This window comes from Zootoca vivipara, chromosome 6 (assembly GCF_963506605.1).
Source record: "Zootoca vivipara chromosome 6, rZooViv1.1, whole genome shotgun sequence".
NCBI classification, from domain to species: domain Eukaryota; kingdom Metazoa; phylum Chordata; class Lepidosauria; order Squamata; family Lacertidae; genus Zootoca; species Zootoca vivipara.
Genome location: NC_083281.1, coordinates 23,079,454 through 23,151,282, shown reverse-complemented (window position 1 = coordinate 23,151,282; position 71,829 = coordinate 23,079,454). Strand labels below are relative to the sequence as shown.

Below are 71,829 nucleotides of genomic sequence, written 5' to 3'. Positions count from 1 at the left end.
TTGCCTCAAATTACATGGGGTGACTACACTGCTTTATCCAGGGTGGCGCAGTAACTTAGTTCAATAAATCAACCATTTTAATAAACAGATTCCCTCTTAACAAATTCTTCGATCTTGCTTTTATTATTTTTTCACATTTATTTCAGTTCAAGAGTCAATATTTTCCACTTATTCCGCCATGCAGTTCGAAAGTCTACAGTCCTAGAAACATTCTTTCCCTTTGCAATATAACAATGTAACAATGTGGCTAGTCTCCGCTCCCAGTTCCTGTCCCCAGGTTACAGGGAGTTTGTTCCTTTTGCAAATCTAAAGAAAATTCTTGCAGGTTCCAATTATTTATGCTTTCTTCCCTTAGTCCTGCCACTAAGGAAGGTCAAATGTTCTTCTTTTTGAAGATTATAAAGTTCACTCCGTGGTCATGGCTGCCGGCAAGTTAGCTGCGTCATGAGCCACTCAGTGTGGAAGGGATCAACCTCCGTTTTTAAATCCACTTCCTTTTGCCAAGTTCTTTCCCAATAGACAAATCTTGAGATTACTTACAGGCAAATCTTAATGTTTTGGAGGTATCTGCTGCTCATTTTCCGTCGGCACGGAGCTTCGCGTCTGCGGAGGGAGCGAATCAATCCAAGGTTCTGTCCCCACTCAGGCTGCTCTCGGTTGCTCTAACGGGCTAACCGGGCAGTGAAGGGGACTTTACGGGGCACTGCTGGATGACCATGTCCTCAGAGAGCCCAATCTGAGGTTTTTCAGGGTAGCCACATCGCTCATGTAGCTTACCCCTTTCTCCGCAGCACTAGGGACCTCGGAGCCCGAGGAAAACCTCGCTGCGTGGTGATGGCAGCAAATCGGAAGTGGGGGTTTTTTTTGTTCCATTGTTTTCACAGCACTCCATGCTCAGGGTGACATGATTTTTTTTCTACCTGGGTTTCACCATAACCACCAAGTTCTCAATCAATGGGCAAGCACATTGGCAAGCCAGCTACAGCAATGGCTCACCTCTCCAAAAGGGTATGGGAGAATGTGATACTTATGACCAATACCAAATTGAAGGTCTACTAACCTTGCATGTTGAACATGCTGCTTTATGAATGTGTGTTGTGGGCAATTTACAACCACCAAGAGCCACACCTTAATGTGTGCTGTGTCAGGAAGATTTTTGGGCATTGCATGACAGGACAGAATCACAAAGATTCTGCACTGGCTTGGTCATTCCCACAGAATGGAAGATGGCAGGATCCACAAGGATATGTTCTACAGGGAGCTGGCTTCAGGCACTAGACCCATTGGCAGACCAGCTTTGGGTTACAAATATGTCTGCAAACATGACATGATGGCTGGCAACATCCACTCAGCTATTTGGGAGTCCATTTCAGACCACCACAGTGCCTGGAGGCAGGCAGTTAGGTCATGCATTCATAGCATTCACCAGAGGAGGAATGACAGCTGGGAGGAGCACAGAGCAAAGATTTCTCTCTAAAGGTTTTGTAGTTATTTATTTCCATGACATCTGATGGGAGAGTGTTCCACAGGGAGGGCACCACTGCCTAGAAGGCCCCCTGTCTGGTATCCTGTAACTTTACTTCTCACAGTGAGGGAACTACCAGAAGGCCCTCAGAGCTGGACTTTAGCGTCCTGAACAATGGGGGTGAAGATGATCCTTCAGGTGTTGTTGTTTGTTTAGTCGTGTCTGACTCTTTGTGACCCCATGGACCAGAGCACTCCAGGCACTCCTGTCTTGCACTGCCTCCCGCAGTTTGGTCAAACTCATGTTCGTAGCTTCGAGAACACTGTCCTTCAGGTATGCAGGTCCAAAGCTGTGCAGGGCTTTAAAAGTCAGCACCAACATTTTGAATTGTGCTTAGAAACATACCGGGAGCCATTGTAGATCCTTTAGGACTGGTGTCATATGGTCCTAGTGGCCACTCCCAGTCACCAGTACAGCAACCACATTCTGGATTAGTTATGGTTTCAAGGTCACCTTTAAATGTAGTTTCAAGTAAAGCACATTGCAATAATCCAAGCAGGAGATAGCCAAAGCATGTAACACTCTGGCAAGACAGCATGTGGGCAGTAGGGTCTCAGCCGGCGTACCAGATGGAGCTGGTAGACAACTTTCCTGGAAACAGAATTGACCTGTGCCTCCATGGACAGCTGTGAGCCCAAAATGACTCCCAGGCTGCACACCTGGTCCTTCAGGACCAAGGAGTCCCTCACACAAACATACCTCTTGGCCCCCAGAAACACTACTTCTGCCTTGTCAGCATTCAACCTCAACCCATTAACCACCATCCACCCTCCATCTGCCTCCAGACACTCACACAGGATGTTCATTGCCTTCACTCACTTTGACATTCTGGGGGAAGATTAATGAATCACAGTCCTATATTGGGACACATTTCAGTCATGTAACAGTTCAACCTTGCCCACACAGAGGGTGCCATGAGCGGCAAGGAGTCCAAATACTCATGCCCCAACACCACTTTCTGGGCACCGCCCAGGATGAAGGAGCAGAACAATTGTATAGCAGTACTACCAATTCCTCCAGACAATCCAGAAGGTTACCATGGTGAATGGTATCAAAAGCCACTGAGAGCTCCAGCAGAACCAGGAAACAGCTTTCATCTCTGTGCCTACCCTGCCAGAGATCATCAACCAGTATACAATGCGTTCTGGCCTTGGATCATACCACAAGAGAGTTAATGTAGGATTCTGACAAAGCCTGAGACTACCATACAGGGTTGTTCTTGAAGCAATCATGACTCCTCCCTTATCTGTTATAGCAGGATAGGCCTCATAACAAGAGATGGAATTGGGGCCTTCCTAGTAGGGCTGAATATTGTGCAGCCCAAGCAGTCACAGGGGTCCCCCCCCTTATAAACACACCAAAATGACTCATTTCAACCAATCCACCAATCTCCCTTTTTGGCATAGAGGTATAGGGACTCATTTGCAATAGCTATATTTTGGATGAGGATTAGGTTAGTGGTGCAAAGAGCAGATTGATCTGAGAATAAGAGACTAATAAAAATGGAAATATAACATGTGCATGAGACAAGAGTGTTGTAGCTTTGAGTTTTTTTTGAGGGGGGGGCACTTTTCTTTTTTTAATCGCTTGACATTTTCAGTGAAAGGACTGTGCCCCATTAGTGGGCTGGACTCTACTGCTCTTTATACTTGTTACTGGAGATCCCAGATGGGAGAGGGCTATCGTGTACATGTCTTGTTTTCTGGGTTCCGCCTAGGTATATGATTATATGGGGATATGGCAGCAGCATGCTGAATGAGAGGGATCTTTGATGCGATCCAGCAGGGATCCTTTTATGTTCCTATCTCCTGAGTTCCTCAATGGCTCTCCAGAGTTTTGCCATGCAGCAGTAATCTCTCCTGGCTGCCTAGCGCTGTGTGGCAAATTGCCAGAAAAGCAGCAACAATAGCCCAGAGTCAACTGCATTTTAAACCTTTCTTCAATGCTCTCCTCTGGATAAGTTGGTGGGAAGTTTTTTTTTATTGTATTTGTTTGAATATTTGATGATGTCCTTTTGATATTGTTAGCCACTTGGAGATTTTGTTGAAATATGGGGTGGTATATGCATTTGCTAAATCAATAAAATAACTCATAAATTACCCATTTGTTTCTTCTAAAGACACTGTATTTGCTGCTGCCACTGAAAAATGTTATTAATTTGATAAATGCTGACACACAACACTTTTTATTTGCCACGCCAATTTATTTTGATTAAGAACAAAGGAAAATTTACCCATATAACATATTATCATGAGACAGAGCCCCCAAGCCCCACATCCCTACATTAGTTTTTCTACCCTCTGCATCTCATTCACCCTGCACAAAATGCCAAAGACAGGATTCAGGAGTCCTGTGAATCCCAGTCGCTCTGCACTCCAACCACCAGGCAAGCAATATCCATCTTCATGGCTGCAGCAAATGGTACGGTATATACGAATCCAAAGGAAGAAGACATCTCCTAACTACCCTTCAAAGTTGAGCTGTTCTGATGAACGCAGCGTTTCACAGCATCGTGATTTGGTTATAGTGCCTGAAAAGTATTTATTATATGGGGATTGTCTGGCCAAGTCACAAAAAGATGGGGTGGCACAGCCTTTATAAATCTCATCAGGAACTGAACTGGCATCTGGTAAAGAGAAAGAAACAGGGTGTAATGAGTGACTGGGTAGTAAGGGATGTGTTTGTGTGTGCAGAAGATACAGAATAGGAGCATTTTCATTGTTATTAACTGTATTCCGCAAATATAGAAAGCATGCCAGAATCACATCATGAGATTGTTGTTGTAGCTGATGCTGCTAGTAGTAGTATTAGTAAGTAGTAGTAATACTAATGCTAATAATAATATTATTATTATTACCCTGACCAAAATTTTTATTATTTTTACCCTGACCAAGACTCTGGGCAGCTTCCAAGAAAATATAAAAGACAGTAAACATCAAATATTAAAAACTTCCCTATACGTATAGATCTGCCATCAGATGTCTTCTAAAAGTCATATGGTTGAATATTCTATGCATTTTTAACATTTGGAAATAATAATAGTCGCTTATAGGAAAGAGACTATTATGGGAAATTGCATTTCAGATCAAAGCTTGATTCCTGCTTTTAGTTTTCTTAAAAAATGCAAGTTAAAACACTCTTCTTTAAAAAAAAAACAGTTTTGCATGTAATTTAACAAACCCATTATTTCTCTCCCTTTCTATTGTTTTTGCCAAATAATATTTTGTTAATTTTTAACAATACATTAATCATATTCAACTCATTATTTTTCACATTTTATCCTTTTGGCTTTTTAAAGCCTTGACTTCCGTCCACTTCTCTCCCTTTCTCATCCCTTCTGCCCCCAGAAGATACAGGCTCATCTAAATAAACATGAAGCAAAAGTGACTTTTACACTGATATTTTCAGGAAAAATAAAACCTCCCCCCCCCCCCGCAAACACACATGCAATCTATTTTCTGGCATGAGGCCGCAAACAAAATGATAAAGCAACCCATCCACCGCTAGCAGGCTGTGTTTCTCCTCTCCCATTCATTGGCTGGCAGTGCTTACTTACTGTGAACAATAACAAATGAAATGCATTGAGTTTCAGCACCATGACATCTGACAGTATTCAAGTCCGAACAGCCTTCTGAGACAGAAGCACGACAAGCCTCACACTTTCGCCCATTATACGGACCAAGCTTTGGCCCTGACAAAAGCAATAACTACAGTTAGGGATCCAACACATATATCTCCATTAAAATGCTAGGCCTCAATTCTACAATCCTCAGAGATAGTTGTCATATTTTCCACCGCAACTCTGCTTCTGGAATTAATCAAGGTGGTGATGCAGATTGGCTTATTACATTGAAAAACTAGATTAAAGTGTTATATAATGTTTTGCATGTATATTATGTTGTTTGCTTTGTTACAAATTAAAACTATATATATGTATATACGGAATATATTAGGAGCCAACTCCTAGGGGTCAAGGTCCCATTGCCCGCACACAGAATGTGCCTTTCAAATACTGTGTGTGCTCAATATTATATGGGGCAGGGGTTACCTTTGCCGTCCCCAATATTTTATTCAAGTTGCCCCCTGTGTTTATATCACGTTGTACAGATGCTGATTATCGTCTTCCAAAGCAACTACTCTACTCTATTCCAAACTTTAAAATGGGAAATGTACTGCTAGTGGTCAACAAAAGAGGTTTAAAGACTGTCTCAAGACAAATTAAAAATAGTATAGTATAAACACCGACAACTGGGAAACGATGGCCTGCAATTGGAGAACAGCCTTTATCAAAGGTGCCATGTGTCACGGTCGAGACAGACGAGGAGTGGTGGCAAGCCCCCCCCCCCTGTCAAGCCCCCACAGAGGAATCTGAGGAATTCACACCTGGGGAAGACTGGCGGAGGCACTCCTCGGAAGAAGAGGAATCTGACAGGGAGGAGGGAAGATCAGAACTGCAGCAACAAGTCGAGCCAGAAGCAGGCCCCAGTCAGGCAGGGAATCGGACAATGCCCTCCCCTCCTCCCTTCTCAGCAAAGGAACGCTGAGCTGAAAAACGCCGGCTGCAATTAGAAACAGCTGCAGCTCATAAAAAGCGGGGGAGGGAACTGGCCTCTCTACAGCGTCTGCAACGTTGTACTGAAGTGCTCTGTTGCCCCGCTCATCTTGTCCTTGGTTCCTGTGATCCTGATCTCAGTTTCCTGACCCCGGCTTTTGAACTTCTGGCTTGAACTGACCCTGGCTACTCTTGACTCCATATAAGACTTCTGACTTCCCTGACCCCGGCTTTTGGACTTCTGGCTTGAACTGACCTTGGCTACTCTTGACCCCCACATGACTGCCTGACTTCGACTGGCTCCTGACCAGACTGTTGACCTTGCTGGCACCCTAACATCATGGGCTGTGAAGACACACAAACTCAGGACGCAAGGGAGAAACGTGCTAAGAGGAAGACACGCTTGGCAAATCCACACCATGATCGACTCACACCTGGAAACCAATGTCCCCACTGTGGAAGGACGTGTGGATCCATAATTGGCCTCCACAGTCACTTACGGACTCATTGTTAAAACCGTGTTTATGGAAGACAATCTTACTCGGCTACCAGTGATCGCCAAGGAAGAAGAACACATACACAAACACACATGAAACTGAGAAACTACAATAAAATAAAAAGCTATTTTAAAAATAACTGCAATGCAATGCAATGCAATAAAACAAAAAAAATGTATTTAAAAACAAGGTATCAGCACAGTACATCCTTCTGTTGCACAAATGCACGCAAACACATCATCTACCCAGTCATTGAAGAATCTCTTACTCAGCCACCAACCACTCACGCCAGTCACTCCTTCCACACACAAAAATGTACTACAAAAACTAAGGAAAGAATGAACCTGTTCACTGGCTGAACCATATAAAATAATAGTGCAGATTTCCACCCATTAGTTACACAGATGTTCCCAACAGTAATTTCACTCCTTCCCAGCTTGCTGTCTCCCACTCTCTCGCTTGACGATGGGTGGAAGTATACACCCCACTTCCCTGATACTTCTTCCTTTCACCAAGCAGTACACTCAGACAATCCAACCCATGTAAAAGGGTTGAAACCCTCACTGAGGGTACCTTAATCACAATCACAACACCTTTTGCCTCAGCAGGCCTGCTTTTGTAGTTCTCTGTTTGGGGGGGGGCATCAGCAGCAACTGAGGGCTCCACTCACTTCTTCCCCAGTTCTCCGCAGCAGGACAACTCCCAGGGCTAAGTGGGATAGTAAGGAACATGGAGGAAATGTATTCCTCTCTCTCTCTCTCTCTCTCTCTCTCTCTCTCTCTCTCTCTCTCTCTCTCACTTTCTCTCTTGCCGATCTCCCAGTACATCCAGAGTGTTCTCTTCCACACACCCAGGTGGCATCTAAAAGTTGTGTTTCAGGCAGGACACCTGCTTTCTCTTTGAAACACAGGTGGTGATGCTGTTTCTAACCATCTCCCATGTAAACTAGGAAAGGTAGAAAGGTAAAAAGGTAAAAGATAATGGACCCTTGGGCGGTTAAGTCCAGTCAAAGCTGACTATGGGTTTACAGCGCTCATCTTGTTTTCAGGGTGAGGGAGCTGGCGTTTGCCCACAGACAGGTTTCCGGGTCATGTGGCCAACATAACTAAACCGCTTCTGGTGCAACGGTAAACCATGACAGAAACCAGAGCTCACAGAAACACTTTTTACCTTCACATCACAGTGGTACCTATTTATCTACTTGCACTGGTGTGTGTTCGAATTGCTAGGTTAGCAGGAGATGCAACAGAGCAATGGGGGCTCGTCCTGTCATGGGGATTCAAACTACTGACCTTCCGATTGGCAAGCCCAAGAGGCTCAGTGGTTTAGACGACAGCTCCACCCACGTCCCTTATAAACTGAGGGAATCAATCTTTTACTAGAACAGTGTCGTTTGTGGAAAAGCAATTGAGAAAGATATTTGCTAATAATGCTCTGGAAAAATATATGGATATATAATTCTAAAGGCATGCAGCTACTTACACTCAAAGTCATAGGAATCGCAGAAGTCATATTGACAGCAGAATATATTACTTATTAAGTATAAACCTCCAATTGTAGTGAAAGTGTAATTCGTTGAGGGACAATTTTTAGCACATCCAATTTCATAGCTGCTGTCGAAAGGGATAGCTATGAGAGAGAATTGGAAAGGAATAACCACATCTGCAAAAATTCAAATCCAGATTCTTCCTAATGAAATCCACAAAACCATGTAAATATTATACGATATTTCTGTTAAAATTTGCACATAAATGGGAGAAGGCGGACTTCTTTCTCTACACACACAAAATAGTAAGGCCTCAAAACAGGTTGATCTACCAGCCATTTCTATCTAATAATCTTTTAGCTTTGAGAGGCCAAAGTCAAGAAGCTGCCTCAAACTATATTTTTGAGAGACAGAAGAAAATGTTACTATGTTATACATTGTTGTGTTCTCATATTGTAAAGCGCCCTGTGATCCTCAGATAAAGCATGGTATAGAAATTTAATGAATGAATGAAGAACTGGCAACCCTGGAAAAATATACGGCTAATATGGGGGTGGTGAATGTTCACTTCACAAGCCAAGTTTGTAGGAGAAAATAAAATACAATGAAAGAATTAAAGGCAATGAGAAAAGTACAATTAAAAACCACACAGCATTTAGCACATCACATTATAATTACTACAAAAGGCAAGTGGTCTTTTGGGGGGGGAGTTCGGGGGACACTTCTGCAGAGCTTCCAAACTCAGCATTCCTTTGGCACAGAACCTGTGGCTACTGCCTTCTTTGCCTCAATTTCCAAACTGTGGTGGGTCAGTTTATTCACCTTACTCATGATGCCCCAGCAACATTACATTCCTGTTTATTGTTATGGCCTGTCACTGAGGTACAAGGCCAGACACTTTTTAAAGCCTCACAAAGGCTGATTATTAGATCATCCCATCTTAGAACCCCATTGGAAAGGCAACTGGATTCCCTGATGTTTGGAGGGGGATGAGCTGCAAGAAGCTGCTTAGTTTTTTAAAGGCTCATTCCCCTTGGCTCTTTCTGGTCAAGTTTCTCAGGTTCCTCAAACAGGCCTTTTAAGTCTCCTCTTTGCAAAGAAGAGGCTTGGCAGGAGAGATGTGACAACTTGACTTAGAGAAATGCTGGGCAGCTCAGACCCTTTCTTCACAGCATGTGCCCTAGCATTTCTTGAGCCCCAGCAGAAGAAATCTTCCAGATGCACCCTAGATCCCTTGTAGAAAGCAAGTCCCTTATATCTCAAAAAGACTCAACAGGGTCTTTTGGGCAGAATCACATGCCTGGTTCACACTCACCTCATATCATCTCCAGTTCTTTTATTTTTCAGCCCTTAGTGACTCAACTGAATGCATAAAAAGGGGTTGTGTTTCTAAACATAGGGTGAGATCAGGATTCTGTGGCCTTTTCACATGAACATATGCAAGTCATCCCTAGATACTCCAGGGAGCAAATGGTGGCCCAATACACAGTTTGAATCAGACAGAAAAAAATTATACTCACTTAATAAGTTCTCAGTTACACGAACAACGCAAACGTCATGAATTAAGCAATCAACGTTTTTCGTCAGGTCAAAGAAAGAACGGTGAAAACAGAGCAGAGCTGTCACTGCTGTAAGGAGAGAGGAGGAAGAAACATTCAGTGCTACCCCACTAGGTTGCTCACTGTGATCCCACTCACAGTGCCCTCCACCCGCATGAGCAGGTAAATAGTATGAAGAACGGGAGGACAGGATTTAAAACTGACCACAACTTTATTGATCACAAATGTAGCTAGGCTTTGGCATAGGTATTGGGCATGTATCCCTCTCAGGCTCCCTGTTGGGGAATGAGGCATGGCAGGGTCAATCCTGGGATATATGGGTCCATTGCAAGACGCAGTTCTACGCAAATGGCTTTCTCACACCGCTGAAGGAATCACTACAGCCCATTTGCCAGATGCCTGGCTCTTGGACAGAAACCTCCCTTTAGACGCCTTTAGCAGGATACCCTGCAGATGCACTGCTCCAAGATGGGAGTGAGACACCAATTCACCCAGCCATTCACCCGCCCGGAATTTAAGACTAAAGGATTCCAACCAAAGCCTGATGTGCCAAAGCATACATTATTGCAATGGGGGAAGCAAAACCTGCATGGCTGGCCAAATGTGGTGCCTGGGAGAGGGCCAGTTGCCTTCTAAGTAGTAGAAGCTGACTGGAGTGAAGGCTTCAGGTACTCTGGTCCACTCCCAAGCCCCATCCCTGAGGCCTCACCCAATTGGGCAACTTCAAACAGAGGTTTGGTGGGAACTCCCTTGGTGCATCATGGTAGGCCCGGGGGATTTTCAAACAGCCGGTGCCAAAATGGAGGAGGGTGCTCCAGGCAGCTACACGCCTGGATTTGAGGGGCCGAAACCCCTGTCCACCTAAAGTTTGGGGTAAGCAGAAATCCTTTGCAAAATTGCATCTACAATCACAGTTAGAATATGACCACAATCTCAGCCTTTGTTGGATGCAATCCACCAAACCAGACTTGAGCAATTTTCATCATCACAGAAAACACACACACACACACACACACACACACACACACACACACACCTTCCCGCATCTCTCATGCACTTCTTCCCATTCACAATCACATAGGCACACAAACTATCCCCCTCATTCCCCCCCCTCTGATATGGGACGCACTCTGACATCTCCTCATACCTTCCCCCTCCCCACCAGACTCAGTTGGGTGGGAGGTGCAGAATGGGATTTTGGAAGTCCCATCATATAACAATCTTACTGGTTTGCAGGATCCACAAACAGAAAGATGCATGTTCACAGAAACACCTTCCCCCATCTCTCACACCCAAACATACCCAGACACAGTGTCAGACACACAAATAGCTTTAATTTGATTCATGCATTCACACACTAGAGCAAAGGTATCCCGTTCCCCCACCACAACACACGGTAATTGGAAAATGTAAAGTTCCCCCATTCGACCTTCCCCCTCCCAGTTGCTCAGATAATTGACCATATGGTTCTCACTTGTTCCCCAAACCAATCAGATGGCATTAAGATGCACAGTGTGATTTCTGCACACAGCCAACATTATTGGAGCTGGTAAGTGTGCTCACATCAGCCGAATAAACAGTTGTTGGGTGGATGAGCAGAGCATGAGGGCAATTGGGAGAAAGGTACACCAGGAAATACTTCCTCATCTACCTTCCTCACAATAGAAATTGTGTTTATCGGTCATGCCAAGCAGCTACAGTTGCTCACCTGTTCTGGAAGTAAGGGGCAGGTGGCCAAGTCTCACCCAGATCAGTAATGGAAGCATAATAAGTGATGACCCTAATATCAAGCACTACCAGAGATCCCTTTCCTTTTTATTCTACCCGCTCCCTGATTCCCATTTGGCATCACCAGTCTTGGCCTCAGGAAGCCAAATTCTGAAAGAACCCTATTCTGAAAGAACTATTCCATTTGAAGGTAAGGTTTGTGTGGGGTCTTGTGGTACCATGAATGGCTATAGATCCTGGAAATATGGTGTGCTGGCCTTCTCCCAAATTTAGAGTCTTGATTCCCACATTTACTTGCTCTTATCTGCTCATTTTAGTTTATTTTCTCATCAATAAACTTAACTCAATATTCCTAGCTTATTCCATTGTATATACCCTCCCTGATAGGAAAAACAGAACCCAGGATTTCAGCATCCTACTCACCTGGAAAAAGCAGGACCAAGAAATGGCAGCTACTGAGGAAAGCCTTCATAGCAGTGGAGGGATTAAAAAGTGAAAAAGACTCAGAGCAAAGAAGCAGGTGACCTGTGGAAGAAGAGGCTGACTCTGGGGATATTTATAGGCCAAAGAGGTGGGGTAGAGGTGGGAAAAACTGATCCAGTGAGAGGCAGAGAATGATGAAAATAGATATTGCATAGAATGATATATTGGAACGCAAAGTTCAATGTTGACATTTGATGAAATGCTTTGGGAACTGGATACGATTCTTCCAGCTGCCTCTTCCAGTCCATGTCATTGGCAGATTTAAGAAATGGCTATTGTAAGCAGATGCCCCTCTGGGGAATTCTGTGAAATTTCAACAAATATCATTCTAGTCTATTTCCATCCCAATTTCACCACAATTCTTCTGGGGAATGATGTCCATAATCAGGCACAAAATGATAATCAATTAGTACCTTGCGTATACAGGACAGATGTGCTCTTCAAAGCCCCCATTGCCAGAATGTTCACACTCCTCTATGTGGGACTTCTACCCTGACTTGGTCACATCCAACAGAATGGAAGATGGCAATATCCCCAAGGATGTGTTCTAAGGGGAGCTGGCTTCAGGCACCAGGCCTGTTGGCAGACCAACTCTGTGTTACAAAGATGTCTGCAAACATGACACAAAGACTGGCAACATCCGCCCCACCATGTGAGAATCCATTGCAGATGACTGCAGGCAGGCACGTCATGCATTCCTTGGCAGTCACTAGAGGAGGAATTACTGTTGTTAGGAGTGCAAAGAGAAGAAATGTTATGGTGCATCTGCAGCATCACAACCAGAGACTTTCATCTGCCCCAGCTGCAACAAAACATGCCTCTCCCTTATCGGCCTCTACAGCCGCAGCTGGCAATATAACCCTCCAACAGTTGGACTTCACCCACAAATGCACACTCCTTTACTGTCTCCTGAAACAGACAGGTGCCAAGGGGTCCTCATAACACTACAGCTCTCAGAGTCTTCTCTCAGGTGTGGGGTGGGAGGGATGTGTCTGCAAAAGAAGGGAGATGCCAGGAAGCACGCATTAGAATGAACAGAGAGCAAGCTAATTTCACACGACACCCCAATCTCTGAGCTCTTTGAGATCTCAGGGGTACCAGGCACACTTACCAGGGTCTGTTTTACCTTCTTAAGAAAGGGGCATAGCAGAGACGGGGGTGTCTTTATCATATATAGTTTATTAACACATACCATATTTTTGAATGTATAACAACAATGTTTTTTGCTAAAAATTAGTCAAAAATTGGGGGTCATCTTATACACAGGTGGTGCATGCACAAGGGTTCGAGCTCTGGCACAAGCGGCCTGGGCTCGGATTCGGTGTGAGTCCTGGTGCGGGCGGCTCAAGCTCAAGTTTGGGCTCTAATCCAATTTCTTCATTTTGAGTTCAGAAATATAGGAGTCATCTTATACATGGGGGTGTCTTATGCACGAAAAAATATGGTATACAACCTGAGCCTAGATGGAGAGAGGGCATAGCATTCACATTCCACGTGGGTCCTGTTCCTCCCATTGCTGCAGCCTCAGATCCCAGAAAACATGGCGCCTGACCCTCTCTGCAGCATGATTCAGATTGCCTGTCTTGTGCTCTAACCCCTACCCCTGACAATCCAGCTTGCAAAAAGGGCCCCTTTTTTTGCTGACCTCATCTCCCACTGGAATTTTGTCTCTTCCTCCTGAAACGCTGGCCTTTTGTCTCCTTTATCTCTTGGTCTTGTATCTTTGCTTGTGTACCTTTGCCTTTTCCGGCCATATTTGACCCATTATCACAGGCTTAAGCTCTACAGTCCGGGAAAATAATACCATGTTCTTTCAGTGTTTCATTCAATGTTATCAACTGAGCAATTTCTTCCCCTCTTTTGTTGCTACTATCTGCAAACTTGAGAAATTTCTCTTGAATCTCATACTGCATTTCTTTTAAAAGTACACATCTCAAAGGAACTCCCTCAACCGACAAAGCAAGAGTTGAGAGCAGAGTTTTTGCAATGATGTCAGCCAAATGTAAAACAGCAAACTAGGAGAAGGAGAAGGAGAAGGAGAAGGAGAAGGAGAAGGAGAAGGAGAAGGAGAAGGAGAAGGAGAAGGAGAAGGAGAGCAATCTTGAAGTTTGTTTGAAACCTAGGCTGCAGCTATGGGAGAAACAAGACCTTTTTGGGTGTTAACGCTGTGAAATTCTCCATCATAGGCTCAGGTTGTATATACTTGCAAATAAACCATCTGTGAAAAAAGCACAAGAGTCTGCACTATGCCTCATTTTCAAAGGAAACAGGAACTCTGGATATGCACCAGGGACCCCTGGACTCTCACAGCTCTGAGACTGGGGTGCTATGCAACAATATAATAATAAAACACCAGTGTGTACCTGTACCAGAGACAAAGGCATGATGAGTATGGACTCCAAGGCCTTCAAGGCATGTGGTTGAAATCCCTTCCTGGAACTTTATTTAAATTTTCCCCTATTAAAGCAAATTACCAGCAAGAGTAGAATAGGTTGTACCTTTGCTGTGCCATCTGATTTTCTTTGGCAGTGCTTTCCAGAGCCACGTCAACCTGCACCTGAACACTCACTCCAGCCTCATCCTTCAGAATCAGGCCCATCCTTTGCCCTGTTTAGCAGGGACGGTCCCTGGATTCTCTCTCACTTGTCTTTTGGGGAGAGCACCTATGAGTGACCACGTGATTTTTCTCTCCCCCCCCCAATAATATTTTTTTCCAAGCTTAAATGTTACATTTTGCCACTCAACAGTTGCATCCAATTCTGCTATACCAGGCATATCCAACTCCCAAGAGACTGTGATCTACTCCCAGTATTTAAAAAACTGGCAGTGATCTACCCATTGTCATTGGAGGGAGGAGCACGCGTGGGGGTGGGGTGGATTGCCCAGAGTTGTTGAGCTTTTTTTGGGGGGGGAGGATTTTTTAACTCCCCCCCCATAACTTTTCGTACACAATAAGGATCCCGTGATGTACCAGGATCAGGTGGGGATCTATCGTACCTGTAGATTAGGGGAGCCAAAGTTGTTCGGCTTCTTTGGGGGGAGCCAGTGATCTACCACAGACATCCAGTGATCTACTGATAGATCATGATCTACCTGTTGGACGTGCCTGTGCTATACTAATGACTTCCAGCTCACTCACCATCAATCTATATGATCAAAATTTCAGACAACTGCATGCTATAATTCCACCAAATCAAATTTTATCCTCTTTCTTTTTTATTCTCTTAACATGGTCTGCTTCCCCCTCCCCTTAAACTTCAAACCCCACTGAGGACTTCACATATGGAATGTAACTATTTTAATAGACCAGGAATGCTTCCCAGCCCTCCTTAAAGGATTCTAAATTTGTGTGTCTTATCAGTGCAGTCAGTTTTGCCCTTTCTGCATATTCTAAGACTTTCATCATCCATTCTTCCTTTCAGGGCATTCTCTCAACCTTCCACTTCTGTGCAGAAAGATTCCTTGTCACTCTGATTGCATGTGTGTGTGTGTAAAAAGGACATGTGTGTGTGTTTCCACTTTTCACCTAAACCACTTGACCGATTGATGTGAAATTTTGACACAACATCACATGCGAATGTCCAAAGGATATAGGACAGTTTGTTAAGACAGATGTCAACCCTCCGCCAAGTAAAACTCCAAAAAAAACCTGTTCCAGAATGCACCACTCAGCCAAAAGTGCATGCTGGGAAAAAGAAGCCAGAAGCAGCCTCTCCGAGGGCAGGGAAAATCATGACGTCACCCCTCCCCCTGACATGCTATAACCGCCAGAACGTCCATTACCCCTCAAAGCCAGATGGCAGGAGATATGGCAAGTCCCACAAGCACTGCAAACACTCCACTAGCCAAGCAACTCCCACATTGCCGTCCCCACAAACCGGACCTCCGACGCAAAAACCCCACTAGCCAACCCACTCACCCCTCGCCACCCCCACAAACCGCACCTCGACGTCCCAAAAAAAAAATCCTGCAAGGCAGGCCAGGCCCCACGGCCCCCTCTGCCACCACTGACACAACCCAGACCCAACACCTACACACCAACCCCGTGCCGGTCCCTGACGACGCCAAAATACACAACTCGCCACCACTGACAAAACGTCAGGCAGGCCAGGACCCTCGTCCGTCGATTCCGCTGCCACCACTTAAAGCAGGACCTCACTGCCAAAGCACCAACCCCGCGGCAGGCCAGGACCCGTGCCTGCCGCTGCCCCCCGACTCCGCTGCCATAACCTGGACCTCGCCGCTAAAGCAGCAACCCCATGGCAGGCCAGGACCCACGCCCATTTAACAAATGTTATTTTCAAATGTTATTTTCTTCAATTCGTTATACATAATTTCCCAGTACAATTTTACCTTTTTGCAATCCCACCACATGTGATAAGAGGTACCTTCTGCCTCACATCTCCAACATTCTTTCTTTTCATTTTTATACATTTTTGCCAATTTGACTGGTAATATGTACCTTCTATATATCATTTTCATGTAATTCTCTCTCAACAATATACAATCCATAAATTTCAAATTTACTTTCCACAGTTTTATCCAATCTTCAAATTTATTATTGTACAACAAAGGAAACAGGACAGAAACATTTATCCCATTTCAGTAAAAAGTCATGCTGCTGACAATCAGAGAAATCTGGCAAAAATGGCTGGGTTTCTGGAAATCTAATACAATTTCACTGCTGAGCCCTAAACTAGTGAGAGTCCCATGACAAAATTACTATCTCATTTCAAAGTGAGTTGTGAAGGGGATACTTATTTTCCTTTGAATGGTTCTTGCAATATGGTTTGCTGGTCTTCTCCCACCCTCCAAAATTTAGATTATGGGTTCCCAGTTCCTCTTGGTCTAATCCATCTTTTTCAGCTTCATTTCTCTGCATAAGGCAGGTACTGAGGAAATCCTTCATCATGCTGGAAACACTCAGAACAAAGCAGCAGGGGACCTGCAGAGGAAGACACTGACCTGGAAGAATGGGGCTAGATTTGGAAAGAACTAATCCAGTGAGGGGGCAAAATGGTAAAAATACTGTAGAGATTGTGTACGGACTTCCGCTCGTGCTCGTCGGGAGAAATGGCTGACCCGTAACATCTCTCCCAACTCCCACAGGGAAATTTGGCGGCTGCTTGGGGAATAGGCAGTCTCCCTACTCTCCCGGGATGACAGGAGGGGCCCCTGGCCCACGGATGCCCCTTAACCCACTCTGACCCTTCGGGGGGGCTGGGCCGAAAACCCATGGGGGCCAGAACTCCTGGAGGCCACCCTGTTCGTGCACAAGTCCATGATTTAAGAGGGATAATTGGATTTAAATTCATGGACATGCTTCAAATGAAGAGGACACTGCCAGAAAATTCAGCCTTTGAGTGATAAAAGGTTCGGGAAAATATTGTATAAAAGAAATAAAATACTACGTTGGACCGAACAGAAAGGGAAGTGAACTCTTTTATTTTTATGTTTCAAGATTACACTTAACACCTTCCCTGGATGGACTGTCTAAAGTACCTAGAACAAGCGAGAAGTTATAAAAATATAAACTGTGTGGACATTGAAATATATACAATAGAGGATTTATTTGAATTTGTTTAGATAAGCCTGTTAGATGAAAGTTTCCCTAAGGTAGTTACATCAATAGCTGGAGCTTGTTAAAATTCTTTGTGGACGGTTTTAAGAAGATTTACGACTTGTGACGCACTTTTAATTGAGCTCGCTAAAAATGGAGGTCAGGGAGTGGAAAGCAGTCAAAGGGCGGGGGGAGCCATGGGTTTGTCATAAGATGTGTGTTAATATCTGGATTTGGCTGACCCTGCCCGGAAAGACTGCAAATCCACAACCGGAGGAATTAACGAGCAGAAGCCTGGACATGACTTATTGGATCTTTAAGATGGCGCCTGTCTGTGATAAACGGCTGGTGGAGCTTGGAAAATATCCCAGTCTGGAAAAAGAATAAAATAAAATAAAAATTCCTTCAGTAGCACCTTAAAGACCAACTAAGTTTTTATTTTGGTATGAGCTTTCGTGTGCATGCACACTTCTTCAGATACAGTGAAATGGAAGTTTCCAGGCACTTATGTAGAGAAGGGGTGGGGAGGGGTGGGGAGGGGGAGGGGGGATCACTCAGAAGGGTGGTGGAAATGGGTGATTGACTGACTGATAGCTGTTGATGACCGCAAACGACTGCAAATGGTTTTGCATGAAAAAGCAAGGGTTGAGATGGCTGAAGATCGCTTATCATGTATAATGAGATAAGAATCCGATATCTCTGTTCAAACCAGGTCCCTCCATGGTTTTGAGCTTGGTGATAAGTTGCAATTCAGCAACTTTCTCTTTTTTAACAGAACACCACTAGTCATCACATACAGCTCCCAAGCTAAAACAGTACAACGCATCATCAGAGATCTACAGCCTCTCCTGGACAATGACAGCTCCCTTTCTCAAGCTCTGGGAGGAAGACCTTTCATTGCCTACAGACAGCCACCCAATCTTAAACAACTCCTCACCCACAATAATACAACCACCAGACTTAACATGGACACTGGTACCAGAGCCTGCAATAAACCCAGATGCCAACTTTGCTGCCACATACACCCAGACAACACCATTACTGGCCCCAACAACATCCAACATACCATCTCAGGACTATTTAATTGCTCATCTTCTAACATTGTGTATGCCATCAAATGCCAACAGTGCCCTTCAGCTCTCTATATTGGACAAACAGGCCAAACCCTACGCCAAAGGATAAATGGACATAAATCTGACATCAGGAACCAGAAGACAGAAAAACCAGTAGGAGAACACTTCAATCTCCCAGGACATTCTATACAAGATCTCAAAGTAGCTGTCTTACTACAAAAGAATTTCAGAAATAGACTGGAAAGAGAAGTTGCTGAATTGCAACTTATCACCAAGCTCAAAACCATGGAGGGACCTGGTTTGAACAGAGATATCGGATTCTTATCTCATTATACATGATAAGCGATCTTCAGCCATCTCAACCCTTGCTTTTTCATGCAAAACCATTTGCAGTCATTTGCGGTCATCAACAGCTATCAGTCAGTCAATCACCCATTTCCACCACCCTTCTGAGTGATCCCCCCTCCCCCTCCCCACCCCTCCCCACCCCTTCTCTACATAAGTGCCTGGAAACTTCCATTTCACTGTATCTGAAGAAGTGTGCATGCACACGAAAGCTCATACCAAAATAAAAACTTAGTTGGTCTTTAAGGTGCTACTGAAGGAATTTTTATTTTATTTTATTTTACTTCGATCCAGACCAACACGGCTACCTACCTGTAACTGGAAAAAGAATGCAAGGATTTATGGGGAAGCTGGACAGAAAAATCCTCACAGAAACATAGGCTTTGTGGTAAATCTTGCCTGAAAACATTTCAGAGGCTGTTGGACTATGTTGGATTAAAAGGATTGGAAAGAACTTGGAACTTTGATTAGAATGGCAGCAATTATTGATATTCAGAACCCTCAGAATTTGAAGCATAGGGAAGCATTATATATAGAAAATCATATTGTTAAACTGAACCAGCTTTGGGTCACCTTCACTCACCTGATCCACGTTACAGGCTCAGGAATGCAATTGTCCCCAACACAACTGTACAGTCCAGTTATGACTGTTCATATTTAATTTTTCAGGATGCCACAAAACTATATTTTTGAGAGACAGAGAAGATGCTACTATGTTATACATTTTTGTGTTTTTATAATGCAAAGCACCCTGTGATCCTCAGATGAAGGGCAGAATAGAAATCTAATAAAAAGATAATGCTAATATGGGGGTGGTGAATGTTCACTTCACAGGCCAAGTTCATATGAAATAATAAAATACAATAGAAGAAAAAGAAAATAAGAAAAGTACAATTGTAAAATTGTAGATACTCCCTAGATACTCCAGGGAGCAGGCTTCCGGTTCATCGCCAGAGCCGTCCAGCTGGGTCTCCCTCGAGCTCTGAGGGAGCCCGGCTTTGCAAGGGGGGAGCTGTGAAAGCGACGCAGCCCTCCAAAAGCCCCAGATTGAGCGTTGTGGGGATGAATGTGCTCAGCGGAGCTCCAAAAGTGACTCCCCTACTCTCCGGCAAGCTCCTTTTAGGAGCCTCGAAGAGAATGGGGTGGTAGTCGCAGGAGCCATTTTTGAGCGTCACTGTCACCCCCGCAAAGTGAAGCTTCGTGCCGGCGGCAGAGAGCGGTGGATTTTTCCAATTACAAGATTGGGTTACATTGGGCACCGTGAGGAAAGAGATGCAAAAAGCTTTATTTCTCAAACAAAAGATTTGGTCATGGCAGGAGCTTTAAAAGGAAGTCAGGCTCCTCTATTGTGTGAAACGAGATGCAGTAATTTGACCCCTGGCTGACAGGGTGAAAGGAAACAATCAATTTACCAAGAATTTGACTCTTAAACTCTCCCCTGGAGCAGGTCAGGGGGAGAGGTGTGAATTGCTTTAAAGTGCCTGCAAACTTCTAAGAAAATATCTAAGGAAAGTCCCTCAGGAAGCTGGATCTGGGTGCCTGGAGGGATCAGTGAATGGACTTACAATACAGATTTAATAAAGAGTGGATTATTTTATTGAACTTATTTGTTAAATTTAAAGTGAATTTGAAGATGTGTACATGATTATGGACTAATATTGTGAGTTTATAAATACAAGATTTAAAAAGGGAAAAGATATCCAGAGTGGACATTAAAATGGCGCTTGAGGTTTGGTAATATGATCCCTGTTATCTCCAGCTCTGTTAGCTGCTGTTCTCCCATGGAATTTGAAAAAGCAAAAATGACTATAGACTCAACATCATCACAAGATCTGTGGCAAAATATTCTTTTGGAACTTTTGGGCATTAAACAGGAATTGGTCAGGAATAACAAGCAGCTGCCTGAAATTAATAAACAATTACGTGAAAAAAGTGAAAGGAATTGTCTGGATATTGAATTTGGAGAAGAGACAGTACTGGATTATGCAGAGGAACATGAAGAGCAATTATCAGCTTCAGTCAATGCCACAAATAATAAAGAATCTAAATGTTGCAAAGAAGAGGAGGAGGAAGATTGGAATGCTCCACAAGTGGGAGATGTGGAACAGGATTTAGAACTAGACCAAGGGCCCCTCGAGGGAGAACCAGAGGATATTGTTGCTATCCTAGTGAGAGAGGGAGGGCAATGAATACTCTGGGAAAATGGGAACGTAGCTGGAGGATGTTGGGAAATAGGTGGAAAAGGAAAGAAACAGCAAAACTGTCTTTAAAAAGTTAGGTTTTGGGAAAGGGTGGGAGTGGGTTAAAAATAAAAATTTAAATGCTTGATGTCAGGATGGATTGATTGGAAAGGTCCGACACTGGAATGAATTATGGAGTTCGCTGATTCACTTGGGAAATCTAGATCCAGGAGAGGGGGGGATGAAATTGTTTTTAGTTTGTTTAAAGGTAATGAGAGAAGTTGCAATATTATAAATTGTGAATCATTGTTGGTAAAAATTATAAGCTAAGGGGAGAAATAATAGAAGGATTAGATATTTGGGGGAAAATTTAGAGGTATGAATTAATTAATTGTTTGATTGTTAATAATATAAATTGGGGGTTTATAGATTGGTATTGAATTGAAAAGGTATAGAGTGAATTGTAATGGGAGGTTTAAAATATGGTGAAAACTGCTTAAAGGTAAATTTTAATAGGGACCCAATGAGGGGAGATCTGAGGAAGTTCACAATGTGATGAAAAGGTTAAGAGTAATATTCTTCTTCTTCTTTTTCCTTTTCCTTTCCTTTTTGTCTTTTTTGTATTTTTGCTGGCATTCCAGTGATTACTCCTCTGCGGTTTTTCTGTGAGATGGTTTCCTACACACAGGGGGAAATAGTTTTAACTCCAGCCCTCAGTACGCCCAGGAATTCAACCCCCTGTTCACCCAGGTATTTGAAGGATGAATCACTGCTCCTCGGAGCCTTGAACTTATTAGCTGGATTGGATTGTTACTGTTTTATTTGAGAACATGTTACATACATGTTTTATTTCCACAAAAGAGTGAATTGGGGAGGAACAGTAGCTTGTTTTTCCAAAGCAGCTTTGACTTTGGAGCCGAAACAGACACCAAACTGTTTCAAACCAAAGGGGGCTGTTTTCTGAAGGGCTAAATCAGGGCTAAACCCATGATGAGGAATCCTCTCTCTGGTGAAGTGCATCTTCCTCTCTCATTACAGTGGTACCTCCGGTTGTGAACGGGATCCGTTCTGGAGGCCTGTTCGCAACCTGAAAAGGCCGCATCCTGCAGCGCCACATCTGCACAGGCGCATGACATAATTTGGTGCTTCTGCACATGCGCAAACCCCAATTTAGCACTTCTGCAAAACCATTTGAGCATTCAACCTGTATTCCTTTGCTAGGAATGGTGGGATATAAATTTTAATAATAATAATAATAATAATAATAATAATAATAATAATAATAATTTATTATTTATACCCCGCCCATCTGGCTGGGATTCCCCAGCCACTCTGGGCGGCTTCCAACAGAAAAATAAAACACAGTAATCTATTAAACATTAAAAGCCTCCCTGAGCAGGCTTTTAATGAAATAGATTTAATGAAATTGATTTCATTCAGAAAATGAAATAGATATGGTCCATGAAGATAATAAAAGGGCTGCATAGTTTGTCAAAGTTTCCCCACTTTTGATTTCATGAAACTCCAGGTACAGAGGCATATAAGACCCACAGAAAGATGATTAGATAGATAGATAGATAGATAGATAGATAGATAGATAGACAGACATATAGACTTATGGGGGAATTACTTTAGAAAAATAATTTGTTGGGCCTTTTTTGTAAAAACTTTTGAATCACAGCATGAAAGCTAATTGTTCTGGCAATGTTTCATTGAATACTTAGCCTTGCCAAATCCACAAGATGCTCCTGAGACATTGTAGACTTTTAATAATTCTTAATTAACTTAAGTTTGCTAAATGACCTCTGTGAAGAAGTTACTGTTCCTGGAATTCCCTCGACTTAGTACTGGAATTAGGTGGTACAGTGTTTGAATTGTTCCAATAAAAGGTAATTGCTTCAGGTGTGCATTCAGCAGCAGCATTTCCACATCAGTTGAGTGTGTGTCAACCGCATGGTGTCACGAACAGTCGGTCACGACTAAATGACTAAACAACAACAAACAATGCACCAAGAAAACTCTCTCTGGACATCTGTGATGCCGCCACTCTCCCCCTTGCATTCCCCAACTGCCAAAGTCCACATCATTCACACTGTCTTTGACTTTCCACATGTGGGGGGAAAGCAAAGGACGTGGAGCTGAGCTTGTGCGTATCCATCCCCAGTAAAAAATAGTCCTTTAAATCCGCAAGCTCTTCTGAACACAGACCTGCAGCCCCCCCCCACCTGCTCTTAACTCTGTTGTTGTTGTTTAGTTGTTTAGTCGTGTCTGACTCTTTGTGACAAATTATACAAAGTATCACTGTGGTGACATCTGCATATCTGAGGTTGTTGATATTTCTTCCGGCAATCTTAATTCCGGTTTGGGATTCATCTAGTCCAGCCTTTCGCATGATGAATTCTGCATATAAGTTAAATAAGCAGGGCGACAATATACAACCTTGTCGTACTCCTTTCCCAATTTTGAACCAATCAGTTGTTCCATATCCAGTTCTAACTGTAGCTTCTTGTCCCACATAGAGATTTCTCAGGAGACAGATGAGGTGATCAGGCACTCCCATTTCTTTAAGAACTTGCCATAGTTTGCTGTGGTCGACACAGTCAAAGGCTTTTGCATAGTCAATGAAGCAGAAGTAGACGTTTTTTCTGGAACTCTCTAGCTTTCTCCATAATCCAGCACATGTTTGCTATTTGGTCTCTGGTTCCTCTGCCCTTTCGAAATCCAGCTTGCACTTCTGGGAGTTCTCGGTCCACATACTGCCTAAGCCTGCCTTGTAGAATTTTAAGCATAACCTTGCTAGCGTGTGAAATGAGCGCAATTGTGCGGTAGTTGGAGCATTCTTTGGCACTGCCCTTCTTTGGAATTGGGATGTAGACTGATCTTCTCCAATCCTCTGGCCATTGCTGAGTTTTCCAAACTTGCTGGCATATTGGGTGTAGCACCTTAACAGCATCATCTTTTAAAATTTTAAATAGTTCAGCTGGAATATCATCACTTCCACTGGCCTTGTTATTAGCAGTGCTTTCTAAGGCCCATTTGACTTCACTCTCCAAGATGTCTGGCTCAAGGTCAGCAACCACACTACCTGGGGTGTACGAGACCTCCATATCTTTCTGGTATAATTCCTCTGTGTATTCTTGCCACCTCTTCTTGATGTCTTCTGCTTCTGTTAGGTCCTTACCACTTTTGTCCTTGATTATGGTAATCTTTGTACGAAATGTTCCTCTCATATCTCCAATTTTCTTGAACAGATCTCTGGTTTTCCCCATTCTATTGTTTTCCTCTATTTCTTTGCATTGCTCATTTAAGAAGACCCTCTTGTCTCTCCTTGCTGTTTTTTGGAAATCTGCATTCAGTTTCCTGTATCTTTCCCTCTCTCCCTTGCATTTTGCTTGCCTCCTCTCCTCCGCTATTTGTAAGGCCTCGTTGGACAGTCATTTTGCTTTCTTGCATTTCCTTTTCCTTGGGATGGTTTTCGTTGCTGCCTCCTGTATAATGTTACGAGCCTCCATCCATAGTTCTTCAGGCACTCTGTCCACCAAATCTAAATCCTTAAACCTGTTCCTCACTTCCACTGTGTATTCATAAGGGATTTGATTCAGATTGTATCTTACTGTACCAGTGGTTTTTCCTACTTTCTTCAGTTTAAGCTGGAATTTTGCTATAAGAAGCTGATGATCTGAGTTACAGTCAGCTCCAGGTCTTGTTTTTGCTGACTGTATAGAGCTTCTCCATCTTTGGCTGCAGAGAATATAATCAATCTGATTTCGATGCTGCCCATTTGGTGATATCCATGTGTAGAGTCGTCTCTTGTGTTGTTGGAAGAGAGTGTTTGTGATGACCAGCTTGTTCTCTTGACAGAACTCTATTAGTCTTTGCCCTGCTTCATTTTGAACTCCAAGGCCAAACTTGCCAGTTGTTCCTTTTATCTCTTGATTCCCTACTTTAGCATTCCAATCCCCTGTAATGAGAAGAACATCCTTCTTTGGTGTCATTTCTAGAAGGTGTTGTAGGTCTTCATAGAATTGGTCAATTTCACTTTCTTCAGCACTGGTAGTTGGTGCATAAACTTGGATTACTGTGATGTTAAAAGGTCTGCCTTGGATTCGTATCGAGATCATTCTGTCATTTTTGAGATTGCATCCCATTACAGCTTTTGCCACTCTTTTGTTGACTATGAGGACCACTCCATTTCTTCTACAGGATTCTTGCCCACAGTAGTAGATATGATAGTCACCCAAACTGAATTCGCCCATTCCCTTCCATTTTAGTTCACTGATGCCCAGGATGTCGATATTTATTCTTGTCATCTCATTTTTGACCACATCCAGCTTGCCTCCATTCATGGTTCTTACATTCCAGGTTCCTATGCAATATTTTTCTTTACAGCATCAGACTTTCCTTTCGCTTCCAGGCGTATCCGCAACTGAGCGTCCTTTCGGCTTTGGCCCAGCCGCTTCATCAGCTCTGAATCTACTTGTACTTGTCCTCCGCTCTTCCTCAGTAGCAGTCACGAAATTAAAAGACGCCTGCTTCTTGGGAGAAAAGCAATGACAAACCTAGACAGCATCTTAAAAAGCAGAGACATCACCTTGCCGACAAAGGTCCGTATAGTTAAAGCTATGGTTTTCCCAGTAGTGATGTATGGAAGTGAGAGCTGGACCATAAAGAAGGCTGATCGTCGAAGAATTGATGCTTTTGAATTATGGTGCTGGAGGAGACTCTTGAGAGTCCCATGGACTGCTAGAAGATCAAACCTATCCATTCTTAAGGAAATCAGCCCTGAGTGCTCCCTGGAAGGACAGATCGTGAAGCTGAGGCTCCAATACTTTGGCCACCTCATGAGAAGAGAAGAATCCTTGGAAAAGACCCTGATGTTGGGAAAGATTGAGGGCACTAGGAGAAGGGGACGACAGAGGACAAGATGGTTGGACAGTGTTCTCGAAGCTACGAACATGAGTTTGACCAAACTGCAGGAGGCAGTGCAAGACAGGAGTGCCTGGCGTGCTCTGGTCCATGGGGTCACGAAGAGTCGGACACGACTAAACGACTAAACAACAACAAATCACTGTGGTGATAATATGAACCATAAACAACCAAAACCACCACACACTGGCTGGAAAATGTAACAAGGAATTTACTCAAAAACTAATCTAAAGGAATGAACTCATGGTCATTCAACCAAGCCAAATAATTTACAAAGCCATGTATAGGTCAGAGTCATAGAATAAATGTACTGTGCAAGATAAATGTTTACGCGACTGAACCATTCAGCAACAGGCTAGATATTAAACAAGGTCCTGATGCCAGCAAAAAGTTCACAAGTAATAGTGGGTAGAATGATAATGGAATTCTTCAGAGGTTTAAAACAGAAACCTCCTAGATGTGATCGAAGGGGTGGACGAAGAATGTTTCAGTGGGCCGTGCATAATCACCACCCAGACGGCACAGACACAGGTGGCAAATAGAAGGAAGAAGACCTGTCCTCCAGATTACTAACAGGTTTTGCCATTAAGCTTCATCACTTCGTGGCTGTGTAATACAAATAACACCTGAATTACAATGCTCCACATTACATAATTTGTACTAAAATATAAACATAATACCATGTAACACCTTACCAGATAAAGTAGCACAATTAGCACAACATGAGAATTACTTCAAAGGCACAGCTTAGTGAATAGACAAGCTTCAAACCTTAAATACATCAGCAGGTGAATACCATCAATTAATACAGAATGGCTTACTTAAAGGTGCAGTAACTCTTCTCTGGAACCTTTAAACAATGGGTACAACAACAAATCAGACTATACATAACATCCCAAATCAAATATTCAAAGTTCAAATATTAATTTATACTCCTTCTGTAATAACACTCTATGTACATCAGAAGTTCTAAAAGATAGTTTTCCGCTGCCTCCCGCAGTTTTGACAAATTCATGTTAGTGGCTTCGAGAACACTGTCCAACCATCTCGTCCTCTGTCGTCCCCTTCTCCTTATGCCCTCAATCTTTCCCAGCATCAGGGTCTTTTCCAGGGAGCCTTCTCTTCTCATGAGGTGACCAAAGTATTGGAGCCTCAGCTTCAGGATCTGTCCTTCCAGTGAGCACTCGGGGCTGATTTCCTTCAGAATGGATAGGTTTGATCTTCTTGCAGTCCATGGGACTCTCTTAACTGTAACCAACTTATTTTAAAGAGCAAGTGGACCAATTCTTTGTTAGCATAAATCCTATACATGGCACAGATACTGCATGTGGCTGAATGTTTACTTTATATGATTGATGTAACTTTCCCACACAGGAGCTCAAGCTGTAACCTGATCTCCTGTCATGTGATGTTCTTTGTTCTGTTTCTACTTTCACTTTCTTCTGAACGGAGAGTGATGGCGAACACACTTAAACCACACTCTCTGAATAAACGTAGATTAGCACCTATGATTGTTTGCTGTCTTCTTTACCGAAGCCAGTGGCAATAGTAAGAATATTGGTGATTTACACCCCAATATTCTAACAGTGGTAGCAGAGGATGGTTTCGATCCGCGGACCTCTGAAAAGCGTGAAAACAGGCACGTAAACAGGCCTCAATCTGCAGCAGCTGATCCTGAGGAATTTCGCCTGCTTGGGAGTCACGGTTCCTGCGTTCCAGGGGAGGAAGTGCACGGACGTCTGCGTTCCTTATCAATGGAGCAGTGAGTAACCGGGACTGATTTATAGCGGCAATAAAACCTCTAAAGCGGCAGCTTAATTGCAGATGCCTGCCGAAAGCCTAATTTGCAGCTTCTTTGTACTTTGAAGTCAGAAGCTAGCAGCACGCTTACAGTAGCAAGATGGCTAAAGCCGGGGATTCAGATCAAACACCCAAGAGTTTGTGTCCTCTGTTAAATGACTCCAATTACGCAACGTGGAGTGTTAAAATGGAATGTGTTCTTATCCGGCAAGGACTTATTGAGTTGATTCGGAACGCACCGCCCGTTTTGCCAGGCCACAGGTGGTTGAATCGCAACGCACAGGCAAGGGCAACAATAGTTCTGCATTTGGACCCATCACAGCTGGTTCATATTCGGAACTTAGACTATGCTTATGATGTTTGGACTCATCTTCGGGACGAGCACCTGAGGTTGCGCGCCGGATCAACAACATTATTCTTTCAGAGATTAATTAATTTGCGTCTGAAGGAGGGAGGAGACCTGAGAGCCCATTTGCATCAGATGCGTCAACTACGCCAGGAGCTAGTTGACAGAAACGTCAATTTGGATGACGACATTTATTGCTTTACAGTGCTAAATAGCCTTCCCAAGTCCTATAATGCTATTGCAGCCCAGCTGGGGGCACAAGACCCTCAGCAAATGACTGCAGCAGGAATTTATGCTTCGTTGCTTAATGAGGAGGACAGGACCCGCGCACAGGCGGAGGCCAACGGGGAGCGCGTCTCACCATCACCTGAGGTACCTGCAGAGACTGCACAAGCCCTTAAAACTGTGGTCAGATGCCAGTTATGCAATATTCCTGGGCACACAGCCAAGACATGCAGACGACCCCAGAAGGACTCAGGAAGTCAACAACAGGCTTCTGGGCCTAAGGGGCGAGGCAGCGGCGGTAGCGGCAGCAGCAGCAGCAGCGGCAGCAGCAAGGGCCCTACAACACGCAAAATGCTTGTAATGCTCACTCAGCTTGATGACCAAGACGACGACGGGTCTTATCTGATCATAGATTCGGGATCTTCGCACCATCTGGTGAACGACAAGAGACTGTTCCAGACTTTCGAGAAGCTGGACTCCATCGTGTCACAGGCAGATGGCAATTCCTTGAAATCCATTGGAAAAGGAACTATTTTTCTGAAATCTCTAAATTTGAGTATCAGTAATGTGTATCTTGTTCCAGAGCTGAAGCAAAACCTTTTCAGTGTTTCTCAAATTGATGAAAAGGGGTTTGAGCTGTGTTTTCACAGGGGCACCTGTGTGATTTCTAAAAATGGAGAAGTTCTTTTAAAGGGACACAGAGACAAAGATAACCTTTTCAGATTATCTTATGATAAAAGTGATGCATGTTTTAATGTTGTTGATGATTGTTTGACAGGTCCAGAGGAGCCTAAGGTGGCAAAGAAGCAACCAAGCAAGAAAGGTCTAACACATTGTTTCCAGATCGTTTCTGCTCATGTTTTTGGTCCTATGCCGAAGTCCCTTGGCAAGGCCAAATACTATCTTCTGATAACTGACCACTTCTCTAAGTATACGTGGTTTTATCCTCTGCAAAAGCCTCAGCAGGCTATTGTGAAATTTTCTGAATTTCATGCTAAGGTTGAACTGAAACATGGTTGTAAAATTGAATGTTTGTTAACCAATGACATTCCTCTTTTTACTTCACAGGAGTTTCAAGTTTTTTTTTATGACAAAGGCATTCACCACAAGTTTGCCAAAACCCAGGCAGCTTGGGACAAAAACTTATGTGTTAAGGTTAACACTGAGTTAGAAGCAGGTATGCAGGCGCAACTGATGAGTTCAGGATTGTCTGAACAACTGTGGGCTGAAAGCATCTCATTTTTCCTTTACCAGTGGCTCAGACAGGTTCCTAATGGACAGAAGCGTTCTCCTTATGAGATTCTGTTCCAACATAAGCCTGATGTGAGCAACACTAAGGTTTTTGGAACCAAAATGTGGGTGGCTTCGCTTGAGGGCAAGCCAGTCCAAGGCATTCTATTGGGTTTTGAGGAAGGTCAATACAGAGTTATGTTGTCTTCTTCCAATGAGGTGATTCTTACTCAAGAGGTAGAACACACTCCTACGCCACAAGAAACATATGTTCTTGATGAATTTCCCATAGGTGCCAATGATTTTGATGCTTCCTACACTGACACAAGTGGTAGTGAAGATGAATCCTTTGCTGAAGGCTCCACCCCGAGTAGCTCTGACACAGGGGAGACAGTCATACAAAAAGGTGCTCATGCTGTTTTTAACAGGCCTTCATCGGATGATGAAAAAGTGCTTGAAGCACTAGATCCACTGTTTACCATTGGTATGAGTTCTCCCAAAAGTTCTGAGGGGGAGAATCTCAGTAAACAGGATTTGCACCTCTCACGCAGGTCTGAGAGGATTAGAAGAGGACCCAAGAGGTATTCTCAGGAGTTTGCCAACACAGCAATTGCAAATTTAGCTGTGCTTAGAACTCCAAAACAGGCAGCAGTCACACAGGCTAAGCCGCGACAACAGGTTGTCAAACGCAACACTGTTTCTGTCAACAGAGCAACTGCTCTGGTCCCCTGGAAGCCAAAGCTGGTCAATCCAGTCTCAGAGAGTTCCACAGCAGGAAAGTCCTACTTTGTTTATGACAACTGTCTGTTCACTTCTCTTAATGATGCTCTCACATTTGCATCTTTTTCCATTTCAGGATTCAGGGGAGATGTTAGCATAAATCCTATACATGGCACAGATACTGCATGTGGCTGAATGTTTACTTTATATGATTGCTGTAACTTTCCCACACAGGAGCTCAAGCTGTAACCTGATCTCCTGTCATGTGATGTTCTTTGTTCTGTTTCTACTTTCACTTTCTTCTGAACGGAGAGTGATGGCGAACACACTTAAACCACACTCTCTGAATAAACGTAGATTAGCACCTACGATTGTTTGCTGTCTTCTTTACCGAAGCCAGTGGCAATAGTAAGAATATTGGTGATTTACACCCCAATATTCTAACATTCTTAACCCCAAACACAAGTGCATTTAATGGGACTGAGGAAATCTAGATTGTGAATCACTGTGCATTTTATTACTGTACAAGAAAGGAAACCGGACAGACACTTGTCTTCCCTTTCCCAAATAAATAAATAAATAAATAAATATACTGACTATAAGAGAAATCTGGCAAAATTGCCTGGGCTTCTGGAAATCTAATCCAATTTTACTGCTGAGCTTTGAATTCTGGTGTAACCTGATGGGGCTTCACTTCCTGGGTGGTGAAATTGAGAGTGCCACAAATTAAAGGGGGGGGACATGTCCTTGGAGGTCTTGGGAGGAGAAAGAGATTTACCCCAAATGCAACTGCATTTAATGGGAATGAGGGGATCCGAGTCACTGTACATTTTATTACTGTACCACAAAGGAAACTGTGGACAGACATTTGTCCCCCTTTCAAAATAGTTCATGCTGTCAGGGAAACCACCTTGGCTTCCAGATACCTAATCCAATATCAGTGCTGTAACCTGATGGGACTCATTTCCCCACATCCATGGTGGTGAAATTGAGGTTGGCACAGATTAGGAGCGACGTGTCTTTAGAGTGCTTGGGAGGGGAAAGAGATTTAATTGGTTTTCAACACTGTGTGCTTTACATTATGGTATAGCACAATTAGAATTCTAGCAATTAATGACACTGTCCTGAATCCGTTGTACCTGGGTGCTGGCAAAGTGTTCCTTGCAATCCTCTATAAAACCCTCCAACTAAGCCTCTTCATGCATCAGTTTCTTGCTTGGCCCAGTGGTTCTCAAACTCCTTCCTGGCTCTTGAGCTCTCTAGAATGATGAAGACACTCCTGATCTCCTGCCTCCTCTTGACCCTTCTTCCTCCAGGTGAGCAGAACCACAGCTGCTGTGCTGTTCATCATGTTTCCAGGAAGGAAATTAGCGGGGGGCCAGCCATTAAAGCAGTACAAGAAACGAACCAGGGCTTGTGGTTCCTTTGAAAGGGAGAGGGCGACAAAGGATCCTCAATGATAGATTTATTTTTATTTAACCCAATGCGTACAGAAAGGTGTGGTATCCCCAAGTCCATTGGGGGAGCAAGAGAGGCAGTAGTTCACTCTTCGATAAAGAAGAATCCTAGCTCCTATTTAAAGCAAAGAATAAGTTTCTTGCATTTGTAGAAATTTATGATAGGAGACAATGTATAGGCACAATTCTTCTCATATTTTGGAGCAGAATGATCCTACCCCCCCCATCAATGTTTTAGTCTGCTGGTGTTACACGCCACCCTGATCTCTGGGTAAAGTCAGGTTCCAGGGGTACCAGATGTGCTTACCAGAGTCTTTCATGTTTGCTGGAGCTGCTGGGAGTTGTAGTACAACAACTTCGGAAGGGTTAAAGGTTTCCCCACACCTTCTCTACTGGTCCTCTCCCTCAGACTGCAGGAGCCATCTTCGACAATCGTTCTCTGATCTATGCAAGGCCCACCCCCATTCACAGAATTTAAGAACTACAAAGGGACTATATATAGGAAGCATTAGGTAGATGAACATCTAGTCTAGCATTTTGTTCTTGCCATGGGTCCTATGGGAAGCCCGTAAGCAGGATCTGAGTGCAAAAGCTCCCTTTCTGCGGTTTCCAGAAACTAGTATTCAGAAGAATAGTGCCTCCAATGTTGGAGAAGGAATATATCAATTGAGGATAGTAAACATGAATTTATCTATTCTGCTTTCGAAGCTATCCAGGTTGGTGCCCTTTGCTGCCTCTCGTAAGATGGACTTTGTAGTAGAAAGTGTTGTGTCAATGTACCTTGATGCGGACCTGTTCCCTTAATGCAGTTGTTGCTAAGGACTTGTAAACCCATTTCCCCCTGTCTGCAGTGGCATCTCTGATATGTGAGTCTTGTTGGAGTGCAGGAAAAGATTGCCTGAACGCCACCACTGAGGAGTGTGACGAATCCAGTGACCAGTCCTGCATGTCTGTCCTTGGAGTAGGCAAAATGTGTAAGTAAGAAGAACTTTCAGCCTCTTTCACCAACAAAATGTAAACCCCCAGACTCACTTTCTAAGGCCATATCTTAGCCACAAGCCACAGAACATGACTTTTCATAAAGTAGTGTTCTAGGTTCTGCATTGCCTGTAGGAGCAGGGGAGAAATTCAGGTCAGTTCATATTTAAAGGTGTGTTTACTCAATTGCAGAGCAAAACAAAGCCATCCTTCAGAATCTGCACTTCTCCCATTTTTGCAATTGAGTTGTCCAGCCATGTAATGAGTAGACAAATGCACATGCTAGGGTAAAGTGTGCGAGGAGGTGGCAGATCTTGCCTCCAAGGATCACACCACAGCTTCAAAGGCAGCAGCATCAGGCGATGCTTTTCTTGGCGGTCAGATCTCCTGCCCCTATGGATTCTGCTACATAAGGCGATCATAAATCCTTTCCTCATGGGTGCGCCAGCCCTATCTCCAAGTCCAGTTATTTCCTTTTCCAATTCTTCCATTTCTAGCACTTTTGGGGTCAGCAGCGGTTTTCAAGTCCTGCGTCAATACAGAGTTGTGCGATGCAGACCATTCCAGTGTTTCCGTAACCTCATCAATATACATCCACAACAAGATTTCCTGCTGCAAGACAGATATGTGCAACAGTGGACCTCCTGAAGGTAAGTATTATCATCAGGAAAGAGGGTCGCACAAAACTCAAGTAATGAGAGAGGGCACAGAAAGACAAACAGGTTTTTGGCAGTATCCTGATGTCAGGGACTGGCTAGGCAAGGAGGAGTGGTGGCTGCCAGGTGCCCCAGGAGGTGCCTGGGGGTGACACTAGGAAAGAAGGTTTCAAACCTGATTCAGACTGGTGGGACAGGGAGGAGCCATTGACGGAAGGAACCAGCAGGGAAGCATTGGAGCCATAGTATGGGGGTGGCAGGAATTAATAGAACAAAACCCAAAATAAGACGATTACTTGAACAACATGCAGCATCTATTAGCAAAAATTACAAGGGAGCGTCACAGTTTTACCTTAGTCCTAGAAACACCCCTCCCAGAATGTTACTCACAGATCCTCTCCTGCAGCAGCTTCTGGTATTTACATCCTACACTTTCCTCCAAAAAGCTTGAGCTGCCGCTCACCATTTTAGCCTCAAAACATCCTGTGAAATAGGTTAGGCTCAGAGATAGTTCCTGACCCGAATTTCTGAATCCCCCAAATTTCGTACCTGCCAGGGAGCCTCCATTTTGGGTGCCGCTCTTTCCATGTGTGGGCACCGGAAATCGGGTAGAACGGCACCAGAAGTTGCTTCTACACATGCCTGCCAGCCATCTTGGTTGTGGCCGCATGGCAGTGGCCATCTTGGTGGTGGCCACATGTCGGTGGCCATCACCAAGATGGCTGCTGGACATGCATAGAAGCGACTTCCGGTGCCGTTCTACCCGATTTCTGGTGCCCACACATGGGAAGAGTGGTCCCGGAAGTTGCTTCTACGCAACTTCCGGTGTCGCGCTGCTGCTGATCCCGCATTTTTCAGCGGGGGACTTGGCAGGTATGCTGTGAGGTGAGTGGGGCTGAGAGACTTCAGAGAAGTGTGACTAGCCCAAGGTCACTCAGCAGCTGCATGTGGAGGAGCGGAGGCACGAACCTGGTTCCCCAGATTACGAGTCCACCGCTCTTAACCACCATACCACACTGGCAAGTGTCATGGCTACAGTTGAATTTGAACCCTGGTCTCCTGGATTCTAGTCCAACTCTCTCACCACTACATCTCACTGGCTCATTGGTTTCCCAGAGCTCTAGCCCCCAAACCTAGACCGACCCACTTTCTTTGATGCATTTGCATTTGTAGAGATATTTTTTGCAGGACAGGCCCCTGTCCTTCCTGTGTGAGACAGAACTGATTTCTTTTAGGTTTGCATTCAGGGAATTAATATCTTCAGGTTAAAGCAAATGCTCATAAAGATCTATTAGATGCAATGGGCTCCAGTGATGCTTAATAATATATTATAGAGGAACACTATGTACACAAATGGGAGAACAAGCAGGTGGTGCAAAAAAAAAAGTTTTAAAAAATTACATTTGTTGCTCTACTCACTTTCACAACTGGCACTGCCACTGCCCTGTGGCCCTAAGAAGCTTGCCCAGAGGGAAATGTGGCCCTCACTGAAAACAGTTAATACGAAGGTTCAAGCTGTAAGCCCCGGCTAGGCCCCTGGCATGCACCAGCTGCTGACGCAGGCCTGTATCACCATCCTTTTCAAACTAGAGGCAGAAGCTGGGGTTGGGATATGAACCAAGAACCCCAAAGCCCTGTTTAGGGAAGTTTTCAATATTTAATGCTGTATTGTTTTAATATTTTGTTGGAAGCCACCCAGAGTGGCTGGGGAGACTCAGCCAGATGGGCGGGGTACAAATAATAATTTTAAATAATAATAATAATAATAATAATAATAATAATAATAATAATAATAATAATAATAAAAGCTGGAAGCTGCATGAGCTGGAGCCTGGCTTAGTGAGCTACCATAAATTGCATACTGAGACCCTCGGGTGCAGAGGAAGATAGGAATAACAGCACACTAGGCAGTGTGACTGGTAAGGCAGTATGATTCTTTTTCTTCTTTGGCGATCACTTGTAGCTGAGTAAGATTGTCTTCCATAAATACGGTTTTAACAATGAGTCTGTAAGTGACTGTGGAGGCCAATTCTGGATCCACACGTCCTTCCACAGTGGGGACATTGGTTTCCGGGCGGGAGTTGATCATGGTGTGGATTTGCCAAGCGTGTCTTCCTCTTAGCACGTTTCTCCCTTGTGTCCTGAGTTCGAGTATCTTCAAAGCCCATGACACCTTTGGTAAAGGCTGTTCTCCAATTGGAGCACTCGCAGGCCAGTGTTTCCCAGTTGTCAGTGTTTATACTGTACTACATTTTTTTAGATTTCCCTTGAGACAGTCTTTAAACCTCTTCTGTTGACCACCAGCATTACGCTTTCCATTTTAAAGTTTGGAATAGAGTACTGTAGTTACTTTGGAAGATGATAATCAGGCATCCACACAACATGACCAATCCAACAAAGTTGATGTTGAAGAATCATTGCTTCAACACTGGTGATATTTGCTTCTTCCAGTACACTGATATTAGTTTATCTGTCTTCCCAAGTGATGTGTAAGACACCATTGATTAAATCTTTCGAGTTGTTGGAGATGGCATAATAAGTGGTCCATGTTTCACAAGCATACAGTAAGGTTGGTAGCACAATAGCTTTGTAAACAAGAATTTTGGTTTCCCTGCGAATGTCCCGGTCCTCAAATTGGGAAAAAGCCGCACTCACAGAGCTGAGGTGATGCTCGATTTCGGCATCAATGTTAGGCCTTGTGGAATCATAAGTGCCTAAGTAGGAGAAGTGATCGACATTTTCCAACGTTACACCATTGAGTTGGATTTGTGGCGCTGCAGAGGGGTTATTTTGTACTTGTTGGTATAGCACTTTGTTTTTTTTGGATGTTGAGCAACAGGCCAAACTTTTCATAAGTGAAGATATTTAGGATGGTTTGGAGGTCATCCTCTGAGCATGCACATACTACGTTGTCATCAGCATACTGAAGCTCTATGACGGAAGTTGTTGTTGTTGTTGTTTAGTCGTTTAGTCGTGTCCGGAAGTTACTGTAACCTTACTCTGTGCTTTCAGCCTGCTCAGATTGAAGAACTTTCCATCTGTTCGACTTCTACTCTGGTGGGGAGTTTCCATTTGACAATGAAAATTGTCGGATCATTTGTAGGATCATGGCAATGAAAATAATGAATAGTGTTGGGGCAATAACACAACCCTGTATAATACCTGATCCCACTGTGAATGGTTCACTTTGAGAGCCATTGTTATCTGCGATTTTTGCTGTCATATTATCATGGAGGAGTCAGATGATGTTTTCAAATTTATCTGGGCAGCCAATTTTCAGAAGGACAGTCCACTGGGCATTACAATTTACAGTGTCGAAAGCCTTAGTCAAGTCAATAAACGCCATATACAGGGATTGGTTTTTCTCTCTGCATTTTTCTTGAAGTTGTTGAGCAGTGAAAATCATGTCCACTGTCCCCCTAGAAGGCCGAAAACCATTTTGGGATTCAGGAAGGGTCGCCTCGGATATTATTAAGATATGGTTTGCTAAGGTCCTTCCAAGAATTTTGCCACCTGCAGCTAATAGAGAGATTCCTCGATAGTTTCCTCAATCAGTTCTGTCACCTTTTTTTTTAAAAAAAAAGATTGATAATTTTGGCATCCCTAAAGTCTGCTGTGATCTCTTCTCTCTCCCAGATTTTTTCGATGAGCTTGTGAGGTTGTTGTGCAAGTTCAATTCCACCCACTTTGAAGACTTCAGCGGGTATCCCCTCAGGTCCGCTGGATTTGTTGTTTTTCATTTGGTTAATAGCTGTACACAACTCTCCCAGATTTGGAGATACTGCAAGCTCATCTCTAACTTGTTTTTGCGGAATTTGTGAGAGGACCTCAGCAGCTACGGGGGAGTTGCGGTTAGGGAGATGTTGATGATTTTATCTTCCTTAGGCATCTCTGATAGGATGGTATCCAGCTGAGAGTAAAAAATTTCTTTAATGTCTTCATCGGCATCCAGTGTTGGTGCATAAGTGCTTATAAGCGTAGCCTGTTGGTTTTTGGTGAGTTTTATTCGAAGGGTTGAGAGTCACTCATTAATGCCGGTAGGGACTTCTGACAGGAGCTTCACAAGATAGTTTTTGATAGTGAAGTCTACCCTATATATCCGAAGTTCTTGTTCAGATAGACCTTTCCAGAAGAAAGTGTAGCCTCTTTTTTCTTCCTTCAGTTGTCCCTTGCCTCCTCATTGAGTCTCTTGAAGCACTGCAATATCGATGTCAAAACGTTGCAGCTTTATTGCAATGATGGCAGTTCTGCATTCAGGATGCTCGCTGTCTGTGTTATCTGACAAAGTCTGTATATTCGATGTTCCAAAGTTCAATTGTCTTTTTCGGCTGCTAGGTGGTGACCCCACTGGGCGTGGTAATCCAGTCAGGAGAAAAGGGAGGCAGACTATGTTTAGGGCACCTTTTCTAGCCACTCTCCCTTTTCGGGGTGAGCAGAGTGGATCCTAAAAGGGGCTGCTCAGTCATGGATACAGCTGCTGAACTGCTCAACTGCCTTGTTCCTTGAGTCAGAATGACTGAATCTATATCCACCGCCCATGTGCCGGTTCATGACCAGGGGCTTCCAGATTTCACGATCCTGCCCCCGTTACCATTTGCCGATTGCCATGGGACTTTTTGGGTTTGGGATGGGTTTCTGGAAGACACCAATATGTGAATTTGTTTTATGTGTGTAGATCAGTGCACACTGACCAAGGTACAGTCTTCGCAGTAGGGCTCTGTTCCGATGGCCTAAGTAGTCATGATGAACTGGTTGATTCCTATCTGCTGCAGCCCTCATCCACCTTCACAGCTGTTGTAACATACCGCTTGTTATCATCCACATGTTCTGCCATTGAGTACTTTTTGGATCATTCTTTGTCTAGCTCAGGCACCCCCAAACTGCGGCCCTCCAGATGTTTTGGCCTACAACTCCCATGATCCCTAGCTAACAGGACCAGCGGTCAGGGATGATGGGAATTATAGTCCAAAACATCTGGAGGGCCGAAGTTTGGGGATGCCTGGTCTAGCTCCTTCCCTTTGACCTTACTGCGTTGGGTGACCCTGCTGGGAGTACGGGATCACAAGGGTCATAGGAACATGGAAGCCCACTCACCACGACAAGGTGATGATCCAATGAGTGAGAAGGCAGTATGATACCTCTGGATTGGGCAGGCCTTCTACAAACATCCGCAATGTGGGCTCCTGCCTTTGCCAACAGAACAGTGCTTTCTAAGAGGATATCTGCATTATTTAATAACATACCGGTAGCATAGTAAAAGAAAAACTGCAGATAGAACAAAACCCAAAACCATGTATCACAAGATTACTTGAACAGCATGCAGCATTCATGAGCAAAAATAACAAGGGAGCTTCACAGTTTTACCTTAGTCCTAGAAACATTCCTCGCGTGATATTACTCACAGTCCCTCTCCTGCAGCAGCTTCTGATATTTAAACCCCTACTCTTTCCTCCAAAGAGCTTGAGGTGGCGTGTGAAATAAGTCAGGCTTAGGGGCAGTGTCTGGCCCCAGGTCACCCAGCAAGTGTCGTGGGTCAAGTACAGATTTGAAATCTGGTCTCCTCCCACCCTTGTTCCTGATGTAGACCTTCACTCACCCCTCCTTCCTTGGTGGGAGGAGGCACCATTTTGTGATTCGCCTTAGCATTCCCAACACCCTGGTGTAAGCTTTTATTGTAAACACTATAACAATACTAGGACAAATAATTCTGGGAGTGGTAGTTTGTTAAGGGTGCTGAGGGTTAATAGGAAAACCCCTATTCCCCTCACAGAGCTATGGATTAGCAAACAAACCCCACACAATAGCTCTTATTAGCTAGCATATTTTTTTAGGTGAAATCCCAGAAGTGTTTTTTAATGATAAAACTACTAAGAGCTTTCTTTCTCTTTCCTGTTCTAAGGAAGAGGGCCATTTTGTAGAATTTTATCATCATTTGTATGCTTCTGTAGCTACCATTTTGTCTCTAAGAGTGCCCTCCCAATGCTGCTCAGTGCTAAGCCCAATTGCTTAAAGTGGTATCCCTGTGCTTGAAATGTATGCTGTGAATGTGGCCCCAGTCACAAATCTCTTGCACCATGCCTTAATGTAGCCCTGAATGAATGGAGCAAGGCTGAAGCAGTTGGCTTGGAGAAATGCTGGGAGCTGGTACACATCCCTCTTTGAAGGGGGAGTACAATTACCACCCCTCACATACAGTAAATTGTGGTTTGCATCTACAAAAGAAATACAATGACTAACTGCAATGTTGGGGTGGTGTGGTGATTGTTTTCCAGTGCCTGAGCGTGAGAAGAGGGAGCCCAATGGGCTGAAGTGCCCAAGTTGCTTCTCCATCTTCTCAGACAAGTGCGAGGGCTGGAAGACCGTCAGCTGCAGAAATGAGGAGGATCAATGCTTCTACCTTGGGGGTCGCATGAAGTTTGGTGAGTCTTGTATGATGGAGTGCAACTAGGGCCCCATCTGTACTATACATTTAAAGCAGTACCACACCACTCTGAGCAGCCATAAAAAGGTAACGGGACCCCTGACCATTAGGTCCAGTCATGACCAACTCTGGGGTTGCAGTGCTCATCTCCCATTATTGGCAGAGGGAGCCGGCGTACAGCTTCCAGGTCATGTGGCCAGCATGACTAAACTGCTTCTGGCAAACCAGAGCAGCACACGGAAACGCCATTTACCTTCCCGCTGTAGCGGTACCTATTTATCACCTTGCACTTTGATGTGCTTTCGAACTGCTAGGTTGGCAGGAACTGGGACCCAGCAACGGGAGCTCACTCCGTCTCAGGGATTCAAACCGCCGACCTTCTGACCGGCAAGCCCTAGGCTCAGTGGTTTAACCCACAGCGCCACCCATGCCTTGAGCAGTCATGGCTTCCCCTCACAGACCCTAGGATACTTAGTTTATTAAGGGTGCTGAAAGTTATTAGGAGACCCACGTTGCCCCCAAAGAGTGTCCAGGATGGGCAGGAGTCCAAAGAGGAGGGATGTGTGCGCAAGGAAGTGGGAGGAGGAGGAGAACACAGGGGAAGGGGCTAGTGATTTCTGGGGTTCTTGCCTGGAACCCTGTGCCTGTTTATTCCATTCTTTCCCAGCAACACCTTAAAAGCCTATTCAAATAGGGACATGCTCTATTCCCTTTTGCTGTTCATTCCGTTGAGTTTTAAATGTTTTAATGGTTTTAACTGCTTTTATTGCTAATGTAAATATTACTTATAAACCCCTAGCAGTTTTTACTGCAATCAAGCGGTATATAGATTTCGTTAAATAAAAATTCATCTTAAAAGTTGCACTTTAAATTGGGGGGGGCAGGATGGAGACCCTCATGCCCAGGGGCCAAAGGCATCCCTCTAGGACTCTCTCTCCCTGGCCCTTGGGATCCTCCTTAGCCACACCTCCTCTCCCTAGGCCACACCCCTCACAAGCCCCACTTCATATACTACTTGAATGCTTTGGCCTGGCTGGTTTGTTGCCCCAGAACTCTTGGTTACCTGGAGGGAGGACAGAGAGTGGGGTTTGAATGTATCTATAAAATAGCCTGCCGTGTAAAGGTGAATTTTACATATGTTTCCATTGGCATGTGGCCCTCCCAGAAGGTCACCCATCCTGGGAAAAGGCTCTTGGTCTGAGAAAAGTTGCCCACCCTTCTGTTTGAGGGAGAGGGTTTTGGATTCCAAAAACATATGTGTGTTTTATTCCCAACAGGGGAGAGCACCCTGATGGGCGCTTTCCGAGGCTGTGCAACAGCTAGTCTCTGTGACTACACTGATGGGTTGATGGAGATGGATCTGGAATCATTAGGAATTGAGGTCACTCAAGCTGAGTGCACCGATGCAATGGACGATGATGACAATGAGCTGTAGCTGAGGTAAGGCAAACCTCCACCGCCCAGAAAAACCCGCCATTTATGGAAACTGGCGGCCTAGTGGTTGAAGAGTTTAGGTCTCAGCCTGAGGACTCCCAGCCTTTCTTTCCAGAAGTCTAGAATCTCCTCTTCAAAGACAGGCTGTGCAGTATTTGACTTTCATGTGCAAATGAAGTCATTGAATCATGTCCAAAATAAATATATATGGCAAATCATGTGTGTTGTATCATTTTACCAAATGCATCATTTGTTGGGGAAAATAATAATGCTTGGGGATAGGAGATATATTTCAGGGGTGAAATCCCTGGCCAGACTTTCATGTCCAATTTTAATCAAGTTTGTCAACTTTGGGTGGTGCATCCCATTTCTCCACTTAAGGTAAAATGGGGTGAAAAAAAGAAATGGGAGGAAGATAAAAGTCCCTACCAGAGAAGAATGGCAAACTTTGGGCTGCCTTGTTGTCCAGAGTGGTGTATCCCGTTTCGCCACTTGAGGTAAAGTGGGGAGTGCCACAGCAGATGTGCTGTGCAACCCCCACCAAAGCTAATACTTCAGTAATTTATTTAAGAATCAGTCAATGAGTACAGCATATTTTCTTCTGCAAAACCATGTAAATACAATATTCTTTTTTTATTATGATTTTTATTGGTTTTACATATTACATATTACATACACATATTGTACATAAACATATTATACATACTTCATATACATATTATAGATATCAATTTATATTTCATCTTCCTCCTGACTTCCCCTCTTCCTTCTTCTGCCTATTTTATTTAAATCCATTATATTTCACATTTTCTCTTCCATTTTTTATAATTTATTTCCTTATGATCAACTTCATTTCATTTCCTTATATTCCTTTATTTCTTTTCCTTATGTTCAACTTTATTTCATTTACAAATTCCATTCTGTATATACAGATCTATTTTTATCATATAACTTTCAATTTATTATACATACTGTAAGTTATGCACTTTCAATAAAAGATATTTATAACTCACTATGAGGTTTAGATTCAGTAAATACAGAATTCTAAGGTATTTACTTTAAAGTTTGTTGTGGCCTGCCACTCGTGTACAAATTCGGATACTTTTTAAAGTGTCGTTTTGAAATTCCTGGGGGAATCAAGTACAGTCCTATACTGGGACACATTTCAGCCATGTAACAGCTCATGTTGAGGCAGACAATTCGGTCTCACAGTTAAAGAGAGCCAGCAAGCTTTGCCTCCATTTTTTAGGGGGACTCAGGTTTCTGCTGGTTTCACAAAAGTTTGAGTTAACTCTTTCTTAGTAAAAACACAATTTTCACAGTGTCAGGCCTAATGAGCACAACAGCTCATTTCCTGTGGGTTTTACTCCATGAAATTAGTTGCCAAGACGAAAGTTCCCATCGCCTCACATCTGCCTATGTCTCCTCTCCACCTGCACTCTAACCCTCTCCTGGACTCTGTGGAGAGGCAGGCAGTGGCTGCATTTGGCCCTCAGGTCTGATGTTCCCCACTCCTGGTATAGATTTTAAAAGGGCTCCATAGCTTCCCAGTTTTTTTCTCTCCTTTGGCTTCCATTACTCAGCCAAATGAGCAGCTTGGTGATTTTAGAAAGAAATTGTGAAACCATGTTTCTCCAGCAAGTGCATTGTGAATCCACTCATCTTCAGCAGGTACACTGGGTGAGCACCACTTTGTTTTTTTAATATATATTTATTGGTTTTGTGTGTCGAGGCTTACCAGAAATCACCCTTAAATAACTCACAACAGACACAATAATTTAGGTTTGGTTTTTGGCATTAATTTTGGCCACAACTTTATTTAAATACAATTTTTAATCCGAGTGTTGGCTTAGGCTTTTGGTTAACCATTCATCCTTCCTTAAGAAGGACCATCTCCATCTGTCCACTTTGGACAGGACTCAACTCATCTGTCCACTTGGGACAGGACTCAATCATCTGTCCCCTTGGAACAGGACTCAATCATCTGTCCCCTTGGAACAGGACTCACATCATCTGTCCACTTGGGACAGGACTCACCACTGTCCACTTGGACAGTACCAGCTACGACTTTCCCAAGGGTAAAGGGAAGTCAAGTGAACACCCCTGGGAAAGGAGGTAGCTGAGGCCAGACATTCTTTTTCCAAGAATGTTCCCCAAGGCTCGTACTCTTATAATTGGCCCCTCCAGCCCCGCCTAGGCGGGGATATAAGGACGAGAGCGTAAGCCCCAGGATTCCTTTAACGGAATACTTCTATGTGGAGCAACAAAAGGTGGGGGTGTAGGGATCTGGATGTCACACCCCTCTTCCAACCGATTCAATAACCAAAAGCCTAACCGCCAATCAATCCCGCAAAGGCTTGCCGCCAACACTCAGAGACCTAATCATCTTTTTACACCCTCTGCAACTTCCCCCAACCAAACATCATTCCCAGCTGGGGATAGGTGAACCCCATCATCCCGAAATAGGTGAGGGGCTCTAACGTTAATTCCGGGATGCTGTATTAACATACCCCCAATCTCAATCACCCGCTTGGCAGCTGCGCTATTGACCCGCTTCCTGGCTCTTTCGTCGGCCAAAGGGCAAATGCTGCCCCGCCACTGAATTCTTGGCAACAATTGCAACCAGAAGATAGCGGTGCCCGGGAGCAAGGTCCGTATCTCCAACATATCGCGCAGGATAGCCAGGCGCAGCGAGAAAGAGTCCAAAGCGGGGATGTCGTTTTCACCCAGCTGGATCACCAGGGCAGTCGGGCAACCAAGCGTAAGAACTTTGCGCTGGAGCAAGGGGGGGTTCCCCCCAGCGCATGCCTCTCTTGCCCATCCAAGTCACGTGGACGTAAGAAGGAAGGCCAAGCCGAAGACCGAATTCTGTCTCAACCAGCGCGAAGGCCTGCCCAATGGACTATGGAGTGTCCCACCATCCATATGTGCACGTCCGCAAGTCCTGGAGAAACAGCGGAAACAAATAAAAAGATTAGCGACGCTTCCTAACATATGATTTATAAGCGGTAGATTTCCACTTGCCCAAATCCTTAATCCCTTAAACTGAGAGGCCCAAATGGGCCGCCGTGGTGGCGGCCCCAATACGAAATGAATGAGGAGAGTAATCAGCGGCCATGCAACCTCAGGCCGCTATCACCTTCCTCATTACCCTGGTGAACTGTTGCCTGGTCAACGGAGCTCCATCCTGATGTAAAAACAGGGGGCCATCCTCAGCATGCCTATCAGCCAAGTATTTGGACATATCCTTAACCGGGCAGGGGCCCGACTGCCCAGTAGTGGGCAGACGCATGGCGGCGCCCCTGCCGGCTGGTCAGTCTTGGAGCTCCGAATAGTCAGCAACAGCTCGGCCGTTGACAAGTGTACGTCCTGCAAGAGTAAACCCCCAGACATCCCCTGCTGTACCTGCTCGACAACAATTTCGCCAATCCTCAGGGCCCAAATAAAGGCCACTGAAAAGGCGGCGGAAAACAAGCGGGCCTCAAATTTGGACCAACATAAAGCTCTTAACTTCAGCCGCATCCTGCTAAGGAGACCAAAGGAGATTGGGCTCCTCGAAGGGGATCTAGGAGGACACAATCTACCCCAACCCTCCCTGTCCTTGCGCACCACAAATTTGGTGCAAGGGTCTCTACGAAAAAATAATTTAGAGAAAAAGGAAATAGCCGCAGACTGGAGCTTGATGGTCCTGGCTGCCCTTCCCAATCGAAAAAGGTGCGCCAAATATTGGAGCACCTGAGAAGAAGAGGGACGGGTCGTTCCCCCCACCGCGAGGGACTAATAGTGAAAAGCTAAAAAGTCAGTCCAGGCTCTTTGGTAAGCCCGCAGAGTAGAGGGGGAAACAGAAGCTGCTACTCCCTGCAAGACTAGCAGCTGCCAAGGTTCCATAGACGATCCGGGAAAAACTCTGGCAGTGGCTGGGCGTCTGGAACCAGGGACCTGAAGCGCTCCATCTGAAAGCGGGACAAAGCATCAGCTATATCGTTGGATATGCCAGGAACAAAAGGTGCTGAAAAAATTATATTGAAGCGCAGGCACTGCAGAATGAAAGGCCTTAGCAGAGCCGATACCCAAGTTGACTTAGAGGACTGCTTTGCAAGGACATTCACCATGGCCTGGTTGTCGGACCAGAAGCATACACGGCGGTCCTTGAAGTCGTCAACCCAAATATGGACTGCCACTGCAATGGGAAAAAACTCAAGGAAGGTTAAATCCCGTGTAATTTTCGTGACCTGCCATGCAGGAGGCCAACGTTGTGCACACCATCTGCCGTTCAAGAACAAACCGAATCCCAATGAGCCCGCTGCATCTGAGTTCTGAAAGGTGCTGAAACAATCAAAAGCCGCGCAGGCTACAGAGCAGCCCATCGGTATGGCTTTATCAAAATAAAAGGAGCCATCAAATTGAAAGCCTAGTAACAAAAAATCATGCAGGTGAATCGGCAGGAGTCTAAATGCTGATTCGATATCACACTTTGCCATTAAGGCACCTGGCCCAAACTTCCGGATCATTTTCATGGCTTGATCCAAGGAAGTGTATTTCACTGTGCAGAGTTCCGGAGGAATCACGTCATTGACAGATGTGTCCCTGGGGTGGGACAAATTATGTATGAGGCAAAACTCACCAGGAGCCTTCTTGGGGACGATTCCCACGGGAGAGAGGTGCAAATTGGGGAAAGGCGGTGTCTCACCGACTTCTGATTCCTTGGATTCCTAGCCAGGGGCACCGAAGCTATCGGAATCCGAAACCCGAAGGAGAAACCATCCCACAGATAGGCTGCTGCCTCTGCATTAGGATAGGATACTGTTTGAGGGCTAGCAACTTAATGGGAGGAAAAGCTAACTTCAATAGATCACTTTGATGTGGAGGCTGCAGGGGGTGGGGGGCAGGGAGGGTTCCCTTAGCCAGTTGCTTGGAGCCCCCCCTGCCTCCATGAAAGGGCCGACGGCCCCATAACAAGAAACCACCGGGTGGTTACCCCCGCAGCAGTCACAAATGTGAGCATAGCCACACTGAGGATGCTGACAGAGCCCTTTATTAAAGTCCCAGCAGCGCAGCTTATTCGCCGCCTTGAAGGGCTGAGACTTCTGCTTCTGCTGTTCCCCAGGCTTCCTCTCAACCGACGGAGCCACGAAGGTGGTCCATATATCCAGGTCTTTTCTGTCCCATCGTGCAGTGTCTATGTTAGCCTCGCGCCAACGAAAACACTTGTCATAGGCTACTGCGGCAGCCTCACCTGCCATTGTAAAAGCTGATCCCCTAAGGGGATACCCTGCGATCACCACCCCGGCAAAAACTTGATAACAGTCGAGCCAGCGCTCAAAGGTTCGTTCAACCCTCTTGGCCCTGTCTTTTCTTTTTGGAATGGCCGGAAATTTCCCCTGCACGGGGACCACATCTTCAGGCGGGGCCAATGCAAATATATCCATGTATCAGCCATCCAGTATCCTGGACCGCACCTTAGAGGACAAGTGGCTGCCGGGAATGATGTCCCTGGAGCTGTTTGTGGAAACTTTCATTTCCGGAACTAATTCCCCATTAAGGCATTCCTGCACGGTGCCGTAACAAGTTAGCCCTCCTAGTGCAAGCCCAAAGAGGAAGCCCGGAATCCTTCTCGCCATAAGCCCAGTAGAGGCCTAGTGAGAGTTGGAATCCTCGGAGCTAGAGGACGAACCTGTGGTAGTAGAAACCGAAGTGTTGTCCCTACGTCTCTTCGCACATTTGCGGGAATGCCTCTTGCGATGGTGTTTTCCACCCCGAGAGGTCCTGGCCGGCACCGGGAGGGTGTCCTCAGCAGAGGAAGTTGAAGGCAGGTCTAGCCTCAGGGCCACCGCCGAACACTGAGGGATAGAAACAGGCGAAACCAAGACGTTACTAGAGGCCGCAGCCTGAGGATCCTGCACCACCCCGCTAACACCCCCTTTAGCAGGCCTCTCCTTCCTGGGTCGACGCGGCTGCTTCCCCTTATTCCTTTTTGGAGGGGGCAGGCGGCACAACCACTGGTGTGGCTGAAGCAGCCGGTAGCAGGAAGCCAGAGGGTGGGATGATGTCATCATCGCTGGTGGAAGCGGGTTCAGAGGACATCGCAGGCAGTTCCGTGATGGTTGCCGTAGAAACCTGTTGTGGCGCTGTCGGCACAGGGGCTTGCACAGATTCCTGAGGTACACCTGTTGAGGTAGAAGGAGTAGAAGAAAGGGCTGGACGTTGCAAAAGGGCGTCCAACCCAGAACCAAGCTGTGCCAAGGCCTGTGCATCACCAGCTAGGCTCACGATAAAGGCCTCCACATGACCTGCAACAGCAGGCGTGGAAGGCGAACACACCTTCTGAGATGATCCTTTAATGATCCTCTTCGTGTTCCCAGATGTGGATGGTTGAGCTGCCATCCTGAGGGAAATAAATCAAAAAGGTAGAATAACAAGGAAAACCGTGAGCTAAACAGAGGAAATTTGCAAATGCAATACCCTGCTCCCCAATTAGGTGAAGCACAAGTAGCGCCCCCAGGCTATGATGACCCAGCAAGACCAAGCAAAGTCCCCACGGCAGGGCCGGACTAGGCCGGGCCCCAAAAAGCCACTCCCTATGAAGGGGAGGGAGGGGGAATGCTCAGGCCTCTGCAGAGGAAATTAAATAAATAAAATTAAAATTAAATATTTTAACTGAAATTAATAATCAATTTAATAAAAATAACATAAAATAAAATTTAACAAGTTAAGTGTAAAATTATTGTTGCCCAAAGGCTGTAGTCAATTTAAATCAATCAATTAAATCACATGAATCAATTGAGAGAAAATAAAGTAAATTAAATGGAAAAGGAAAAATAATGCAATTAAAAATAATTTCCTGAGGTGCAGTAGCTCCCTGCCACCAGCAGGTGGAGCAGCTAGGGCGAGAGCAGACTGGAGCCAACTCAAGCCTCTGAATAAAAGGCAAAATTTCCTTGATGAAGGCACAGACGCTGCTGTTCTTCGCAGGGTCAAACGGACCCAGAAAACTCGGGGGGGAGAGAAAGGTAAAGGCACCCCCCAAAGGCCCCAAGCCTCCAAAAAGAAAAAAAGAAAAACCTCCTAGGCAGCCCTAAAAAGCACAGGCAGCCCAGGAATAATGGTGGGGGTGCTTCAGAGCCCTTGGAAAACCAAGCGGGAATTGCCCCCCCCCCCCCGCCCAGGCAAAAATCCCTGAAGGGATGAAGAAGACAGACCCCCGGGTGCACTCCCCGGCCCCCTGAGACCCCGAAAATCGGCCCCCACGCCTGAGATGGTGGGTAGGCTCCGCAGGACACTGCAAAGAGTGGAGGGGAAAGGGTACTATGGAAGCAATATAAGGTAAAAAAGGCATCCTAATCCCCCCAGCCGAGCCCGGGCTGTTGGGGTAGGAAGCTGGGATCAAACTAAATATTTTGGGGGAGGGGGAGGGGAAAAACAAAGCAGAATAAAGAGGGAAAGGGATGTGGAAATACACAGGGGGGGACGTTAATTCAAAATAGGTTTAAGAAATTAATTAAACAGTAAATAGGTACAGTAAAATAATTATGGAGTAATACAACCAGTTTTGAGCTCTCTCGCTGCAGTCAGAACCAGCAGAAGATTCAAACGCCAAGGCAAGAGTGATAAGAAAATGGAGGAACTGAGTTTAAATGGGGGGCCCCCTCCACCAATTACACGCATTTAAATAACCACACCCCCATTACTCAGCAAGAGCTGTGGCCTAGGCCCCAGCCAAACCCTTATTAGATTTCTTACCAGCCCTACCACAAGTGCTTTATAAAACAAAACATACGACACAAAAAACACAGAATTTACACAACAGAACAAAATACAAACACTACAATAAAAAAAGATATCAAATCAATCTTCTAACATAAATCTTTATCAACTTCCTCCATTCCCTCCCAACTGCGTTTCTTTATATTACTTCCTTAGTACTTTCCAAATCTTGATTGCAATCTTTTTAATACTTTTCTAAACCTATTAATACTCTTAATGACTTGTCAATACTATAAATCAGGCATCCCCAAACTGCGGCCCTCCAGATGTTTTGGCCTACAACTCCCATGATCCCTAGCTAACAGGACCAGTGGTCAGGGATGATGGGAATTGTAGTCCAAAACATCTGGAGGGCCGAAGTTTGGGGATGCCTGCTATAAATCTCTTATACTTATCTCAAAATGCAATTCTTTTCTAATGAATCTTAACATTCAATATGATAATAACACTTAACTAAATCTTAATACACAATAAACTTAACTATCACTCTTCTACAACCTCCTTTTGCTTCCAACTCTAGGTGAGCACCACTTTGAGGCAATCAAGATTTTGGCTAATGTTAGATTTTCCATGAGCTTCAGTGCTGAACCAGGCCAGCTGTTCCTGAACCCTGTTGTCGCAATGGCGAGCAAGATGCCTGTGTAAAGCCTAAAAGCAAGACTGGACAGTGACACCACTCACCCCATTTGTGATTCCCAGCAACTGACTGGGAATCTGTGGAAATAAATATGAGCACTTTGAATGTGACCTGGAAGCAAATTGGCAACCAGTGCCACTGTCTCAGCAACAGAGTGACATGTGGCCAGTAGGCTGCTGCTATAAGGAGTGTGGCTGTTGAGTTCTGCACTAGCTACAGCTTCCGGACGTGATGCAAAGGCAGCCCCACTGCATGCTGCCATAATCAAGTATTGAAGTTACCAGTGCATGAACTACTGTGTCCAGTCTGCCAAGCAATTGACCTATCTCCACGACCCAGAAATCACTCATTCACAAGGTCTCCAGTTTTTCACAGTTCAGCCTCAGTTTGTTGGCTGTCATATACCATTTGGCCATAATGAAAAAGTAAAGAAGCTGGAGTTCTTGATTGAAGATCCCACAGAAATAGTAAATAGGCAAGAACTCAGGCCACCGTAGTAATGTATCCCAATCCAGAGTTTCCGTAGTAGAGATTCTAGAGTTAGATATCTTCAACATATGGATGACACTTCACTCCCCAAAACTCCAAATGATTGTTCGCAATAGCTTCATGTTGATGTTGAATAGCCACTGCATATCCTCCAACATTCCTCAGATGAAAATGGGGACATTTCTCACCCCAAAACTGACACTCCTCAACCCCTGCCCCAGAAACATGGACACGAAATCTGTAAGACATCTTTAGACTCACAAGTGATAATGGCACACCATAAATAAATATATTATTATGAGTTTGGGGGTTGCTAATGTCTACCAAGTCCATCTAATCCCTGGGTCAATGAAGTGTTAAAAGCTAATCAAGCCTTCTAATTCCCAGAGTAGCCAAACCAGCTTCCTGGTGAGATGATGAGGGATCAAGGTGCTCCGTGAGAGACGGAAAATGGGTGAAGCCCTCTCCCTCAACAGACAGAGAAAGAGTTGAGAGCAGCGTTTTTGCAATGATGTCAGCCAGTTGTAAAGCAGCAAACTAGGAGAAACAAAGATAGAGCAATCTTGAAGTCTGTTTGAAACCAAGGCTGCGGCTATGGGAGAAACAAGACCTTTTGGGGTGTTAACGCTGTGAACCTCTGCATCATAGGCTCAGGTTGTATATACTTGCAAATAAACCATCTGTGAAAAAGTCACAACAGTCTGCATTATTATGCCTCATTTTCAAAGGGAACACGAACCCTGGGTAAGCACCAGGGACCCCTGGACTCTCACAGCTCTGAGACTGGGGTGCTATGCAACAATATAATAATAAAACAGCAGTGTGTACCTGTACCAGAGACAACGGCATGATGAGTATGGACTCCAAGGCCTTCAAGGCATGTGGTTGAAATCCCTTCCTGGAACTTTATTTAAATTTTCCCCTATTAAAGCAAATTACCAGCAAGAGTAGAATAGGTTGTACCTTTGCTGTGCCATCTGATTTTCTTTGGCAGTGCTTTCCAGAGCCACGTCAACCTGCACCTCAACACTCACTCCAGCCTCATCCTTCAGAATGAGGCTCTGTTTAGCAGAGACAGTTCCTGGGTTCTCTCTCACTTGACTTTTGGGGAGAATTAAATCCAAAGTAAGTGGGCATAATATTTTGGCCATGCAACCCTACACATACTGTCGTGGTAGGGTTGCCATATTCCCAAAAGTGAAAATCTGGACAAAATGACACCATTTTCAACACAACACTCTCCTTTACAGATGGCACACTTTATAGTAACCTTGATTTACTTGCTGTACTATAATCAATGCTTTGTGTTTCCAGGTGCCCTACCCCCACCCCCACCTAGCGGACCATCTTAAACCATAAATAATGAGGCACGGCAAGTTCTTATTTTAGGTCAAACAGCCAAAGGATCTCCCTAAGCAGTGCCGGATTTATATACTGTATAAGCTAAACAAGCTATAGCTTAGGCCCCAAAAAATAAAGGGGGGGGGGGAAACTTGATGTACATTTCCAAATATAAGATTTTAAAAATAAAATAAAATAACCTACACACAGCAACAGCATGAATACAGACTTTTGCAATGCAGGCTATTCCAGTGTCTCCATATTGTCATCTTTGTACACCCAAGCCAACATCTCCTGCTACAGAACCTCCTCAAAGTAAGTATCATCATCAGGAAAGATTGTCTCCCAAAGTAATGAGAGGTCAAAGAAAGACAAACAAGGTTTTGGCAGCCATTTGGCTGGCATTTGTTTCTCAGTTTTACAAATAATCCTGAATCTGGCAGAACAGTTCCCAACTGCATTTTAAATGGTTTTGTCTTTTTGAAGAAAAGTCAGATGAATCAAGAAAAAATGAAATGTGGATCTACAGTAATTAGTGGAGTAATTTGTTTTGCTTATAGATAACGATGTGCCGTGTAAAGGGAAAGTAAGCATTGAATATTAGGAAAGATCAAATATTATGTCAAACAGAAGATTCTTAATCATACTTGTGGAATATATTGTCCATTTTGGAAGTATAACCTGACTGCTATTCAGCGGAGGGAAGTTGTTTATTATTATTATTATTATTATTATTATTATTATTATTATTATTATTATCATTATTATCATTATTATCATTATTAGAATTAGAATTTATATACCTCCCTATACGCGGAGGTCTCAGGCCGGTTCACAGAAAAGATCACAACATATATGTCAGAGGGCCTGATATGGCTACTCTAGAGTAATGACTCCAGCATGGTCTTTTAAGGCTTTTATTAAGTGCTGATTATTTACAGTGTTCAGAGCAGTAAAAATGCATCCTTAAGGTGAGGTGTCAGAACCTCCGAATGGCGATTGGCGCGTTTTCTTCCAGCACCAAAGCTTTGGCAGACCCAACCTCTTCCCCCTACGTTTGCGTCGCAATTCGGGAGTTGGGGGGATTGGCCTCCCCCCCGTGCGTCCAACTTCCTGTCCCACCTGCGGCATGGGCTCCACAACCTTGCCTGAGCCTCGGACACCACTTCCTGACTCTCCGCTGGAGGCAGAGCTCTCCTTACTCTCTCCAGCGCTTGGGGATGGACTGGAACTTAAGATGGGAGGGACTTCCCTGTATCCCTTGTCCCTCACATCCACCCCCCTCCCAGGCTCCTCTCCCCCCCTCCCTAGGGGCTCTCTGCTTGCTGGGGACGAGTGAAACCCCAAGAAGTCTGTGGCATCCGAGCCTGTGGGTGTAAAAATTTCCCCCCAATCCTGCGATCTTTCTCCTTCCCCCTGAGAAGACGGGAATCCCAAGAAGTCAGTGGCGTCAGAGCTGGTGGGAGTAAAAATGTTCTGCCAGTCCTCTCCTGCCTCTGACGTAGTCGACCTCGGTGAAACCCGCACCTCTTCTTCCGTATCCTCAAATTCCGCTTCCCATCTCCATGGAGAGCTGCTGCCTGCGATCCCTTCCTCCCACCCCTCCCCCTCTCCCTCCCTTTCCATGTGCCAGGGCTTGGGCCTGTGGGGGAACAGGGCGTGGAACTCTTCCACTAAAAATTCCTCAGGTACTTCCGTGGCCGGTATCCACTCATTGTGGGACGGTGGAGTGTCCTCCCATGCTATCAGGTACTCCAGCCCTCTCACCCCTCTCCTTGAGTCTAAAATCTCAGTTGCCTCATTGAGCTGTCGGGCGTCTCCCGTCTCCCCCCCTCCCTCTGGAGGCTGATCGCTGTCCCTGAACCTGGTACTTTCCCTGTACGGCGACAGCAGCGATCTATGAAACACTGGGTGCACTCTCATGTCCTCAGGCAGTGCTAGCCTGAAGGCTACCGGGTTGACCTGTTGCGTGACTGTGAAGGGGCCCAGCCTCCTGGGTGCTAACTTCTTGCATCGCCCCCTGGTGGGAAGACCTTCCGAGGATAACCAAACCTTGTCCCCCACCCTGATGACCTCTCCCGGTCGCCTGTGGCGATCTGCCCCCTTCTTGTATGCTTCCTTGGCCCTCTCCAAGTGTTCTCTGAGCTGCTGGTGCACCGTCTCCAGGTCCTCTGCCCAATCCTCTGCCTGTGGGCCCTCTTCCTCCTCCTCCCCCTCCCTCTCCGGGAAAGATCTGAGGTCGCGCCCGTAGTTGGCCTTAAAGGGCGACACCCCTGTGGAGACGTGCACCGCATTGTTGTAGGCAAATTCTGCCAGTGGCAGGCGATCCACCCAGTCCGTTTGCCTCTGGCTGACGTAACATCTCAGGTACTGCTGCAGAATGGCGTTGACCCGCTCCGCCTGTCCATTGGTCTGCGGGTGCCGAGCCGTAGACAAACTGACCTCCACCTGCAGGAGGCTCATTAGCCGCCGCCAGAACCTGGAAACAAATTGGCGGCCACGATCCGAAATAACTCTTAAAGGCAATCCATGCAGTCTGAATACGTGGTCAACAAACAGTTTGGCCGTCTCTTCTGCCGAGACCGCCCTGGCACACGGTATAAAGTGGCACATTTTGGACATGAGGTCCACCAACAACAACACTGCGGTCTTGCCCCTGGACGACGGCAGGTCTGTGATGTGTGATGAAGTCCATGGACACTACTTCCCACGGCCTGTGCGGTGTGGCTAATGGCTCCAGCAAACCTGCTGGTGGCGCTCTGACCACCTTTGCTCGCTGGCAGGTGTCACATCCCCTTACATAATCCCGAACATCCTCCCGCACCCCTGGCCACCAGAAGTGTCTCATGACTAGGTGAGTGGTTTTGTCCCTTCCGAAATGACCCGCCGTTGGGTTGTCGTGCATCTGCTTGAGGACCTTACCTCTCAGCTGTTTGGTGGGCAGGTACAGGGCTCCCCTGTAAAAAAGCAAACCCCTCCTTTCCTCAAAGTCTTTAGCCTGCTCCCTCCCCGCTCGCAGCTCTCTGAAGATGCGGGAGGCAAACTCATCTGCTGCCGTCAGTGCTGTGAGTTCTGCCTCGCTCACCACTGCTGCTCCGCAGGACCATGCTGATGGGGGGGAAATGTGCCTGGGCGCTGGTGGCAACTCCTGCTCCATGTACTCTGGTTTGCGGGAGAGGGCATCCGCCCTGACATTCTGCTCCCCCGGGATGTAGTGGATGGAGAAGTTGAAGTTCGAGAAGAACTCTGCCCACCGTATCTGTCGCTGGTTGAGCACCCTGGCCGTTCTCCAGAACTCCAGGTTCTTGTGGTCTGTGCACACCTGGATGGGGTGCTTGGCGCCCACCAGGAAGTGTCGCCAGTGCTGGAAAGCAGCGTGGATCGCAAGAAGTTCCCTATCAAACACCGTGTAGTTGCGTTCAGGCTGTGTCAGCTTCCTGGAGAAGAAGGCACAAGGTCTCCACTCTCTGTTGGCGTCCAGTTGCAACAGGATCGCTCCCAACGCCCGGTCTGAAGCGTCTGTCTCCACGCGTAGGGGCGCATCCTGCACCACATGGAACAGGTTCTGGTCGGACGCGAACACCCTCTTGAGGCTTTCGAACGCTGCTTGCGCCTCTGGCGTCCACCTGAACTTCTGCTTGCCTCTCAGGCAGTCCGTGATGGGAGCCGTAACCCGTGAGAAGTTCTTGATGAATTTCCTGTAGAAATTGGCGAATCCTAGGAGGCGTTGGGCATCTTTGCGCGTCCTGGGGCTGTGCCAGTCCAGGATGGCCTGCACCTTGTCCTTGTCCATCGCCAGTCCCTTGTCTGACAGTTTGTAGCCCAGGAAGTCCACTTCCCTGGTGTGAAACTTGCACTTCTCCAGCTTCACATACAGGTGGTTCTCCTTCAGGCGTTGCAATACCTCCCTGACATCCTTCACATGTTGCACTGGGTCAGCGGAATAGATAAGGATGTCATCCAGGAAGACTAAGCAGTTCTTGAAGAGAAGGGACCCCAGGACGTGGTGCATGAAGGCCTGGAAGCATGCTGAGCCCCCTTGCAACCCGAAGGGCATCACCAGATATTCAAAAGAGCCCAGAGGCGTGAACATCGTGGTTTTCCACTCATCGCCTTCCCGAATCCTGATCAAGTTGTACGCCCCCCTCAGGTCTAGCTTGGTGAAAATCTTGCCCCTGCGTGCCGCTGTCAGGAGATCGTCCACTCTGGGCATGGGGAAAGCCACTGGCTCTGTCACTGAATTGAGCCGTCTGAAATCCACCACAAGACGGCGCTGTTGCGTGTCTTTCTTGTCCACCCAGAAGACCGGGCTGCCCCCTGCTGCCTTGCTTTCTCTGATGAACCCCCGTTTGAGGTTCTTGTCTATGAACGCACGCAAATCCTCGAGTTCCTGATCTGACATGGCGTACAGCTTGGCTGGGGGTATCGTTGCCCCTGGCACCAGGTTGATCTGGCAGTCGAAAGACCTGTGTGGGGGTAGGTGGTCGGACTCCGCTTCGCTGAAGACCTCCTGCAGGTCCCAGTACTGCTTGGGTATCGCCTCACCCCCTTTGACATGCATGGTGGCCACCGTGGCTATTGGAGGCCCCTCCCCTGGTTGGTGCTGCATGCAATGTTCCAGACAAAAGTCCGACCCAAACGTGATGCATCTCTGGTGCCAACTTATGGAGGGGTCGTGGCGTGCCAGCCAGCTCATTCCCAAAACGATGGGGGGGTCTGAGATGGTTGTGACGTTGAAAGCCAGTGTCTCTGAGTGCCTTCCCACCGTCATTCTCATGGGGGGGGGTTGATGAGTGATGGCCCCTCCCAGCAACTCTCTGCCGTCAATGGTGGCTACGTGCAGGGGAAAATCCAGCTGCAGAAGCTGGATCTGGTGCTCTTCTGCAAAGTTTCTCGAGAAGAAGTTGGCTGAGGCACCACTGTCAATTAAGGCGAGGACTGTCAGGGGATAGCCATTTGGGAGCGTTAGCGTGACTTCTAGAACCACTCCTGCTCTGGGAGGGGTGGGCTGGCTCTGCTCCTCTCTGTGCGGGTGGGCGGGCTGGGGCTGTTGTCTGCTGACTGTGCCTGGCTGCTGCCCCTTGTCTCCTGCAGCCAGGCTGTCTCGTTTCCCTGCTGTGGTGCTGCTTCAGTGGGGGAAGGTACAACCGTTCCCGCCTTTCCTTGCCACTCTCTGCGATGAGGGCAGTCTCTGACGCGATGCCGGGGGGAGTTGCAGAGAAAGCAATTCCCGCCTCTTCCCTCCTTGCGTCTTGGCGCCGCCGGGGTTTGAAAAGCCCCCGCGCGCGCTCCACCGATCTCCATCGGTTCCGGCTCTGGGCTTGGTCTGGGCGGGTCTGGGGGCGGGCCCTGGGGTGGGGTTTGGTGATGTGGTCTGTCCTGGGAGCGTGGGAACCAAGGTTTTGCTGCGCGCGTCGCTTGTTTGTCATACCATCTGGATTCCTGTCTCACCCCCACCGCTAGCGCCGCTTTGCTTAACTCATCCATAGTCCGCGGTCTAGGACCTCTTGCCAGCTCATCCTTAACGTCTGCGTGCAAACCCAGGTAGAAGGCTGATTTCACTGGCTCACTTTGCAGATCCCACCCCAGTTTGTGCACCAGCATGGTGAATCTCGCCCAGTAGTCCCTAACTGTCGATTTTCCTTGTGTTAAGTTATGAAGCTCCTGTTTAGTGGCCTCCATTTCACTGTCACTAGCGTACATTATTTTTAAAGCTTCTAGAAATAATTTTGCGTTCTTCATGCAAGGATTTTTTTGCGCGATGAGCAGTCTTACCCATTCCCGGGCGGCCCCCGTCAAATGCTCTATGATAAAGGAGACTCTGTGCGCGTCATCTGGGAATTCTGCTGCATGCAATTCCAGCGCATAATTTATTTCTGTCTCGAATCCTAGGTACTCCCTAGGGTCGCCGCTAAACTTGGTGACTAGGCTCTGTCCCCTTCTCACTTGGACTAGCTGCGGCTGGGGCGCCCCCCCACCTCTAGCGGCTTTCTCCTCTTCCAACTTTTTCTGCAGGTCCAATACCATCACCCTTAGCTGTTTCTCAGTCTCCTCTTTTGTCCTCACCTGGTCCACCAGCTTGTTCAGCTCCTCCTGCGCCCCTCGCGCTTCCTCCTGAGCGGCATGCAATTGCTGCTGTGCCTGCGCTGTGAGGTTCCGTAGCTCCTGCTTCGCTGCTTCGGCCTCCAGCCTCCAATGCTCAGCCTCTTGAGCGCTCATCGCTGCACTCCAAAGTAGCCAAAAAAAGATTCGGAGGTTGCTGTCAGAGGGCCTGATATGGCTACTCTAGAGTAACGACTCCAGCATGGTCTTTTAAGGCTTTGATTAAGTGCTGATTATTTACAGTGTTCAGAGCAGTAAAAATGCATCCTTAAGGTGAGGTGTCAGAACCTCCGAATGGCGATTGGCGCGTTTTCTTCCAGCACCAAAGCTTTGGCAGACCCAACCTCTTCCCCCTACGTTTGCGTCGCAATTCGGGAGTTGGGGGGATTGGCCTCCCCCCCGTGCGTCCAACTTCCTGTCCCACCTGAGGCATGGGCTCCACAACCTTGCCTGAGCCTCGGACACCACTTCCTGACTCTCCGCTGGAGGCAGAGCTCTCCTTACTCTCTCCAGCGCTTGGGGATGGACTGGAACTTAAGATGGGAGGGACTTCCCTGTATCCCTTGTCCCTCACAATATATAATCAGAATTTTTTTTATTAAAAAAAAACCAATAACACACTCCAGAAAAGAGCCACTTTTTAAAAGTGTATAGGATGTCAAGCAGATGAACCGAAGGTTCAAAAGGAACGTTTTTGACTGGTACCTAAAGGAGAGCATTCAACAGACGAGGATCCACTGCAGAGAAGGACCATTCTCTTGTTGAAACCCTCCAGACCTCTCAAGGAGGAGGCACATGAAGGTGATCTCAGGGTCTGGATAGGTTCATATGGAAAGAGGCAGTCCTTTTATTGTAAACACTACAACATTAGGACAAGAAATTCTGGGAGCGGTAGTTTATTAAGGGTCCTGACAGTTGATAGGAAAACCCCTATCCCCCTCACAGAGCTACCATTTAGCAATCAATCCCCTCAGATTAGCTCTTATTGGTTAGCATTCTTTGTTAGGCAAAATTATAATTTTCTCTAGAATTAAGCCCATCTTTTTCCAGAATAGGGTTTTTTTAAAATCAGAAAACTGTTGAGAGTTTTATTTTTCTTTCCCTCTCTGTAGAATTTTGTCACCATTTTATGTGTATCTGTGGCTGCCATTTTGTCTCTTAGAATGCCCCCCAATGGCACGCAGTGCTAAGCCCAATTGCTTAAAGCAGTATGTGTGATCTCCCAGGTAAGTTCCACCCTCTATTGTGTGAGTAGGGAAGTCCCACCCTTTACCTGGCCAACTCCCCCTGACAATGCCTCCCCCACTGGGATTGGTTGACAGTCCAAGGTTGGGCAGAAACCTCCAGGTATCGAGCCTGGGGGTGGGGGCAATGCCAGGCACTACTGCTAGGAGCCATGTAGGATCAGGGGTGCTGCACATGACCACGCAAAGTACGCCCCCCCCCATTTGATGTGGGGAGCGGTAATTATGAAAGGGTGCTGAAAGTTATTAGGAGACCCATGTTGCCCTCACCAAGTGTCAGAGATAGGCAGGAGCCCAAGGAGGAGGGGTGTGTGGGCAGGGAGGTGGGCAGAGGAGGGGGATACAGGGGAAAGGGCTAATGATTTCTGGGGTTCTGTGCCACCCATGAGGCTGCTCTTGGAGGTGTTAAGAGGAGGGGACCACGAGATGGAGGAGGCTGCAGAAGAGCTTCAGGAGGTCTCACTTTCTCCTCCCACTCACCCAAGGAGTTTAAAGAGCCTTTGGTGCTCCTAGAGAGAGTCGGGATCTCTCCTCCACTTCCACTTGTCCCATGCATAAAAAGCAAAGGTTGGAGTGGTTTTCCATTTGTACCATATTTTCTAGGCAAGGGTCCAAGTGGTTTTGCCTTTGCCCTGCCGCTTCTCCAGCAGAAAACATGCTCTTCAAAGCTTAAATTGGAACAACGATCTGCAGAAAACCTCAATATCCAATTGTTCCGATTCAACCCCAATATGCAGGTTTTCCCGGGAGAAAGCAGCAGGGAAAGCAGAAGTGTGGATGGGCCCTGAGTGTGTTCAGGATACAGAGCTACCATTTCTATGATTTTCTGGGAAGAGGGGTTGATAGTTAAACTGCTTTAGGAATTAAGCTTAGTTAAGGATGCTATGTAGATATATGGTGTTTTTTTCTTTTGCTGTTTATTCTAATGAGAGTTAAATATTTTAATGGATTTAACTACTTTTATTGCTAATGTTTATTTTTCTTGTAAACCCCTAGTGGTTTTTACTGCAATTGAGCAGTATATGGATTGGGTTATATAAAAATACATCTTAAAATTTGCACCTTAATTTTTGAGGAGTCAGGATGGAGACCCTCATGCCCAGGGGCCAATTGCATCCCTGCAGCAATCTTTCTCTCTGGCCCTTGGGATTCTCCTTAGCTACACCCCCTCTCCCTAGGCCACACCCCTCACAAGCCCCACTTCATACCCTATGAATTTTACATACATTTCCATTGGCATGTGGCCCTCCCAGAAGCTCACTCAGACTGGAAAACAGCTCTTTTTCTGAAAAAGGTTGCCCACCCTTCTGTCTGAGGGAGAGGTTTTGGATTCCAAAAACATGTTGTTGTTGTTTTCCAACAGGGGAAAGCAACCTGACGGTGGCTGTCAGAGGCTGTGCAACAAGTAGTATGTGTGAAAACGTTAAGGGGTTGATGGAGGCTGGTGTTGATTACTTAGGAATTACGATCGCTGAAGCAGAGTGCACCAAAGCAATGGACGACAACGCCAATTAGCTTTAGCTGAGGGAAGGCAAACCTCCACTGCCAAGAAGAACCCACCATTTATGGAAATTGGCTGCCTAGTGGTTGAAGCAGGAGAGGTCTCAGCCTGAGGACGCCCAGCCGTTCTTCCCAGAAGTCTAGAAGCTCCTCCTCAAGGACAGGCTGTATTTTATTTTCATGTTCAAAATAAATCATGTTCAAAATAAATATATATGGCAAATAATGTGTTTTGTATTATTTTACCAAATGCAACAATTTTGGGGGGAAATAATAATGCTTGGGGATGGGAGATCTGTTTTGCAGGGGTGAAATCCCAGGCCAGACTTCCATGTCCAATTTTAATCAATCATGTGTCGATTTTGGGCTACATTGTTGTCAGGGGTGGTGCTGATGCCATTTCTCTGCCACCCGTGGGGCAGGTGGGAAAATCCTAAAAGCCCTTCAAGTAATTCCTTTAAGACTCAATCAATGAGTACAGCACATTTTCTTCTGCAAAACCATATAAATATTATAAGATACTTATTTTAAAGTTGATCGTGGCCTGTTCCTCAATTACAAGTTTGGATACTTTTTAAAGCATCGTTTTGAAATTTGTAGGGGAGATTAATCAATCACAGTCCTGTACTGGGACACATTTCAGTCATGTAACAGCTCAGACTTGCCCACCCAGAGCTCACTGCATGTTGAGGCAGACGAGTTCAGTCCCACAGTTAAAGCTTTGCCTCCACTTTTTAAGGGAGACTCAGGTTTCTGCTGGTTTCACAAGGAAGTAACATCAGTCTTGACTCTGGCAGCCCTTGTTTTCCACTGCATGCATATAAGCTACAGAGAGGAAATCTCTCACCTTCCAAATTCACGGCCACATGTGTAAGTGTCATAGTAAGTACATTGCACAGTTCAAGCTTGGAGTTAAGTCTTTCTTAGTAAAACCACAATTTTCACAGATTGTCAGGCCTAATGAGCACATCATCTCATTCCCTGAGGGTCTTCCTCCATGAAATCAGTTGCCAAGAGGAAAGATCCCCGACGCCCCACATCCAGATTCCAGGAAGTGCTGCTGAGCCCTACACACATCCAAGAATCATCTGAAAGTCGGAGTCAATAAGTGCTTCAGGCAGGACACCTGCATTCTCCTTGCTTTCTCTTTGAAATACAGTTGGTGATGCTGACTGTAACTATCTACCATGTAAATTAGGGAAATGAATATTGCGCTGGAAGAGCAATGTTTGTCTATGGGCAGCCAAGGAGGAAATCTGAAACCTCAATGCTATTTATGCTCAGGGACATATAATTCTATAATTCTAAAAGTATTCAGCTACTTACAATCACAGTATCCATCCTTGCAGAAGTCATATGGTGTTCTGGAAGTATAAACCTCCTACTGAAATGAAACTGTAATCTGCTGAGGAACAATTTGTAGGGCGTCCCATTTCAAACTTGGGTTTTCTAGAAGCACTTTTTTGTTTAAATAATCCAAGATGCATGGAGGAGGACTGGATTCTGTTGGTATTTCCCCCTTTTCTCGCCCTTAAAACAATAAAATCACTGATTTTTGCTTGTAAACATTCACTCACTCAGAATGCTTGTTCAGGAGTAACAGATACAGCAGCTTTGTCCAGGCAGGCTTAAAATGGGGATCCAGTTACAAAGACATACTTTGGTCAAGCTGATGATGGAGCTCAACTTTGGAGCTCAGACAAACAGATGGTTCTGCATTGCTGGATGGATGATAATGAGAGAGCAAAGAGGAAGTGCCCACACCCTCCCCAAATTGGGGCACAGTGGGAGCATCTCTCAGAGTTCTTTCTAGGAAACTTACAGGAGGAAACTCAGAGGGCTTCAGCTCCGGTCATGTGCCTACCTAGCAAAGATGTATTGTTGGTTTGGGTGCGTGGTAAATATCCCACATATCACAGGCAGATGGCAGTCCCCTCAGAAGGCAGAACATATCGTCTGCAGGAGAGGCCTTGTCCATTCATGCTATATTTCACCAGGATTTCAGCGCCAGTGTCTGGATCCATGCGGACAAGTAGGCAGGGGCATGTTGCTAGAAGAGGAAGCAAAGGGAGGAATAGGGGTCATGGCATCTTAGGTAGTCTCCCACAAAATGGAAATGCTAGTCTTCACACAATATATGCAAACGTTTTCAGAGGTTCCCCTTGTGACCCCAAGCAGAGGAACGATGTACCACCTGCACCCCCGTCTCATGGGCCCTGTGGAGGTCAGAGGTTCCCCTCCCCTGGTATAAATTACTAAAGGGCCCCATAGTTTCCCAATTTTTTCTCTCCTTTGGCTTCCCTTACTCAGCCCAGTGAGCGGCTTGGTGATTTTAGAAGGAAATTGTGAAACTATGTTTCTTCAGTAAGTACATTGTGAATCCACTCATCTTCAGCAGGTACACTGGGTGAGCACCACTTTGAGGCAATCAAGATTTTGGCTAATGTTAGATTTCCCACAAGCTTCAACTGGCCAGACCTTACATCAGCCTGTTGAACCAGGCCAGCTGTTCCGGAACCCTGTTGTCGCAATGGCCAGCAAGATGCCTGTGGAAAGCCTAAAAGCAGGACTTGACAGCAACACCAGTCTCTCTCTCTCTCTCCTCCCCCCCCCTTGAGATTCACAGCAACTAACATTCAGAGGAATACTGTCTCCAACAGTTGAGGAAGAACATGGCCAACTTGGTTTGTAGCCATTGATAGCCTTCTCCTCCATTATTTTCTTCTAATCCTCAATCAAACACATCCAAGTTGCTGCCCATCATTACTTCCTGCGATCAAATTCCAGAGTTTAACTATGTGCTATTTCAAGCAGCACTTTCTTCCATCTTTCTCGAATCTTCCAACATTCACTGTCATTGGCTGCCCACAAATTCTAGTGTTATGAGAAAGGTATAACAGCTTTTCTCTGTCCTGTTGCACTAAAGGCTTCCTATGAATTGAAGGCTGACGAAACCTCAGGGGTGCAGAGAGCTACAGTAATTGTCCCAATCAACGAATATAAATGCTTGACGTGTCGCATAAGGGATTGCACACTCCTCAAGGCACTTTGGGCTCACATTGTTCAGGAATTTGTGGTAATAAACATCAGCACTTTGAATGTGACCTGGCAGCAAATTGGCAACCAGTGTCACTGTCTCAGCAACAGAGTGACACGTGGCCAGTAGCCTGCTGCTATGATGACTTTGGCTGTTGCGTTTTGCACTTAGCTGAAGCTTCTGGACCTGATGCAAAGGCAGCCCCACTGCATGCTGCCATAATCAAGTCTTGATGTTACCAGTGCATGAACCGCTGTGTCCAGGCTGTCAAGCAATTGACCTATCTCCAAGACCCAGAAATCACTCATTCATAAGGCCTCCAGTTTTTCATGGTCTAAGCCAGGCATGTCAAACCTGCGGCCCTCCAGATGTTTTGGACTACAATTCCCATCTTCCCCAACCACTGGTCCTGCTAGCTAGGGATCATGGGAGTTGTAGGCCAAAACATCTGGAGGGCCGCAGGTTTGACATGCCTGGTCTAAGCTCAGTTTGTTGGCTGCCATACACCATTTGGCCATAATGAAAAAGTAAAGAAGCTGGAGTCCTTGACTGAAGATCCTACAGAAATAGTAAATAGGCAAGAACTCAGGCCACCGTAGTAATGTATCCCTAATAGTACAGTGGTGCCTTGCTTTACGAATGCCTTGCACAACAAAAAAACTCGCTAGACGAAAGAGTTTTGCGTTGTGAGAGGCATTTGTAAGATGACAAAATTTTCTATGACCGCCGCTAATCTTCCTTTGCCAGGGGGGACGGAGCTGACACGCGGCGGTGCGGCGGCTGCCCCTGCCTGTCTTCCCCTTGGCTCGGGGAAGGCAGACGGGGGCAAGCAGCGCCCACTGCGATTCAGCTCCGCCCCCCGGAGCCACTGCACCACCGGGCAAGACAGGCGGGAGGCGGTGGGGGGAGAAGCACTTCTCTCCCCCGCCGCCTTGCCGCGCACCAGCGGCATGAGACGGCGCTTCGGAGAAGGTCTCCGAAGCGTCGTCTCATGTCAGGGGAGGCAGGCAGGAGGTGGCGGCGGGAGAAGCTCTTCTCCCCCCGCCGCCTCTCGCCGCCCACATCCGGCACGGAGCGCAACTTCAGAGACCTCCGAAGTTGCGCTCCGTGTCGGGGGAAGCAGGCGGGAGGTGGCGGCGGGAGAAACTCTTCTCCGGCCGCCGCCTCTCGCCGCGCTCAGCCGGCACGGAGCGCAACTTCGGAGGTCTCCGAAGCTGCACTCCATGTCGGGGGAGGCAGGCAAGGCGGTGGCTGGGAGAAGAGAGCTTCTCCCCCCGCCGCCTTGCACACAGCCGGCATCGGACGGGGCTTCGGAGACCTTCTCCGAAGCCCCGTTGCATGCCGCCGCCAGTCCCCCAGAGCCTATAGGAACACATTGATTAAGTTTCAATGCATTCCTATGGGAAACTGGGATTCGCTAGATGAAAAATTCATTACACGAATTGACCCATGGAACGAATTAATTTCATCTAGCGAGGCACCACTGTAGTTCAAATGATGCAATAGTTTCAAAGTCTCTTCTGTAGTTGGATTTATTTATAGAAGTTTATACATCAGATGAAGTGTATATACCAGGACAGGGCCCTGTTTCGACAATTTTTCTTTAGCTGGAATAAGTTAAGTATACATTCATTAGAGACCCTCTAAGAACATTATACAATTATGTATAATTGTAAGAATTATTATACAAGCATATCTATATCACTCTCTTAAAGAATCTTTAATATGTCTAGGCAAATATAACAATGAGAATATATTCTTACCAAGTAGTCTTAGAGTCAACGTGTACATGTAGATCAAATTAGATAACCAAAGTGTGTTTGTAACATATGGGAAGGAAATTGGGTGTGTTCTAATAAAGATTCAAAGATTTAAGGATTTAAAGGTGCAGTGGTACAAAATCTGCCTTAAAGATACAGTGAGGAATAAGGCAGATTACAGAAAGGAAGTAAAGTCTTGATGGTTGTGGTGGAGGTGTAAGGAAATAAAACCATTCTGGGGAAAAATATACAATGAACTCAAACGGCTGTTTAAATATACATCCCCCAAAAGACCAGAACTATTTTTGCTGGGACTAATGGGGAAGGAGATTAAAAAAGAAGATCATAGAATATTCATGTATGCAACCACCGCGGCCAGAGTATTATTGGCCCAGAAATGGAAAACGGTAGAGATCCCAACTGTAGAAGAATGGAGGGCAAAAATGATGGAATATTTAGAATTGGCTAGACTAACTGGGCGAGTGAGAGACCAAAAGGACCAGAAATCTCAAAAAGAATGGAGCAAATTTAGAGAATATCTGAGAGTATACTGTAAACCAGCAATAACACTGATTGGTTTGACATAATACCCTTCAGAGTTTAAAGGAAAAGATATGGAATGATGGAAATTACATAAAAGAGAAAAATATATAGAAATAAAAGAAAAAGAGCAGTGAAAAGAAATGAATATAGAAAACCGAACATGAAAGAGGAAGAAAGCCGAACTCGATAGGATAGATCAAAATAAAGGATGAGGTAATAAGGGGGGGCGTGGTGAAATTGGTTTGATCCACTGTACTTTGGGGGATTTAATTGTATATTGCTGGTGTTGTTGTTTTCTTTTTCTTCTTTTTTTCAGTAGCTGTATTTTATTAAATATTTTGATATATTATATAAAGGAGCATACGACATATAAAAATGTAATAATATCTATGTGTATAATTATGTATGTGGTTAAAAAAACTCAATAAAAATTATACAAAAAAAATAAGTATACATTCATTAGAGACCCTCTAAGAACATTATACAATTATGTATAATTGTAAGAATTATTATACAAGCATATCTATATCACTCTCTTAAAGAATCTTTAACATGTCTAGGCAAATATAACAATGAGAATATATTCTTACCAAGTAGTCTTAGAGTCAACGTGTACATGTAGATCAAATTAGATAACCAAAGTGTGTTTGTAACATATGGGAAGGAAATTGGGTGTGTTCTAATAAAGATTCAAAGATTTAAGGATTTAAAGGTGCAGTGGTATAAAATCTGCCTTAAAGATACAGTGAGGAATAAGGCAGATTACAGAAAGGAAGTAAAGTCTTGATGGTTGTTTACAAAGGGATACCCCATGTCAATGGCATCCAAGCACCAATCCAGAGTTTGCGTTATGGAGTTTCTTGAGTTGGGATCTTCAACATACTCCCAAACTCCAAATGACTCTTCCTAACAGCTTCATATTGATGTTCAATAGCCACTGCATACCCTCCAGCCATGGGTGTAGACAGGGGGGGCAGGAGGGGGCATCTGCCCCCCCTAGAAGGCGGAGCAAGGCAGAGCAAGGCGGCCCCAGGCTTGTGCTCCCCGTGCGGGAGCCTGGAGCCGCAGCGCTGCGCCTCTCAGCTGTTTTTTGCTTCTAGAGGGGGCAGCTGCGGGGGGAGGGGGAGAAGTTTGACAGGGAGCAGGGAAGGCACGGGGGCTGCCTTCACGAGGGGAGGGAGGGGGCAGCCTTTAACAATGCTGCTCTTCCTCCTCCCAAGCCACTGCCAGCGTGCTCCGCTTTTGCGGTGGGGGGGAGAGGAACGAGCAGCCCACCCGCGTTAGCAGCCACGGCGACAGGAAGAAAGTCGCTTCCCTCAGCTGCTCTTTGTTGAACGGGGCGAGGGGCAGAGAGGGCTGCTCCAACCACAACATACACACACAGAGCCCTTAAGCTTCTCTTCAACACCTCTTTACTTGCCCACACACAAAGACACATCCTCTGTCTTGCTTCAACACACACACACACACAGAGAGAGAGAGAGAGCACTTAAGTTTATTCAACACCCCCACACCTTTATTTGATTCAACAACCCCCTACAAACAAACACACACACACACACCTTGATATGGAAGATGGAGCAAGTTTGTTTTATCCTGCTCTCGAGGGCAGGACTCAAATGAATGGCTTCAAGTTAAAAGAAAGGAGATTCCAAACTAAACATCAGGAATAACCTTCTGGTTGAAAGAGCTGTTTGTCAGTGGAGTGGTCTCCCTTGGGAGGTGGTGGACTCTCCTTGGAGGTTTCTAAGCAGAGGTTGCATGACCATCTGTCATGGATGCTTTTGTTGAGGTTCCTGCATTGCAGGGGGTTGGACTGGATGACCCTCAGTGTCCCTCCCAACTCTACAAATCTATGATAAAGTGTTAGTCAGCAGCTGCCGTCGATCCTGCTGCTGAACTGCATTCAGAGGAGGAGAAAAGAAAAAAGGAGAGTGCTTCTGGGCATGCGGGTCACCTTAAAAGACCACCACATTAGTGCCGCTTGGCGGAGCGGGCGCTAAGAAGCTTGCCCTCTTGTGCGCTGTTCCCTGGGAGCAAATCCCATTGAACTCAGCAGCTCCTGCTGCTGCCGCCGGCGGCCCCCTCGCCCAGCAGCCATCGCGCTCTGGCTCCTCCCCCCGCCTCGCCGGCGCGCTTCCTCCCTTCCCTCCCTCCCGTGCCTTGGCCCCACCCCTTGCCCCCGCCCCTTGCCCCCCCTAGTTTTGATCCTGGATACGCCCCTGCCTCCAGCATTCCTCAGATGAAAATAGGGACATTTCTCACTCCACACAACTGACACTCCCCCCATTTTTTGTCCGTCCCCCCATGCCTATACACAGCATTTTCTATCAGAACGTTCAACAACCACATCACAAACAGGACTTAGCACGTATAGCCTCCACTGACCAGAGAAAACCAGAGTGGAACCTTGGTTTATGAACACCTCGGTTTACGAATTTTCGGTTTACGAATGCCGCAGACCCATCTGGAATGGATTAATTCACTTTCCATTACTTTCAATGGGAAAGTTCGCTTCAGTTTATGAACGCTTCAGTTTATGAACAGACTTCCAGAACCAATTACACCCATGCTTCGGGTTAAGTACGCTTCAGGTTGAGTACTCCACGGACCCGTCTGGAACGGATTAATCCACTTTCCATTACTTTCAATGGGAAAGTTCGCTTCAGTTTATGAACGCTTCAGTTTATGAACAGACTTCCGGAACCAATTGTGTTCATAAACCAAAGTACCACTGTATACATTCGAGCTAAGCTTTTTAGAGTTAAATAACATCAGTACATCATCTTATAATAAATTCCTCTAATAATATGAAGAAGATGGTGAAGGAAGAGGACATGAACCCAATGTCACTCTCCCCCACCCCCTCCACTGTGATTACCAACATCTGGGAGTCCCATTCTTCTTAGAAGAAACAATGTGAAGAACCTAAGCTTAAAGAGTAAATTATATAGGAATGTTATATAGTACACAAATATATAATACTAGCATTGCACCAAGAAAGCTCTCCCCAGACATCTGTGATGCTGCCATTCTCCCTCTCTCATTCCCCAAACGTCAAAGTCCACAACTTTCACACTCTTTGATTTTCATCAGCATCAAAAGTGAAACAAAAGCAAAGGACGTGGAGCTGTGCTTGAGTATATCCAGCCCCAGTAGAAGATAGTCCCTTAAATCCGCAAGCTCCTCTGGACACAGGCCTGCAAACACCCCACCCTCTCTTAACTTTAACCAACTTATTTTAAAGAGCAAGTGGACCAATTCTTTACCCCAAACATAAGTGCATTTAATGGGACTGAGGAAATCTAGATCATGAGTGCATTTTATTACTGTACAGCAAGAGAAACTGGACAGACACTTGTCTCCCCTTACCAAAAAATAAAAAAAATTCATGATTCTGACTATCAGAAAAATCACTGCTGAGCTTTGGTTTCTGGTGTAACCTGATGGGGCTTCACTTCCTGGGTGGTGAAATTGAGGATGCCACAAATTAAGGGGGGGCATGTTCTTGGGAGGGGAAAGAGATTGATTTACCCCAAATGCAACTGCATTTAATGGGAGTGAAGACATCCGGGTCACTGTGCATTTTATTACTGTACCAAAAAGGAAACTGGAGAGACATTTGTCAACCTTTCAAAAAAGTTCATACTGTCAGGGAAACCGCCTTGGCTTCCAGAAACCAAATCCAATTTCAGTGCTGTGACCTGATATGACTCGTTTCCCCACATCCAGGGTGGTGAAATTGAGGCTGGCACAGATTAGGAGGGATGTGTCCTAGGAGTTATTGGCAGGGGGAAGAGATTTAATTGGTTTTCAACACTGTGCTTTACATTATGGTATAGCACAATTAGAATTCTAGCAATTAGTGACACTGTCCTGAATCCGTTGTACCTGGGTGCTGGCAAAGTGTTCCTTCCAATCCTCTATAAATTCCTCCAACTAAGCCTCTTCATGCATCAGTTTCTTGCTTGGACCAGTGCTGTTCTTGAACTCCTTCCTGGCTCTTCAGCTTTCTAGAATGATGAAGACACTCCTGATCTCCTGCCTCCTCTTGACCCTTCTTCCTCCAGGTGAGCAAAACCACAGCTGCTGTGCTCTTCATCATGTTTCCAGGAAGGAAATTAGCAGGGGGGGGGGGTCAGCCCTTAAAGCAGAAGAAAGGAACGAGGACTTGTGGTTCCTTTGAAAGGGAGAGGAATAAAACACAAGGCCAGAGGACAAGGGATCTTCCATGATAGATTTTTTTTGTTCCCAATATTTATTTTTATTTAACCAAATGCGTACAGAGAAGTGTAGTATCCCCAAGTCCGTTGCAGGAGCAAGAGAGGCAGTAGTTCACTCTTCGATAAAGAAGAATCCTAGCTCATATTTAAAGCAAAGAGTAAGTTTCTTGCATTTGTAGAAATTTATGATAGAAGACAATGTATAGGCACAATTCTTCTCATATTTTGGAGCAGAATTATCCTACGCCAGGGGTCAGTAAACTTTTTTTGCAGGGGGCCGGTCCACTGTCCCTCAGACCTTGTGGGTGGCCGGACTTTGGAAAAAAATATGAACGAATTCCTATGCCCCACAAATAACCAAGAGATACATTTTAAATAAAAGGACACATTCTACTCATAAAAACATGCTGATTCCTGGACCGTCCATGGGCCGGATTTAGAAGGTGACTGGGCTGCATCCGACCCCCGGGCCTTAGTTTGGGGACCTCTGTCCTACGCCCCCCATTCAATGTTTGCTAGTGTTACACGACACCCCAATCTCTGAGTGGAGTCAGGTTCAAGGGTACCAGATGTGCTTACCAGAGTATTTCATGTTTGCTGGAGCTGATGGGAGTTGTAGTACAACAACTTCAGAAGGGTTAAAGCAGGCATCCCCAAACTTCAGCCCTCCAGATGTTTTGGACTACAATTCCCATCTCCCCCGACCACTGGTCCTGTTAGATAGGGATCATGGGAGTTGTAGGCCAAAACATCTGGAGGGTCGCAGTTTAGGGATGCCTGGGTTAAAGGTTTCCCCACACCTTCTCTACTGGCCCACCCCCATTCACAGAGTTTAAGAACTACAGAGGGAATATATATAGGAAGCATTAGGTAGATGAACATCTAGTCTAGCATCTTGTTCTTGCCATGGGTCCTATGGGAAGCCCGTAAGCAGGATCTGAGTGCAAAAGCTCCCTTTCCTCAGTTTCCAGAAACTAGTATTCAAAAGAATAGTGTCTCCAATGTTGGAGAAGGAATATATCAATTGAGGATAGTAAACATGAATTTATCTATTCTGTTTTCGAAGCTATCCAGGTTGGTGCCCTTTGCTGCCTCTCATAAGATGGACTTTGTAGTAGAATTCCCCTAATGCAGATTCCCCTAATGCAGATGTTGCTAAGGATTTGTAAACCCATTTCCCCCTGTTTGCAGTGGCATCTCTGATATGTGAGTCTTGTTGGGGTGAAGGAAAAGATTGCCTAAACGCCACCACTGAGGAGTGTGACGAATCCAGTGACCAGTCCTGCATGTCTGTCCTTGCAGTCGGCAAAATGTGTAAGTAAGAAGAACTTTCAGCCTCTTTCACCACCAAAATGTAAACCCCCAGGCTCACCTTCTAAGGCCATATCTTAGCCACAAGCCACAGAACATGACTTTTCATAAAGTAGTGTTCTAGGTTCTGCACTGCCTGTAGGAGCAGGGAAGAAATTCAAGTCAGTTCATGTTTAAAGGTGTGTTTACTCAGAGCAAAACAAAGCCATCCTTCAGAGTCTGCACTTCTCCCAGGTTTGCAATTCAGCTGTCCAGCCATGTAATGAGTAGACAAATGCACATTCTAGGGCAAAGTGTGCATATAAGAACCTACAACAAAATCAAGCAACAGCCACATAATTCATAAGGAGAGCTAAAAATAAAGATAGAAAAGATTGATATAAAACAAACAACCCAAACAATACCCCAACTCAAGTGTCCTTTCAGCAGGCTCGGTTTTTGTAGTTGGAGTCAGTCTGTCAGGTTCCCATCTCCCAGGCCAAGTGAAAAATGACCTGCAAGGCAGAGAGCTAATCTGCCAGGATTCACAGCCAAGATGCAGCCTCCTGAACTGATTCCATTCAACAAGGAGAAAGGTAGTAGCAATCTCTGGTGGGCCAAAAGTTCTCCATTCCTGATTCACATTCAACAAATATATAAAACACTCTTTCCGCTCCAAGCAGGGCCAGCTCAAGACAATTGGATACCCGAGGCAAAC

General features: G+C 45.6%; 2 protein-coding genes across 3 annotated transcripts; one reads left to right on the top strand and one right to left on the bottom strand.

The window, feature by feature from the left end:
- The first annotated feature begins 31,468 nt into the window (after nucleotides 1–31,468).
- LOC132592253 (phospholipase A2 inhibitor NAI-like) lies at nucleotides 31,469–41,182 on the top strand. The gene is made up of 5 exons (XM_060275262.1): nucleotides 31,469–31,551; nucleotides 32,544–32,666; nucleotides 33,168–33,320; nucleotides 39,599–39,745; nucleotides 41,025–41,182. The coding sequence occupies exons 1-5, from the start codon at nucleotides 31,500–31,502 to the stop codon at nucleotides 41,180–41,182; spliced, it is 633 nt and encodes a 210-aa protein (XP_060131245.1). The 5' UTR covers nucleotides 31,469–31,499.
- Nucleotides 41,183–41,938: 756 nt separating this feature from the next.
- LOC132592291 (uncharacterized) lies at nucleotides 41,939–48,136 on the bottom strand. Of its 2 annotated transcripts, none has more exons than XM_060275636.1 (3): nucleotides 47,503–48,136; nucleotides 46,856–47,348; nucleotides 41,939–45,966 (listed from the first exon to the last, which is right to left on the bottom strand). In XM_060275636.1, exons 1-3 carry the CDS (start codon nucleotides 47,563–47,565, stop codon nucleotides 45,746–45,748), a joined length of 777 nt encoding a protein of 258 aa, XP_060131619.1. In that variant the 5' UTR covers nucleotides 47,566–48,136; the 3' UTR covers nucleotides 41,939–45,745. The 2 variants fall into 2 exon arrangements, with proteins under 2 accessions (XP_060131619.1, XP_060131620.1); XM_060275637.1 differs by having other exon boundaries at nucleotides 41,939–44,125.
- Nucleotides 48,137–71,829: the final 23,693 nt, after the last annotated feature.

Coding starts and splice junctions, on each gene's coding strand:
- LOC132592291 (XM_060275636.1), bottom strand. CDS start 47,565: ATGGCAGCTCAACCATCCACATCTGGGAACACGAAGAGGATCATTAAA. Junction 47,349..47,502: donor TTAAAGGATCATCTCAGAAG/GTGTGTTCGCCT, acceptor CTACCTCAACAG/GTGTACCTCAGGAATCTGTG. Junction 45,967..46,855: donor TTCGGTTTCTACTACCACAG/GTTCGTCCTCTA, acceptor ATCCTAATGCAG/AGGCAGCAGCCTATCTGTGG.
- LOC132592253 (XM_060275262.1), top strand. CDS start 31,500: ATGATGAAGACACTCCTGATCTCCTGCCTCCTCTTGACCCTTCTTCCT. Junction 32,667..33,167: donor CCTTGGAGTAGGCAAAATGT/GTAAGTAAGAAG, acceptor TTCCATTTCTAG/CACTTTTGGGGTCAGCAGCG. Junction 33,321..39,598: donor CAACAGTGGACCTCCTGAAG/GTAAGTATTATC, acceptor ATTGTTTTCCAG/TGCCTGAGCGTGAGAAGAGG.